The sequence below is a fragment of the Rattus norvegicus genome, chromosome 2 (assembly GCF_021556685.1).
Source record: "Rattus norvegicus strain SHRSP/BbbUtx chromosome 2, alternate assembly SHRSP_T2T, whole genome shotgun sequence".
Taxonomy (NCBI): domain Eukaryota; kingdom Metazoa; phylum Chordata; class Mammalia; order Rodentia; family Muridae; genus Rattus; species Rattus norvegicus.
In genome coordinates this window covers 191,934,641-192,006,729 of record NC_141535.1, presented here as the reverse complement: position 1 = coordinate 192,006,729, position 72,089 = coordinate 191,934,641, and the positions used below count along the sequence as shown (strand labels likewise).

General features: G+C 44.4%; 1 protein-coding gene and 1 long non-coding RNA gene across 4 annotated transcripts in view; one reads left to right on the top strand and one right to left on the bottom strand.

Moving 5' to 3' along the window:
* Nucleotides 1–18,688, bottom strand: part of Ngf (nerve growth factor) — a 54,372-nt gene extending 35,684 nt beyond the window's left edge. For 2 of the 3 annotated variants that reach the window (NM_001277055.1, XM_087624496.1), the window contains exon 1: nucleotides 18,656–18,688. The gene's annotated coding sequence lies outside the window, so the exon portion shown is untranslated. Of the gene's footprint in view, nucleotides 1–18,193 lie in introns of all 3 variants that reach the window. The other variant, XM_087624502.1, reaches the window with a different exon arrangement.
* Nucleotides 18,689–24,881: 6,193 nt separating this feature from the next.
* On the top strand, nucleotides 24,882–57,420 carry LOC102549693 (uncharacterized). Its single transcript, XR_015678259.1, has 5 exons — nucleotides 24,882–25,055; nucleotides 55,678–55,783; nucleotides 56,002–56,162; nucleotides 56,467–56,583; nucleotides 57,182–57,420. It is a non-coding gene; the product is annotated as an uncharacterized LOC102549693 (long non-coding RNA).
* Nucleotides 57,421–72,089: the final 14,669 nt, after the last annotated feature.

Genomic DNA, 72,089 nt, shown 5'->3' with positions numbered 1-72,089 from the left:
TCTCCATTGGACTTAAAGTTAAAATAAGAAGTGCCAATCAGAATGGCAAACCCTTTAGCCCTCTTCAGGCAGGGGCAAATCTTAAATGTCCTTCTGATGTTTAAAGAGCAGAACAGTGTGTGCACTGTTAGGACACAGAGATTCCTGATGGATAATTGGGCTTAAGACAGACAATTCACTTGCAGTAGAAATTATTTATAATTACTAATTTTGGTAGGACCCAAAAGTGCCTCCATTTTAGTGTTTGCTTAGGAACACAGACAAAGAAAAACACTCTCACACTTCTGTTTTGGAAGTTTTCATCCAAAATGGGAACCTCTATGTCTTATTTCAGTGTCTAAGGAAGATAGACCACTACAATAGCTTCTCTATCCTGGTCCAGCACTCTCGTGCAGGTTCAGGAGTGAAAGATATGACCTGGCTCCTTGCCGTGAACTGGCTGCTGAATTAAACTTCCTTCAGCAGACCTGGCCTCCATGCTCTTCATGCTCACGTAGGAATGAGAAATGATAGCTAGGAGATCAACTTACAAGATGTGGAAAGAAAAGAAAGGGCTGCAGGGCAAGGCATTGTCAGTCTGTGTGACGACTCCACCTGGAGGCAAGGGGTCCCTACAACTCCATGAGGATTTCAGTTGCTTAAAAAGCCTTAGGAAAGTGCTTGCCTAGGAAGCGCAAGGCCCTGGGTTCGGTCCCCAGCTCCAAAAAAAAGAACCAAGAAAAAAAAAAGCCTTAGGAAAGAGCCCCTTGCTATAGCAGCTGTGTATTCTCTACCTACATGCTGGGTCTGGGCAAAGAGGTGGCTGAGGGCCTGGGTGTAATAACAACAGCAAGAACAACAGACACTGTTAGGCTAGGGTGCAGTGTTAATCATTTTATAAGCATTGTTGTCCTCGATCATCACAGTGGTATCATGATCCCCATCTTCCAGATGGCGTAACTGTGGCTTACCCCACAAAGGAACATCGAGTCCCGTGTTGAGATGTGGACATGAACCTTCTACAGTCCTTATTTGGGGATTTCTTCCTCTCCCATTCACTTCCTGTACCTTAAAAAAATACCTCCATCCCCACAATGTTTTAAGGACTCATTCAGTTTCCAAGACTTTGCCAATGTGATGAGGATAGTGTCTACTTCTTGAACAGCTTTATGGGCTAAGTACTGAGCTGAGCGCTACATGACCTCTCCCCTCTAATCATTTTATAAGGGAAGTATTGTGATTAATCTGCTTCCACAGCTCAGGAAATGAGATTCAAGGAGTTTATATAATTCATTTAATGTTACACAGGAAAAAAAAAAGGAGACTGATTTTGGCTTGCTGGATGCCCTGTAGGGGAATAGCTTGTTGCCTTTTCTAATGGTGAGAACCTGATGACTTCTCACAGCATTTGCCCCCGAGGCAGGCTCTGAGCTGTTGTCAGCCACATTAGTTCCTAGTATGAATGAAGGCTCAGAGGTTGTGTGATGATAGAAAAGTTTAAGAGCATCAAACCTGTGTGCACCGAGGAGAAGGCTCAACATGACAAGCTGGCAGATGGGTTCTTGGGACTGAGAAGTCAGTGATGGATAGTTGTCCTGTGGGGGTGGGGCTCGTAACTTCTGAGCCTGGGTGACAGACAACCTCATTGCCCCAGTTCTACAAGGCACAAGTACCCAGGCAACTATGAGGGTATGTCTGCAGGAAAAATCCATGTTTCAGTGGACTGAGTCAGGACTAAATTAGACATGAGTCTCCCAACACATCTGAATTCCATCACCATTATATCACTCGTTAGACCTTGTAAATTTTCATAATAATATTTTGGGTAGGTTGGAGTAAGCTGTCTCCATCTGAGGTGTGTTACTTTAAATCTACATTAACAGACCAATAAAATGAGGTGTTGGCCAGCTAATCCCATACAGTCATCTCCTCAGAAGTATCCAGGCAGCAAAACCAGCCAGTCACGAGTACATGTCCTAAGGTGGCCCTGCAAGCACAGACCCTGACCACACAATTTCTTGAATAAAGTTTTGGAATGGCTGGTGCTATGTGACTGTGGCAAGCATCCTTCCGCAATGGGGGCCTTACTATCTGCCAATCCCAGAATGTGTATCCCCTAGAGTTTGGAGTCTAGGATATGTGAGCTTCAGTTATTCTTTTATGGCTTCATCTTTATCAAGTGTTATCATTGCGAGAGAGTACAAGGAGCTGATATGGGGGGTCTCCCTACCTGTCAGTGGCAAGGACCACCTCTCTAACATGGTGTTACTCTCAGGACTGAAGCACAGGTGTTGGACAATGGGTTTAAGCATTTGGAACTGTTTCTCAAATACTTATTATACCCAGCGCTACCAACTCTGAGGAGGCCAGCATGACTGTACAGAGAAGTTCTGTGTCTGGACATCCTCTTCTCATTTGCCTTCCTAGTGTCCCAGGACCAACACCCATCCCCTTTGACTCCTTGAAGACAGTTACCAGAAGCACCTCCATCCCTTCTGTAATCCTGGGACGGTGGACCAGAGACTGTCTGGCTCTCCCTTCTGTCTACCCCAACCACTCAGAATGTCCCTGTTGGTTCTGATTTGCCCCCATCCACTCTTTCCAGAGTCCACTCTCCAATGGTGTCTTGAACCCTCAGCCTTCAGCTTAGCCCTTCATCCTTTTAAAGATTCAAGTTAACAGCTGTCTCTAACTTAAAAGACAGCCACCTGCAGACATATAGGTCTCTGCGGGGTATGTGTGTCAAATCCTGTTCCATTTTAGGACATTGCACCTAGAGGAGAAGGTGGTGGCCGAAGAGCTTGGACTGCAGACCATGGCCACCTCAATGTACTGAAGCTCACTGACTGCCTCCTCTTCTGACCTTCTACAGAAAGCTAGCACGCTACCACATGTATTGGCTATTTGTTAAATCACTCATCTGGCAAACACTTTTTGAGATCCTACTGTGTGGAGAACTCTCTGATGAGTATAACAAATCCCTCATTCTCTGCTCTTTTGGAAGAGGCAGTAAAAGGAAGGAAGGATTGTACAGACCACTATGGAATAAGCAAAGCAGACAGCAGAAGGGAATGACCGGATTTGGTGGAGTGAAGACAGAGTCCAGATTAGAATGGTTAGCATCCTGGCAAACCTAAATGGCGAGCAAAGCTAACCATAGACAGATGAGTAGGCAGTGACCTCATGAACAGAAACAGCACCTGACTGGTCCTGAGTCGGCTACACACGGTTATTAAGTCAATGTCCGCTCACTGGGTTAAAGGAGGGAATGAAGGGAGAAGCTGGGAACAGCCAGTCTGGCTTCGTTAAGACACCATTTCTCCCCAGCAGCATTTGGAACCAGACCCTTCTTTATTTGGGCCACTGTCTTAGCAGCATCTCTGGTCTTTCCCCCTGGATGCCAGTAGTAATCCTACTTTGTGGAAACCCAGACTGTTCCAAGTATTTTTCAAATGTCCCCATGGAAGGAAAATGAGCTTTGGTGAAGAAACCCTGCAAGGTCATGGCAAAGAGATGACTTTGAGACAAGGTCATATGGACCCAGGTGGCTCCCTTGAATTCCCAATCCTCCTGCCTCCACCTCGCAAGTTCCGGAATTACAGGTGTGCACCAAGAACATGGATTTTATTCTATTTACATGGGGAGCAATTAGAGGCTGAGAAAGGCCACAGCATGATTTCCACCTGCAGGGGTTGTGTTGGCTGCTTCTGGATGAAATGCTGTTCTCAGGGGAACAAAATCAATCGAGGGGACTGCCAGGATCGAGCAGCAATTGTGACTCAGACTCAACTTGCAGCAACACTGGCAAGAAGTGGCTAGACTATGAGGGTGATGCCAGCAAGACTTACTGGTTAATTGGATAGGAGCAGTGAGGAGGAAAGCAAAATTTGAGGTCAACCTCTACATTATTCTGTGGGAATAAAGTAAGACTAGGAGAGTGGCTTCGGGGGGTCAAAAATTCTAAATCTGAACTGTCCCTAGCTCTCCAAGTGACCCTGCTGTAGAACAGAAGAGCCTGAGACCCAGGGGAGCGGTCCAGAACGGAAACAGACATCCAGGATCTTAGGTCGTGCTTAATGATAGGCAGGATGACATCATCCTGGAAGTGAATGATCTGGAAAATAAAGAGGATCCCAAACCAAGCTCTAGGGACTCTCATTTAGAGGTCAGGAGGAGACAGAGTTGTCAGAAAAGGAGACACAGTAGGAGCCAGTGAAGGATAAGGACTAGAGGAGTGTTTCCTGTCTTGCTGACACCATGCTGTCATCTGCCTTGAGATGTCCTCAGCCAGGCCACTGGGTATGCCAGGAATTGCTCACACTCATCTTTACTCTGCACCATGCCATAGCACATGTCACTGCACAGTGCCCATGCTGCAGGCCAGCAGATGATGTAATCCTTATGTGAAGAAGTGTGTGCTGGTGGCCTTAATAAGTGGGGGCATAGACTGTCCCCGCCAGCGGGGACCCAGTTATTCAGGGTCCCGAAGAGGCTTTCTACCTGTGGGCCAAAATGGGGGTGAAGAGAAGAAGGAGACCAAGCAAGATTCTGTTGTCAAGGTCTCGTTTATTGGGGTGAATGTTACAGCTTTTAAGGCTTTCAGGTAGGGGGAGTGACCTTTGTGAAACACAGAGGAGGGGGAGGTGAGGATACAGGCAGTGATAGCTGGAGGCCAAGAGGTCAGGCAGTAGACGATGAGGTCAGGCGGTGGAGACACCGGGTGTTGATTCAGGAGGTAACAGGTATCTGCTAAGGGAGCTGAGGCATCCCTTGAATGTTATCTTCCTGTGCCGTAAATTCATGGGAGAGGCTTTCATTCAACAATCTTAAGATTTATGGCAGTCATCTTAGGGGTGAATATCTGTGGCCAAACAGCCCAAAGTCACCTAGCCACTTTGAGCCATGCAGTCAAAAAGCGGCTAGGCCCAAATCCAATACGGCTCCGTGCAATAGACAAGCAGGCAGCGACAGCAATGTATACCACGGTCCGGTCATCTCAAGCCCCACCACTGGGATTAGAACCTGGAGACCCTGCTTCCTTCTTCTGGGCCTTTCCCTCAGAGTCCCTGAACTCTGCCTCCTAAGTGTCTGCTTAATGACTACCACACAGTCCATCCAGTCATGGCCGGAACATCTCACTACTCCCAGGCTTCTGAGGGTGCTTCCACATTTGCTCCTGCTCTCAAGATGGACAGATACTCATCTGGGACCAGTGACTGCCGATGCCTCTCACCCCACCATGTGTCTTTAGGGCAGTTCTTTTGTACATTCGAGCTACAGACCCAGAGGACAGAAGTGAAGGCCTGGATGGGGCAAGGGTAAGACTCCAGTACACATTGACTTTGTTCGTGGTGGGCGAGAGGCATTGCCAGTCACTGGTCCCAGATGGAGCCCTGGGAGTGCTGGGAAATACTGTTATCCTTATTCTGTGGGCTAGGAAACAAGCGTAGATAAGTTCTGTGGTTTGCCCAACTTAGATGCTGTCTGATAAGAACGGGAGGCTTTTCTGAATGCATGGTAATCTCCATCTCTTAAATGTGTTACTAAGCTCAGATTACATCTGAGTTTTTCTTTCTTATGTAAAATATTTCCCAACTCACAAAAGAAAATGCTACAGGCAGATTTGTGGAAGCTTCCCCATCACAAACATTGCAGGTCAAAAACTCTACTGAAATATATAATCCTACAGTAGAAAACTATCAACAGAATAGAAATGACCAGAAAGTGAGCATTCTGCACGCTGTGGTAATTTAAAATTACTTTCCTCCCTTTGATAAAGATATTGTGTAAAGAACCTTTTGGAGACGTATTTGCTGCTTTATAGGCTCCAAGCATCCTGACACAAGTTCTCTTTTTGGAAAAACTCAAAATCAAGGACACTTTAAAAAATAACCCACCCCTAATATATTTTCTTTCATTTCCAAGATCCAGGGATGCTGACACATGGGCATGCCATCCAGAGCTGGAGCTCTGGCTTCTGAACTCTTCAAAGGAGAAAGGCAAAGCCTTGTCAAGTGTTCGCACGTTCCCCGAGGATGCTCGGAAACAACACCCTTGAATACAGATCAAAAAGAAAGGTAATTTGTTTCCTTCTCTGTGGTGTGTCACTTTGGGGACAAGTGATCCCATTTGTCATTGCGAGTTTTAGAAAAGGCAGAAATACACTCCTCCAACCCCCATGGGCACAGAAAAAGTTATTCCGTGTTTGCTTTTTCCTAAAACCCAGGTGCAGCAGCCTGTTGTTCCGTCCACTCCAGCTCCCAGGTGCTTGGCTCCGTCTCATCCACCTGCCGGGGGTGGATCTCTGTCTGAGGGGACAAGTGACTCTTCTGCTGTGAGTGTCACTTTAAATGCGTCCTTCCCAGGCTGGTGCCATTAGTTTTGTGGAGACTGATGTGAGTGTTGAGTACCCCTAAGACCGGTCCGTTTCCTTTCTGCTGGCTGAAATCTCATCCTGCAACCTCAAACGGTTTGGAAGGAGTCAGTGTCTGGTCTGGGCGGGAATTCAACCTTTGAGATGTCACAAATAATCCTCTTTGAGGCTCTGTGGTGAAAGCTGTGCCTAGAGGAGGGACATTTTACTAGAGGAGCTGGAATGAGCCCCGGGGGAGCAAGGCTTCTACAAACAAAGAGCAAAGCAGTCTGTTACGGCTGATCAGCCCTCAGGGCCACATCTGCCAGGCTCTCAAGGAAATTGAGACAGTCGCCTTCCTGGCTCAAGAGTCCAATCACAGTGGGGGTCACTTTCTCCTGTGCCCTACACGGAGAACCTGAGCAACCAAGGTCAAGGACCAACTGCTGCTCCGGCTGAGGGCTGGCCTTAGTCTTACCTGAAAGTGTTACCTCCAGTGTCCACACTGACCTTCCAGCTGTTTCTATTGGGAGAGAAATGTAAACCCTCCAAGTGGTCATGAGTAAATCTTCAGCCCTCTGCTCTGGGCAGAGAATACTTCTGCCAACATTGCAATGGTGTTTCAGGCCTGCTGTTTTTTAATATCTTTATCTATAATTGTATGTATATATGTATGTATGTTTGTATGTATGTATATATATATGTAGAGAGAGAGACAGACAGACAGACAGACAGACAGAGACAAAGACAGAGAGAAGTGTAAAAGATGATTTTTTTAAGAATAGCAGTTCTATCCAAAGTCACTGCACCCACCAGGACCAAAGCGTCTATCCCAGTGACAGGACTGAGAGAAGCCACAGAATCTTTCTGACCTCCAGTGACAGAGACAGGTGCCTTGTGTGTCTTATATGATCACTGTCATGGTCACATTTAGGGGCACAAAGTCCAAGTAAGATGACTCTGCACATGTGAAATGGGGTAGAGAGGGAGGAAGCAAGGCCAGAGACTATGTATGATCATTAGTGCCTCTCTGCCAGAAAATGTAAACCTCAGGGATAAAAACATCACAGCTTTGATGAAGGTAAGTCATCACGAAGCAGAAGACAAAGAGAGGGATGTAGGAAGGTGTGGCAGGAGATAGAGGAAAGGATGATGGGGAGATGGGGAGAGGATGGATGGGAAGAGGAGGAGTCAGGGGAGGATGGATGGAAAGAGGAGGAGTCAGGGAGGATGGATGGAGAGAGGAGGAGTCAGGGAGGATGGATGGGAAGAGGAGGAGTCAGGGAGGATGGATGGAGAGAGGAGGAGTCAGGGAGGATGGATGGAGAGAGGAGGAGTCAGGGAGGATGGATGGAGAGAGGAGGAGTCAGGGAGGATGGATGGGAAGAGGAGGAGTCAGGGGAGGATGGATGGAGAGAGGAGGAGTCAGGGAGGATGGATGGGAAGAGGAGGAGTCAGGGAGGATGGATGGAGAGAGGAGGAGACAGGGAGGATGGATGGGAAGAGGAGGAGTCAGGGAGGATGGATGGAGAGAGTAGGAGTCAGGGAGGATGGATGGAGAGAGGAGGAGTCAGGGAGGATGGATGGAGAGAGGAGGAGTCAGGGAGGATGGATGGAGAGAGGAGGAGTCAGGGAGGATGGATGGGAAGAGGAGGAGTCAGGGAGGATGGATGGAGAGAGGAGGAGACAGGGAGGATGGATGGGAAGAGGAGGAGTCAGGGAGGATGGATGGGAAGAGGAGGAGTCAGGGAGGATGGATGGAGAGAGGAGGAGTCAGGGAGGATGGATGGAGAGAGGAGGAGTCAGGGAGGATGGATGGAGAGAGGAGGAGTCAGGGAGGATGGATGGAGAGAGGAGGAGTCAGGGAGGATGGATGGAGAGAGGAGGAGTCAGGGAGGATGGATGGGAAGAGGAGGAGTCAGGGGAGGATGGATGGGAAGAGGAGGAGTCAGGGAGGATGGATGGGAAGAGGAGGAGTCAGGGAGGATGGATGGAGAGAGGAGGAGTCAGGGAGGATGGATGGAGAGAGGAGGAGTCAGGGAGGATGGATGGAGAGAGGAGGAGTCAGGGAGGATGGATGGAGAGAGGAGGAGTCAGGGAGGATGGATGGAGAGAGGAGGAGTCAGGGAGGATGGATGGAGAGAGGAGGAGTCAGGGAGGATGGATGGAGAGAGGAGGAGTCAGGGAGGATGGATGGAGAGAGTAGGAGTCAGGGAGGATGGATGGGAAGAGGAGGAGTCAGGGAGGATGGATGGAGAGAGGAGGAGTCAGGGAGGATGGATGGAGAGAGGAGGAGTCAGGGAGGATGGATGGAGAGAGGAGGAGTCAGGGAGGATGGATGGGAAGAGGAGGAGTCAGGGAGGATGGATGGGAAGAGGAGGAGTCGGGGAGGATGGATGGGAAGAGGAGGAGTCGGGGAGGATGGATGGAGAGAGGAGGAGTCAGGGAGGATGGATGGGAAGAGGAGGAGTCAGGGAGGATGGATGGGAAGAGGAGGAGTCAGGGAGGATGGATGGAGAGAGGAGGAGTCAGGGAGGATGGATGGGAAGAGGAGGAGTCAGGGAGGATGGATGGGAAGAGGAAGAGTCAGGGGAGGATGGATGGGAAGAGGAGGAGTCAGGGAGGATGGATGGGAAGAGGAGGAGTCAGGGAGGATGGATGGAGAGAGGAGGAGTCAGGGAGGATGGATGGGAAGAGGAGGAGTCAGGGAGGATGGATGGAGAGAGGAGGAGTCAGGGAGGATGGATGGAGAGAGGAGGAGTCAGGGAGGATGGATGGGAAGAGGAGGAGTCAGGGAGGATGGATGGAGAGAAGAGGAGTCAGGGAGGATGGATGGAGAGAGGAGGAGTCAGGGAGGATGGATGGGAAGAGGAGGAGTCAGGGAGGATGGATGGAGAGAGGAGGAGTCAGGGAGGATGGATGGAGAGAGGAGGAGTCAGGGAGGATGGATGGAAAGAGGAGATGGACGCTGAGCTACAGAAGCCCTGACTTATGAGGGGCAGGCTCAGCACCAAGGACTTACTTCATTTACAGCTGGCATCTAATCTATGTAACATCTCTGTGATGGGGCAACTAGTCTACCTCATCGAAGACACCAACACTTATGCAACGAGGTACCTAAGACCATACAATAGGAACCACAGAGCTGAGACTGGAACCCAAAGCTATCTGGTTTTAGAGTTCTACCCTTTTCTATTACCCTTTAGCACCCCGTCTTCCATACCAGCGGCTTTCAAATAATAGATTCTTAAATAAACTATACCTCATAGTTTAAATAGAAAACATTTTCCACTGCTAGCCAGTCTGAACACTTCCATACGTACAGGTATATAACCAATAACAAGATTTCACTGTTACTCCCAATGTGTATTGGGTTTTAAATCCTTTACTCAAATCTATCTATTCTTCCTCCCTGACTGCCTTCCTCTCTCTTCCCCTTTCTTCCCCCACCAGCTCCTTTTTTCTCCCTCCCATCACATTAATGAGAATGGCAGTACTAAATTTATCTCCCAGCCTGCTAATGGGTCTCACCCTGTATTTTGAAAGACATTCTTCTTCCTCTAGGCAGGTGATCTGAACTGTTTCTCGGCCTTCTGCTGCTCTGGGAGGGTGTGGGCAGTGTCTTGCACTGAGGCACACTACTAATTGTGTACTCCGAGCATCCCTCTGCCAAAGGGACATCATTAATAAAATATCTCAGAAATTAGAAATATCTAACAAAGAGCCACTGCTTGGAAACGAGTCAGCCCAGGAATCCATCCAGAGGACATAACTGCTGATCGCGGGCTCCAGCGGGTGATATTTTAGGCAGTTGGTGCATGCTTTTCTGCAAAAGAGACTATTTCCTCTTCTTTCAGAAACTAAAGCACTCATCTGCTCTTTCAGGCCACGCATGGTCACCATTTAACAATAAATGCTAAGGACAAGCAAATGCCAGGGCTGGTGGGACTCTGCCCCTCACAGCAAGAATAAAATTGTCCCTCTTAATTCTTGGGTCTGAAATTGGGCTGTTATTAGGGGGTGTGCTTCCCATTCTGCTTAGGATTTGGGGATGAGTCTGTCTGATACTGAGGGGCAGTGCCTTGGCTTGGCTGAATCAGATTTGGTAATGGAAAACACAGTCCAGGTCAGGTGTGGCCGAGCACGATCCAATCCTGATGATCTGAGGACTGGTGACTTCACTTCAGAAATGTGCTCAGTAATTGAGAAAGCATGTTCCTGTGATGTCCTCATGCAAAAATCCAGATTTGTGAATTTTTTTTATTCCTAAGAATTCCTTGAATATTTTCTGTGCATGTCTGTACAGACTCCGAGCAACTTCTAACTTAGTACACTATTTTTTCCCTGTGATGGCCTAGCTTAAAGGGTAGGATTCTGATGGGGGACCTTGGGCAAGCACCCACAAGCCCTGGAGAGGAGCAGGAAAGGGGAAGAGAGCCTGTACCTCTTATGCTTTGGGGGTGGGTAGACAAGGCAAGGCAGCATGGGTCCCTGTAAAGCATCTAGCTGTGTCCTGAGAGGGGGCATTCAGAGCCAAGCCAGCCCTATTTTCGCCCAGCCCTCAGCTTCCAATCCACACAGACAGCAGCAAAGCACTGACTTCCTAGGCTTCTTCAGAAGGTGTTCCCCAGCCATTTCTCCTCACCGGCTTGACTGCTCGCTGTGGCTAGTACTCTGATGCCTTAACTGGATTTAAGTAATGTGGTTGCAGAGCTGGAACACTACAAAGCCCATTCTGGTGTATTTTATGCCTGAGCTTCTATAAAACCCTACAGATCCCACAGAGCTTTCCTGGGACCTCCTGACCCTTCACTCCTCGTCCCTTTAGAGCTTATGAGGACACAATTTGTACTTCTTTAGGTGATGGCAACTACCCCAAAGGTGAGAGTTTAGATCAAAAGACAAAAGAGCCTTCTCACAGATTTAGTTTGAGTCATTGGGATTTATTTTACCCCCTAACACTGGTGTGGTAGATTGAATAGGAAGGGTCCCCATAGACTCCTGTGTTAGAATCCTTAGTCTTTTAAGCAAGTTCGAGAGTGTTAAAGACTATGGGGACTTTGAAGTTAGACTGAATGCACTTTTACATTATGTTATGGCTGTAAGCCTAAGGGAGTTAGGAAGTATAATGTGGTCATTTGAACAGGAACGACTTTCATAGACTCATGTGTTTGAATGCTTGGCCCATAGGGAGTGGCACTATTTGGAGGTGTGGCCTTCTTGGAGGAAGTGTATCTCTGTGGGCATGGGCTTTGAGGTCTCCTCAAACTACACCCAGTGTGGTACACAGTCTCCTTCTGCTGCCTGTGGATCAAGATGTAGAACTCTTAGCTCCTTCTCTAGCACCATGTTTGCCTGCATGCTGCCATGTTTCCTGCCATGACAATAATGGACTAAGCTTCTAAAATTGCAAGTTAGCCCCAAATAAATGTTTCCCTTTATAAGAGTTGTCGTGGTCATGGTGTCTATTCATAGCAATAAAGCTGTAACTTATACAGCTGGAGACTGAACTAGAGCCTTATTCCAGCCCGTCTCTCACCTCTAACCTTCCCATTACACTTCATTTTGAGTCACTGTCTTACTAAGTTGCCCAAGCCTTGAATGGGAATGTACTCCAATAGGCTCAGCTGTTTGTTTACTTGGTCTCCAGTTGGTGGTGCTGTTTGGATCACTGTAGGCCTTGTTGGAAGAAATATGTCACTGGGGATAGTTTTGAGGTTTAAGAGTCACATGGCCATCCCAGTTCACTCTGCTTCCTGTTCGCTCTTGGAGATACGATCTCTCAGCTGTTCCCGGATGCCATACCTCCAGATTGTGAGGGACATTTATCCCTCTGAAACCGTGAGCTAAACCAACCCTTCTTTCTAGATGTTACCTTGGTCATGGTGTTTATCACAGCAACAAAAAGTAACTAATATAGCTGGCTTCAGGGAGACATTTGAAAAAGAGGAAATAAGACATTCACACTCAAAGTTTTGATTACTCTTGAACAGTTGTATATGTTGGCTCCATTGGACCTACAGTCTTGTCAAATAGTAGATGGCCTGTCCCCTCGCAGTAGGCCGTTTTTCTTTTTAACTTTCTGTGTTTCCTAGTCCTTTGTGTCCTGACTCCTGTATATGACCTTGTGAACACATGCTCTCTTGATTTTCAAGCAAGCCCCTTGTTACAGAATTATGATTGTATTTGCTCTGTGTCCCCCACAGTGCCCGGCTGCCAGGAAGGAGCATGTCAGCAAAGAGGCCATTGAGAGAACGAAATCAGTGGCTAACTGTGGAGGTGGTAGCTGCCTACCCTGGCCTAGATCTGGGAGCACTGAGCTGCCACATCCTCTTCCCCTCGGAAATGTGACAAGATACTGGATCTCAGGTGTGCAGAGGAATTGTTATTCAGTAAAGGGAACCAAAATGCTCCCAAGACTGCCAGCAAGCATGGTGATTCTCGAGGAAGGCCTTATTTCGAGAGAACTACCTAACATTTTCTGACAGCAAAATCTGAGAACTGAGGCTCCAAAAGAAAACACCAGACAAATACCAAGATATGATGAGGAAGACAGATGAGTACATTCCTAGAGAAGACTTCAGGGTCATCAGAAGATTTCTTGCCCCCAACGAAGCAGAAGTGTTATATATACAGAGACACAAGAAGTACAAAACCATTGCTATTCTATTAAAAATGAAGGCACCACCACAGGTGGTCAGTTCCCCAAAGCCCAGCCTCCTTTCCATACCCGCATGGAGAAAGAGCTTCAGGGAAGGAAGCTCCCATTGGCTTCATGCCTGTTTTATGCCAGGCTCTTTGGTGCGTTCTCCACTCCATCCCACTGGGGCACAAGAGCCACAGCACAGTGATGTGTACTTTGTACACAGAGGAGAAAACTGGTTCTTTGGGTCTCTGCTCTCCACAGCGTGCTGCCTCCTTCTTCCCCAATTTATTAGCTGTGCATCCTTTAGGCAATGAGAAACCAATATGACCTGACTTCTCTCTTCTTTGTGTGTGTGTGTGTGTGTGTGTGTGTGTGTGTGTGTGTGAGTGTGTGCGCGCGCACGCTCATGTGTGTGTATACACTGTATTATATATTATATATTATGTATGTTACATGCATTGTATATACATACTTTAAAAGTTTTTAAACTCACAATCAGGATGCAGATGGAACCTGTCTCTCCTGGCAACTCCCACTTGCCACAGAGGATTTAACGCATGGTTATTCATAACGATGAGGCAGTTCTTCTGTCTGCTGACCTCTCACTCAGGTCGACTCAGATCCAAAAATGGGGTACCATTTCACCAGACTGAACAGGGAAGAGCTGCAAGTCACCATCATGAGTAATGATGGCTGTAAACCACAGAACTGGCTGTAAACCACAGGACTGATGCGACACTTTCCCCTTCTCTCTCATGGGCAATGACTGAGTTCTTGCCTCCACCAGGAGGGACTGTTGTCCTTAGGAATAGCATGTAGAAAGCCAACCTTTACTATGGAAGGAACAGCCAAAGGAAACAGGAAAAACCATCCGTGGCCATGCATTAATATCCTCTCCCATTTCAATGACTTAGAGGTGAGCAGCGACTATGTGCTCCTATAATATCGTCCAAGAGAACAAATACCTTGTGGTTACTTGGAAACGATTCCAGTATCAGTGGGTTGTAACTGCACAGTATGGGCTAGCTTCTGTGCCAAACTTGGGCTGTGCATTCCAGTCAACTTCATAGCCAGACTCAGCCACTCATCAGGATTCCACCTGCAAAAGCCACCCAGGCTGTGCCAGAGCTTCTCAAGCTGCTAGATTACTGATGAGCTTTCACGGAAGCCCTGACTGTCTACCTCTGACTCACACCCCTACCAATAAAAAGACTTGCTGCACGTGCAAAAGGTTTGCCAAGGTCTTGGGCAATGCAGAAAGCATTGTAGCCAACCCTACCTGACAGATTTTATCAACAGATCCGTCTCATTTGTAATCCCTTTAAATCTCCCTTATCCTTCTCCCCACTGTGTGTGTGTGTGTGTGTGTGTGTGTGTGTGTGTGTGTGTACATGTGTGGGCACACACACAGGTGCTTGTACATGTGTAATGTTGGGCATTTTCCTCTTCCCTCTTTACCTTTTTTTTTTTTTTGAAACAGGGTGTCTCACTGAACTTGGAGGTCACTATTTTTGGCTAGACCAAACCAGCCAGCAAGTTCCAAGGAGCCTCTTGTTTCTGCCTCCCTGGTGCTAGAACTCCAGGCTCATGTTATCACCCCTGGCTTTTTAGATGCCAGGTGCTTTATAGGTGCTTGAGATTTGAACTTTGGTCTTCATACTTGCACAGCAAGCATTTTATCACCTGAACCACCCATCTCCTTCCTGGTTCTTCTCCTTTTTCCTTTGATTTCATTAAGAATCAACTCTGAAATCTAAGCACCCTCCATTATTTTTTCTTCTATTTCTACTAAACTGAGGATAAATAGAAAATGTGTGTTCCAATACAATCTACAAGAATATTATTTTTAGTCCACTTTTTTTTTTTTGTGCCATGATGAAGCCTTGGTGAGGATAATATGAGCTCTTCCATTTAGGAATGGTCACTGGTGCCTCAGGCAGCATGGCTGGTTTATTCTTTCAAATGCCTAGTTGTATTAATTTGATATCAACATGTGCTCATGCTGAATCAAGTGTTGTCGGTGCCAGGGGTGAAGGGATGAGGCTTCCTGCTTTAGGGAGGGCACCTCCTATTGCCAAAGATAATCCCTTCAACAAGTAAGAGGAGGATTTTCCTGGGAACTCCCCAGCAGTCAGTCAGTCTGCCTGTGCTTTCAACAGCATATGGCTGAGGAAGAAGTTGCCACGTTCTGCTCCCCTCTCTCCCTCCTCCACTCTTTCTGCTCTTCTTTTCCTGCGAGTCATTTGCAATGAAATTCCAGTCATGGAAGACAGAGGGTGACACCTGGCAGGATCACAGCACTGAGGTTCCCTTGATGGAAACACTGAGTCTGCTATGCTGATGCTCTTAGGACAAAGACTAGAGCTCCTAAGGTCCCAGCTCTATGGCTGTATCACAGATGACGCAACAGAACGAAGAATGACCTTTATTGATGGTTGCCGAGCGAATTCTTAACTGGAAGAACCATTTACGCACGGAGCCAACCTCAGTTGCCACCTTGACCTCCGACATTTAGTAGGTAAGGCTGGGACACTGGACTTCCTGTGTGACTAGAGTGGTCCCACGTAACCAAGAATTGCCCTGATGTGTCGATGGCTCCATTCACAAATGCTACCATGCAATACACTACTCGGATTCCAGGAGGTTAATGACTAGTTCCCAGCCACAGACTGATGCTGTTCCTTTCTTAGAACTGAGAAACCACCATCGGAAGATTACTCAAAATACAGGAGAAAGTAACTAAGAGGTAGTCTCCACTTTTCTATTTGATTCTCCCTCTGTCACACTCCAAGGCCAGTGGGTCTACAGAGATTCCTCAAACATGTTATAGAGTTCATAGAGGAGCAAAGAAAACATGACCTCAAGCAGTGCCTTCTGTGATGGGATCTCACTTTTCTAGTCCTGTCTAAACTTTGTGACTGAAGGTCAAATAGGAGCATCTCCATGTTATGCACACCTGCAGGAGAGCCAGTGATCCCAAAGCCTCAGTTTCCCTATTTTGTAAATGGTCTCAGGGTCACCTTAGTCTCACTATTTAGAATCAGGAATCACAGCCATAGCCCCACTGTCAAGATGCAAACATCCCAGGAAAGGGTTAGGAAGGGTCCTTCTTTCCTCTTTATTTATCTGACTGACGTCACTCTGACACAACACTAATTCCCTCAGAGTTAATCTTAGAACTGGCTAAGCTTGAGAGCAACAGTACACAAGGTCAGACATGCCAGTCAAATGGAGAAAAGAGACGCTTTCTGAAAACATGGGTCCTTTGCCCCTCAGACAACCAGAGCCTTTGTATACATCCTCAGCAAACCTACTTCCTGACACTGGGAGGCCTGCTCAGCTACTGAGGTGTCTGGAAGTTCTTGTTAGGAGAAGGCAAATGGCCAGCTCTCTGCTCAGTCTGTTCCTGCTGTGTGGGGTCTAGGCACAGCTTGGTGGCATGCCTAGGCTGTGTTTTCTGCAGTTCTGAGGCCCTGTGCTCCACAAGTGAGCAGCTGTCATGCACAGCACTCATTTAGAAGTGTGTGATTTTCTCATCAGCTGAATCTCAGTAACGATGAGAAACTTCCCTGGGGCTCCAGCCCTGCCCTGCCCTGCCCTAGTCTCCAGGCTGATGTTGGCAGCTGGGGCCCCCTTTCTGGTCCCAGCACAGAATTCTCCCTGGAGGAGAATGAAGTGTGGTGCCTCATCCGTTCCTCCCACTGCCCTCAGGGGGCGGGGGCTGTAAGGTAGCTGAGAGGGGAAAGTGAGAGCCCATTCCTTGCTAAAGTTTAAAAGGAAAGAATTCAGAGCCACCAGCATCGGGATGGCTGTCCTAAAGAAACTCAGTTCTCCAAACTTTCTCATAGGCCTGGGCTGCTTCAGGTGGCTATCCAGGCATGACAGTGATTTTGGCTGACTGTAAAACCTTCTGAGTCACTGCTACAGTCTGTCAAAGCATGTGCCTCATGCCACAGACCCTGACCTCCTATACATGGCACCCTTAACGTTTTCTCTTGATGAGGGAGAGTACAGAGATGGGACAATAACCCCATCCTCCTTCAACAACCCAGCACAAGGACAGTCAAGTCTTCTGCATGTCAGTACCAGACCATGCTGGCCTCATCCCCCAGACCATGCTTTCCTCCAGCTGCTTGTCCCCTGTCAACCTCTGGGAATACCATCTATGATGACTTAGTATTCAGGTTGCCAGGCTGACACATGGCTTACTCAACAGATGAAAACAATCCGACCGAATGTGGCCCGCGACTCTGCAGAGAGGGAAAGTTTCATTGGGTAGGGAACTGTAACACTGGTCAAGAAGGGTGGTAGGGGCTGACCGTACTGCCCTCTGTACTGCTGGGAGAAGGAGAGACAGCCATTCTCATCAGTTATAACTGACAGTTTCAGGAGTTCGAGACCCTGAAGAGAAGTTATTGATGGGACCTCTATGGCTGGTTCTGAGCTTTCAAAGTTCAGCTGATCCTGCCTATGGGGAGAGTGGACTGGTACTGCCAGAGAGAGTACTCAGGGAGAATGGACGGCAATACATCAAGTGCCTTTTCTCCAGGGTTTCCACTGGCCTCCTGTGATAGCTGGGGCAGAGGCACCCAGGAGAGCAGTATTTTTGGTCTGCAGCTGGGAACGTGCACTGAGTTTTCCTTAATACCCACAGCACCCAAAAGACTTTGCTGTAATACACTTTAACGCATGAAACACCCATAAATTATCCTTCAAACTGCTACAACTTCCAGCCTGGAACAACTTGGAAAAACCAGCCTAACAAGCAGGCTCTTCTTAAATCTCTGAAGTAAACCTGATGAGAAAGGTCAAGCCAAAAACCACCTTCCTTATGAATCTCAGAAAGTTTTAGAAAAGCAAGAGCATTGTAATCAAACGGGGCTAACTAAGCCCTATGTTTATGTTGGCTTCAAGTTGCAACACCCTGACCCCAGAGTCCTCTCTCCCTTCCCTTCAGCTTCTCTGCCTGAACCCAAGAGCGCCCGCTGCCCTTCCCAGTCCCGGGTGCCAGCCTCTGCCACACCTGGCAGCAGACAGCTGAATGTACTGGCTGACCCAAGCAGTAAGGCTATACGTTGAGATGCCCAGCAGGCCCCACCGAGGGCCTCTGTGCTCGTCACTTGGAACCCAACCTTCCAGAATCAACCCTTGGCACCCACTCTGGGCTCTGCTACAAACACTGAGCCCAGTGTGACCGCGGCGACTGGTCCTCTTACCTAGGGGCAGCGTGGCACTCTCGGGACTCTGAGCACTCCCCAGCCGACGTGCTGTGCACTCGCCCTCCACCGCGCGGGCTACTGCTCCGCCACCCTAGCGCGCTCGCAGCGCGCGCGCATCCCTCACTCCAGGCTCTCTTGAGCGCTGTCCCCTTCTAGCCCGAGAGCTCAGGCTGGGCAGTGCAGCTTCTGCAGGCGCCAGTGTTGACTTTGGGACTCCTGGTCATCCTGGGACAGGGAATTTCACGACCAGAGAGACCCTCACTCCCTTTTCCTCCCTTGCGTGCCCGCGATCTCGTGTTCCTTCATCTACTCGGGACACTTCTTTCAAGGGTGCGTTTCGACCTACAAAAATCTCGCCAGACAGAGAACCAAGCACACCGTCCCTGGGAGCCCAGCAACCCCAGTCCGCCGCACCGCGCTGCACCCTTATGGGGCTCGGCTCAGAGCAGCCTGACTCACCGATGCGCTCCCCTTCGGCTCCAGGCGCTCTCTGCCGCGCTGGAGCACAGAGCTTCTTTAACAGGCTTCCTGGATGTATTTAGCCCCTCCTCCAGGCTCGAGTCACACCCTCTTCAAATCCTGCCCCCCACCCACCCGACCCCTCCCTCTCTGGTCAATCCTCATCCCAGCCGGGCACCTGCTGTGACTGGACCCAGGGGGTCCGGGTTGTAGGGGTCCTGGGACACGGGATGGATAGCTCCAGGAGAGCCTGTGGAACCTAGCCAGGAAAAGCTAATCAGAGAAGAACTCAAAACCCCAGGTTTAGATGGAAATACATGTGGTGGGGGGTGGGGGGTCCCAGATCTAGAGAGGACTTCTAGGGCAGCAGGCAAGGTAGCTGGCTCCAGATACCAATGGACAGACTGGCCAAGCAGGAGTTGATTGGCTGTGTCCCTTTACCTCCTGCCCTGTCTTACTGCCTTGCTAGCTTCCTAGGGGTGACTTATTCTCCTTTGGTGGCCAGGACATCAGGTGTTACTATCCCTGTAAATCTGAGAGCTGAAGGAACACACCCAGGAAGCTCCTGGATTGGCCAGTGCCAGGGGTTGCTCTGAAACCAGGCAAAGGCAAAATTAACTAAAATGTCCAGACAGTGGATCTGCCTGGGATCTAAGGAACAGGGTCTTTGGTGTCCAGAGTACCCCCAACTCCCACTCCTGCCGCCAGTCTTAAGGCTTGGGACTGCAGGAGCCTCCCAGGAGATCCGGCCCCTTGGATGTTGAAGATGGAGCTGTGTCTGTGTGCCCTTCCTACATTTGTCAGGATCTGGAGTCCCAGGGTTTCTGTCAGTTTTTAAGTCACACCCAGTAGAAGGCCAAGCCTTCTGTCCCACCATAGGCTGCTCCTCAATTCCCTTTCATCCCTTTTGTCTACTTACTTACTTGCTGTGGGGTCCCCAGCTGGACCTCCAGAATTTCTTGGACCTGATAGATTCAGGAGCGGATGGGGCCATTGCCTGTTTCCCTAGGGTGTTTCCACCTCAGCCTCAAACCAACAAGGCAGAAATAAAACTCAAGGCAGATTTTTCACCAAATGTACAGGAACAATTGTAATCAAGTTCTATGGACTTTTGACACACACACACACACACACACGCACACACACACCCCTGTGTAAAATGATTTTCTTCCTTTGGAATGACATGTTATATGCCCCACCCCTACCCCGGTGAATGCCACAGGAAGGAATGGATACAGGAGAGTGAGTGACAGAGGGAGGGTGAGGTACTAAGTCTCCCTACTGCCGGTGACACCAGTAGTACAGGCAAGATCATGTTCCCTGAAGTTGGGATGGAGTGAGGCCCAGGTGTCCTTTTTCCCTATTGAAGGTCACTGGGGAAGGAGAGGATCTATTGATGTATTTGCAGCCCTCTGGATTTCATCTTCTCTCTGACTTTGACTTTGTCCCCATGCCTACCATCATTCCATTTCCAGGCACTCTGAGGAGGATGAAGGAAGAAAAAAGTGAGGTTTTTTTTTTTTTTTTTTTTTGTTGTTGTTGTTTTGTTTTGTTTTGTTTTGTTTTGTTTTGTTTGCTACATGCTCTGTGTGTCCAGACCTGGGCTGGTAGATAAGCACATTTCAGGAGGGAAGGTGAGAGGCCGGGGCACCAGAATGGCGGAAAGCAGACCATCATCCCCATGATGGTCTATCAGAAAACTCATCATTGTTAATTAAACAATGAACAGTTGCCAGACAACATGATAAATTTCTCCATTAACCATTTCACCCATAAGACTGTATTTTGTGTTTAAGCACAAGTCCAAATAGTAGCTGCCTATGCACTGGGGGTAGACTACAAACTACAGAAGCAGAGCGTTCGGATGTGTCCTCGTGGCATCACCTCGAAGGACAGAAGATTCCTGTCGCTTGTGGTTCTTTTCAAAAGAATTTTTAAAAAAGTGAGTAAAATCTAAGCCCAGCTGTCCTGCCCCCAAATTGTTGATTATATTCTCACGGCTTAGTAGGAGTTCTTTGCTAGCTCTAACTAGATCTGTTTCTGTCCCTGAATTTAAAGGGTCGTGAGCAAGGAAGAATAGGTAAACAGCACTCACTGTTTACTGAGTGTACTCTGTGCCATGTCCTGGGAGATGGCTGTCACCTGCTGCCACCGTTTTTCCCAGGATGGCTTGATTCTTAGTCTCTCCAGGACCCGGCACAGGGACCTGTCATGGTGGTAGCCACTTCTGCGTGTCAAATAATCCATCCATCCTGGGTTGGTTTCCGTAAGGGTCAGCCTGGCTTCCGGTGACTGCAGTCAGGTGCCTGCCTACTCTTTTTGCTTTTCCCCTTTCAAGGACTCCAATGGAGATGTCCTCCTGGGTCACTGAGCAAAGGACGGTAAGGCCTGGCTCAGTTACATTTATAGGAATGAAAACCAGCTGAGAGGGCAGTGGCCAGGAGGCTCGGTGCCGACAAGCAGAGAATAAGAATGTTTTGATGTACTAGATTTTCTCGAAAGAGCTTTTTATCCAGGGCATCAAAATAACCAGCAGCTGATGCATGTGCTGACTTGGAGCCGCAGGACAGCTTGTGGTGTGTATAGTAATTGTTGTTATTTCTGAGGACGCAGAAGCCTGCAGCCATTGAGAGCCTCATCAACAGCAGCACAGCAGCACCGACCTCCTGGCCTGCCTCTGCTGCACTCCTTCCTCCAGGTGTTCTGGCCTAATTTCTAGACACCAGTCATGTCTTCATCGCTGACTGCTCAGACACACTCTCTCGGTCAGCAGCGTCTATCAAATGCACAGTGCTCCATAGTTTCTTGTTTTAGTCACTTTCAGGGACACCAGCAAGGACTACTTCATCTCAGCTCTGGCCCTCAACCCCACCCCCACTCACACTTCTTCTTGCTTTTCCCTTCTCTCTCTCTCTCTCTCTCTCTCTCTCTCTCTCTCTCTCTCTTTCTCTCTTTACTTCTCTCTTTACTTCTCTCTTTCTCTCTTTATTTCTCTCTTTATTTCTCTCTCTTTCTCTCTTTCTTACTTTCTCTCTCTCTTTCTTCCTCCCTCCCTCCCTCCCTTTCTCCTCCTCCTCCTCCTCCTCCTCCTCCTCCTCCTCCTCCTCCTCCTCCTTCTATTGTTTAATTTGATTCTTTAAAAAAAAAAAGATACGGTCTCCTGTCACCCAGGCTGTGGCCCCTCCCCATTCACCATATAGCTGAGGATGACTTTAAATTTCTGCTCCTCCTGCCTCCACCTCCCTGTGCGCTTGCAGGTCTGTGCACCACACCCAGTTTATTCAATTCTGGAGATCAAATGCTCCAGGGCCTCATGACTCTTCTGGTCCTTCATTCCCTGCAGTCTCATGAGAGTCTCCTGAGCTGGGAACATAGCAGTTCCACTCTTGTCCTGTGGAGGCAGTGTGGCTCAGAAAAGCAATCACCTTGAGAACCCGGAAGCTTTGGCCCATTGATGTGACCTTGGGAGAAAGAACTAACCCGTTAGGGCCATAATAGTTATAATCACTATAAAACTATAATTATATTGATTAAATATATTAAATAAATAATTTCGAGCACCTGTTCTGCCCAGTCCCATTGAGGACACTGAGGATTTGGCTGGAAATAAAGTTGCCTCTGGACGCACAGGATTTAAGTTCTAAAAATTCCCATCACTAATTTAATATATGATAAATGTAAATTATTGAATATACATTATAAGTTATCACAAGGGACAGCAGGCAAGATGTTAGAGGTAATACTCCTTAGGCACAAGGAGAGTGGAGTGTGTCCTGGGTATCAAATTTTGTCCCTGACCACTGTGAGGCTCTACCTTCTCAGTCATGCCAGACTCTGACCCCTCAAAGATCCCTGGTGCTCTTGGTTACCATGTGGACCACCTAGATCAGGTGCCAATGTCCCAGTCTTCAGAGGTCTCGCCTTGGCAGCAGCTCCCTAGGGTCTCTTAGAAGCCTGTGATTCAAACAAGTATGCCTCTATCCAGGTCCTGAGTGGGGAAATTCCTGTGGGGCCACCACAGAGGTGCATCTGGGACAGGACCTAATGCCACCACCTTAGAAATCCAGCTCAATATATTTCATAAAATTCGGTTCTAGGACAGGAGTTATAGAAAAGAAAACAGAGATCAAGAATGAACGTTCTTACCATGTAAGCACCCAATGCCCACTACAAACACAGGCCTGCAAATGAATGGGAAACTTGTAGGGAAAGATGTGGCCATTCAAGGGATACAGAGTCTGATCCACTTCAAGTTTCAAGGAGCCTCCATTATTGTCCTAGCTGTCCTTAGCCTAAATTCCACATTCTTTAATGTGTGTCACCTGTGCCTCCATTCTCCTTGCTACTTGTTTGCTTTGCTCTGCCTCTAGCCTTGGGGTTTCCCTGTCAGCTCATTTCTTAAGCAATAGCAACAACTCTGGCCCCAAAGACCATAGCTCTGATCCCTTCTTCTTGTCCATCTCTACTATTCTGAGACATATTTCTTAGACCCTTCAGCCACACTTATGATTAGGAGATTTCTCTGAACTCCCGAGTCAAGCCTGGCACCCTTTCTAGATGTCTCTATGAACAAGCTACATGCCTTAGTGCACACACCTAATACACTTTAGTGAGTGAGGTATTGTCTTTGCCTCAGTGCATGAGTAAGAACTACAAGAAGCCTGCTGGGAAGAGGCATGGTCTGAGACAGAAAGAATGGCTTGGAACAAGAGTGGGTCAGAGCTAGTCTGGAATGCTGGCGTTTGAGGTGGCTGCGGGTGAAGTGTAAGTGTGAGGTTCAGCGGGGGCTGGGATACAGTGAGTAAGAACAAATATGGGCAAACTACCTGGGTCTTGTTGTGCCAGTTTAAATCAACAGTGATGACTCCCTGAGCCAGGCACCGAGACATGATCATGCAGTGACTCATTCAGTATAAATGTAGTGTGCAAATTAATTTAAGCAGTAGAGAATGGCAGGGTAAGGGGCAGTGAGGGAGAGGGACAGGGCTCATGGATGCCTCTGTATTCCTAGTTTGTCTGACCAGGTAGATGAGAGAGTACCAGCTATGGAGAAGAGCTGTCAACGGGAGCTCGTGTGGTGGTGATCCGGGAGGCAAAGGTCTTTAGTTTAGGGTTTTGTGGGGGCATGTGTGACATTAAAGTGTAAGAGATTTATGAGCAGTGCCAAGGCTAGCAGACCTGGCACAGGGCACATAGGCTGAAGTAAACGTTGTCTCCAAGTCTGTGCTGAAGGTTCGCCTCCCCAACAAAGTTACACCATCCTCTGCTAGTGCCAAGTCAACTGTGGGCATCTCCCAGAGGTCAGAGGTCAGAGGTCAGAGCTCAGGGAAACTTGCTCAAGTATTCTCTGCATCTCTCCTACCTGTTTATTCCTATAACACTCAGACCCCATGAAGGGGTGCATGCCAAAGATAGAAAATGATTACCCTGGGAGGTAAGTACCTGACCCATCCATCCCTTCTTTCCTAGTCTCCTCTCTGCAGCGCACTGGAAGTTCTTTCTACTGTTCTTTGCCACCAGAACTTCCTAAGGTATGTCTTGAGCTCTCTCTACCCCAGGTTTATAGTAAGACTCTATGATCAAATCCTCCAGGCTTTATGGGAGCTAATGGAATTCAGAAAACTTGTTTTGTTTTTTTTACTTGTGAACGCTTGGCTTTCAAAAGCATTGTCTTGCTGTGGACTCAGAAATTCTATTCTTGATGTGGAAAGATGAATATTGGCTCTTTCTCTGTGTTCCAACTGCAGCAAACCTAGAAGTGGTCTGTGAAAACCACGTGCTTCTGGAAGGATGCTGGCAGACCTCACACTGGGAAAAGTAGGAGAGAATGTACATGCATCTGCTAATGTCCACACAGTAGGAGCAGGTTGACTCTGTCTGTCTGTCTCTCTCTCTCTCTCTGTCTCCTTTCCTCATTTCCTCTTGTCCTTCTCCTCCCTCCCCATCTTCCTTTCTTTCCCCCTCTCTCTTTTTTTTTTTACATTCATACTGTAACCGGGGTGGCTTTGAACTCATATCAGTCCTGTTTCTGAAATCTCCCAAGTCCCAAGATCACAAGAGCAGCCACATGCCCAGCAATGGAGTACTTTCCCCATGAAACTAAAACCCTTAAGAATGCTAAACTGGAGGTAGGCAGCATAACACCTGGAGTTGGGAGGTTAGCTGCTGTAAACACCTACTGGCAGTTATCCCTGCTGGTAACAAGAGGCTTTGTTCAATAGAATTTCACCTTCTGCCAGATTCTGAGTCTTGAAGAAGCTCCCCAGGGCAGAAAACCTCAGCATGCTACACCATAGGATCTGTTAGTTACTTCTACTCTCAGAAAACAGTGTTGGACTGCCTGCTGGTTTCTCAGGGAACTGGTGACAGAGCTGACTAAGAAAGGTTTGAGAACTAACATGTAAGTTGAGCGGAGCTATTTGGGCATCACAAGGTTAAGGAGTAGAGCACTAAATCTGTATAAGGTTGAAATTTTCTCATGGGGAAAAACTGCATTGATTCATATTCTCTCTCTCTCTCTCTCTCTCTCTCTCTCTCTCTCTCTCTCTCTCTCTCTCTCTCCTGTGCTTCAGTACGCATGCTCCCTCTCCTTGTGGGACACTAACTCTTTTCTGGGTGTTCTTTAGCCATGCCTCAGCCTTAGGCAGACACAACCTCGAGAGGCAGCCCGACTGCCTTGGTCTGTTAGAGGTCCTCTTCCTTTGTAGACCAACATTCCTTAGATGGGACCTCCACAGTGTTCCAGCCATGTGCTTTTCTCTGCTCCTTCCCAAACCCCAGCAAGCTCCCCTGTGCAGTGGCAGAGGCCATGCTATCCAACACCATGCCTATACAGAGGAGCGCACAGTAGGTACATTCCTGTGCTCGGTAGGTGCTGCGCTCTTAATGGCTGCAGAACTCTCTGCTGACATGTATACTCTTTGGTCATATCTTGAATTGTTGGTGGCTGTATGAAAAAATTCACAGCCAGACTTTTCTGCATACCGTGCAACTTTCTCTGAGAGAGGTGGGTGCATACCCTCTCCTCTTGGACTCCGAGGCATACATGGCCCCTGTAGGCTAGGCCTAGTGGGCTATAGCAGGACATGGGCAGATGAAGATGGACTTGAGTGAGCATCCCAAGTTAGACCAGATGCGACCGAGGTGCTTGTGGAGAGCAGGAGTGCGTTCCAGCTGGAAGTCCTCTTCATAGCTCACAGCTCCCGGGCTGTCTATGTCCTCAGGCTTCTTTCTGCCCTCATTTTGCAAGCCTGAAAGGGGCGGGGGGGTATTTTTTGGTTCAGGATGGAGATTCGTTTATCGTCGTTCTAATTTTAAAAGTTCCCCATGTGCAGAGATGACTCTGATCTGCATCAGGAGTTTATTTCTCCCTATTAGCATCCCATTATACAATCCCTGACAGATTAATCACAGCTATTGTTTTGCTGTTTATTTGACACACTGTATAATTTTACTTTCAAAATGTTATTTTAATTAAGAAGGAAGTGCATTGGGGGAAGGCATTTTCCTGACAGACAGGCTTCTCTGGGCCTACCAAGCAGGTGTGTGCTCGCTGCTTGCAATAGCATCATCTCCAGCAAGGATCATGAGGCCCAGCACCAGGGAGGAAGTGAGTCCTGGGGTTCTGAGATGCCTTCTGAATGCGAATAGCTATGAATCACTCGTTGCAATTGACTCGTGCACTTTCCCAACAACATTTCTCCTTTGTCTTTAAAACAAATAGCATGCTTTTGTGGTTTAAAAAAAAATGGCTGGAGTTTTGCGGGGATTAGTAGGGGACACAGATTGAGCTATGATCTTCTGCTTTAACTAAGTCCTGAATCCACCCAGCCCCAGCCGCTCGCTTGCTTTGTGACTTTAGACAAACTATTGCACGTCTTTGAGCATCGCCATCTTCCGGCCGTTATAAGTACACATAGGATGTTGAAAGGTTTAACCAAGACCATGTGTGTAAGTCACTTAGGGATGGTTCTTGACACATAGTGAGTGTTCGGTGGAGGAGTCCTTATTCAGTTCCAACTCAATGTGTTCCCTTCTGCTCAGACAAGCCAGAGGTGGCCAGAGAGCAGCCCACGACAGGAACAGGCCCAGCTAAGCCACATTTTGCAGAGGGCCCACCTTGGTCTGGAAAGAGTAACCGCTTTGAAACCACAGAATCCAGAAACACATTAGGACTTCACCATTTACCCTCAAGCTCTGGACCCAGAGCCAGATACCAAGTGGTTGGAGCAACAAGTTCATTTTTTAAAAAGAAAAAAAAATGTTGTGGTGAGGGAAACTATGCTTGCACAAGAGGCCCAAAGAAGGAAAGCTCCCATGTGCAGTGTGCTTTCACTGGACAGAGATGAAGTGGTTATTCTGTGACCCAAATGAGGCAGAGACCCAGATTAAAACCTGCTTGTCAAATACACCTCTGTGCAGATCAATCCTAGTTCACTCGCGTGAAGTCAGTGCCAGTGTCATATGGTGAGACCTGCCTGGCAGCTTGAAGTGACCAGAAAACTCCTTCTGCTCTTGAAACTTAGCCTACTGCAATACAAAAGGGTGACAGGAAGTAGTGGACCTCTATCTTGCTGCTAGAAGTTTAGGAGCCATTGGCCCCGATGAAGAGCTGCAAAAGTAAGAGAAAAAAATGTTCTTAAATTCCTACAGTAAAACCGCCATTCCCACTGGCCACCCTACATTAGGTCCCATGTGAACAAAGTTCAAGGGATAACCACAGTTCTTTGTTGTGTTGGAATTTTTGTCATTTCAAATACCAAGCCCTCTGAGATTGAGGACTCCGCTCTTTTCATGTCTGCATCAGCAGAACCGAATACAGGAGTTGGAAGAATTGTCTTCAAAAATAGTCATTAAACTTGAACTGAGTAAAATTATTCGAAGAAAAGGGCCATTGTTTAGATCATTCATTGCAGAGAAGTCTTTGTTGTAATGGGGGCTTAAACTGTGTTCTTTAATAGCAGCTGGGATCAGTTAGGCTAGAATAAAGGTACAAATGGGGGGGATCTGAAGACGGCACATATGGCTTTGCCATTAATGGAGTTGAGCATGCAGTTAATATATGAAACAGGCTGTGTGTCCAGGAACAGCCCACGGTCGCGTGGTTCCAAGCATGGCTTTAGTGATCTTTCCACACTCCTTGCACGTGTGCAGGGAAATTGGTTTGCACTGGAAGAGAGGGAAGCTTACCCAGCACATCGAGTTCAGTATTTGCAGAGGAATGGAGCACAGAGCATGCCTTTTTATGGGGACATCTCTTTTCCAATGAAAGCCAATTCACTGGCAACACCCTGCCATGGTTAACATTTTTATAGACTTCTCTGCACTTTCGGCACTTTTATGTAATGCAGATATTTGCTTAAACTTCAGAAGGGAAAGTTAGCACACTTTTAGTTTATCCTATAGTTTTTTTTTCAAATGCCGAGGGCCAGTGCAGTGTGCAAGCTGTCCCTCCAGCTGCTGATGGCTCTGGCGATGGCTACTTGGCCTCCAGCGCTGTGAATCTCTGCAGCAGTGTTTTTCTCTTCAAGTGACTTCTTTTGCCGGGCGTCTCAGAAGAGGAGATTCTGATCTGAGCCTCCTGTTTACCACTCTGCCATTCTGGGATATTGCCAATCTACCTAAAATGGTAGTTTGGCTCCCCAGGACTCCAGAACAGGTCTAGGACCAAAAAAAAAAAAAAAAAAAAAAAAAAAAAGTGACTGAACACAGACATTGGCCAAGGTTGGGAAACCATCAGAGAAGGTTTCCAACGTAATGATTTCAAATTGATGTTTTAAAAGGTACAACGAATAATAAAAATCCAATAAAAATCACAGTTGGGCACTTTTCAGGTTTGAAGTATGACACAGGGATGCATAATCCAAATGATTCTAGCCGGCGTGCTAGGAGACAGTATGCTAGGAGGCGGAGAGGCAGACTGCCACTGTCTGTTTTTAGCTGTGCCCGACCCATGGGGAACAGTGCAAAGAATGCTTTGCATGAAGAATAGCACAAAGCTGGCAGGCAGGAAACACCGCCAGGACAGAATGAAGAAGGGACTTGAATGTGTCCCATGCTTTCTGATGTCACAAACACCAAAAAGGCAGGGTTTTTCCCCCCAGTTCCTTTTATAGTAATTTTTCTTCTCTAGTTTGGTCATTGAATCAGAACCAGTGAAATCAAAGGTAGGGTAACTGAAGGTGCTCCCCAAGTTCTGCTTTAGACTAATCTACATATAGTAAAGGCAGCACCCCCCATCCCCCGCACTCCTGAGGAGGCCCAAACCCAGCCCAGAGCATCTTCATCCAGGCTGAGCGTGGTCTAGGAAGGAAAGCAGTGTGGAGTCAGGGGCCTCCTCTCTGGATCTCAGTTTGGCTTTGTCTCCACCTTGGCCTTGCACAGGATCCCTGGCTTCTCTGGACCTACCTTGGCTTCTCCAAACTAAAGGTGATGCGAATGAACCAGGATTCCTTGGAGTTGTAAGGGGCTAGTATTGGTCACTATGATGGCTGTCCTCCTAGCCTCAAAATAAGCCTCAGAAGGGCAATGCTGAGCCAAGATGAATGGCTCTTTAGTGGTGGAATTTGGGTCGTTTTGCTGGCCACATCAAAGACTGTCTTTTTTATTTTAATGGAGGGCAGACATGACGGGGGCATGGTTTGGAAAGCTGAGGGCTTTTCATCTTCAGGGAAAGCTCTCGGAGTCATCTTTGTCTCCCTTCTTCTCCCCCGACTCTGTAAATTGTTATCAAACCCTTGTCATTCCATCTCACATATAAAATGTGCTCCATGCTGGCTGCCTCCATGCTGTCGTGGCACAGACCTTTGCCTCTTCCTAGATTATGTCGGTGCTTGTCCAAGCTTGACCTTCTTGGCTAATTCTTAACATTCTCTGCTTCCAGGACAATGCTTCTAAAGCTCCCCATTTCCCCAGCCTTTGCCTTTTCTTAGACTCCATGTCAGTCAGCTAGGGTTAGGTCATGCGGAGTAAGCGAGCAACACCAGTCACAGCAGCGCAGCCCAGCAAGACCTACTTTTCATTCAAACCGCATTGTCCAGTGGGGCTCACTGAAGGGGCTCTATTCCTGGTGGTCGCTGGGTGGGGTGGGGAGGGTCACCCCTCAGTCACCTAAGCAAGGATGAAGACAGGCCAACTCACGTACAATGGTTCTAAAACTCTGGTCAGAAGGAAGACAACTGCCTGTGCGTCTGTCCTGTTGGGAGAACAAGTCACATGTTTTTCCATGGAGATCAAGAAGGACAATCCAATCATGTGACATGGGGATTGGAAATACCTCACAAGAAGCAGGAGGTTGAGCTCCAATTTTTTGTCTCCCTTAGAAGGTAGTCCATGGGCTGAGGATGCTCTAGGATCTGGTGCAATAAGGCCTTTCAGTCCCAGTACCTCTTAGAACTCACTGTATCCTACTAAACACTCCTCAGGACATGTGTCCTTGCTTTCCAGCCATGAGGATGCTCTTCCTCTAAGTGTCTGCATAGCTCTGTCCTTTTGTACTGGAATCCTTGTTCAGGGTCTCTTTGTGAGGACTTTCCTTACCACCACAATCAGAATGGAAGCTACCCTCTCCCCTATAGACACGGAGCCCTGCCTCCTACTTCTTCCCTTTGTTTTCCACTGTACCTCCAACATCTGGGGTTACGTCATCTCTGTTTGACCTAAGTGGGCAGAGTGTAGTTCAGAAGCCTAGGTTTTGCCTTGCTTAGGTTCAAGTCTGCAGCTCTGCTTCCTAGCCAGCAACCTTGGGAAAGCCATTGACTTTCTCTATACCTCAGCTTCCTTGTCTGTAAGGTGGGGTTAATAATGGTGCCCACCTTCCGGCATGGTGGGGGAGATGAACTATGTAGCAGCCTGTAGGACAGGAAGCTCCTCATGACAGTCATGTTTGCTATTCTGCTTTGTGGTCTGAATCACTGCACTGGGACATGAGGTCCATTTCAATACTAATCCCCAGAGTGGCGTCTCGTGCACGGCAGACTGCACAGGTCCTTATTGCATGAGCGAGTGAGTGGCTGATGGAGTAACAGGCGTGTGGACAAAGTGGCCAGTACTTACTCTCCTCTGGTTCCTCCTGTTCCCGAGGTCTTAGCATGGTGAGGACTGCAAATTAGTCAGCTCATCTATCAGGCCAGACTCTACAGAGTCCATGAAACCTTTGCTAGGGGACATCCCCTGATGTCACAGGATGGCACGGCTTTACCTAATCGGACAGCATCCTGCTGCACTTTGAATCTGAGCATATACTGGACTCCAGATGAAACCAGAGTGCTCTGGAGTGACCAGCGCCTCCTTGGCTGGTCAGCCTCCATTTCAGCCTTGGGTCTGGGATCTGCTCCTGGGGTATAGGTATGTCTGTTCCCACTGCAAATTGGGATGCTTACTAATGTTGGGATTTGTCTGGGACCTGTCCCTGTGGGGAACGTGAGAGCCCAGCAGCCTTCCCTGGCTCAGGCACATAGCAGCTTCTGTCAAATGCCTGAACTGATGGGTTTTAGAAACCCATCAAATAGAAGTCAAATAGCACAGCTCCTTGCTAGTGCATAGAAAAGAATTTTGACCTCCTGCAGTGTGGGAAACGGCAAAGAGAGCTACCAGAGACCGTTTCCCTCCCCCTTGCACTTGGACAAATTCATTGAACAGCACAGCCATGGAATGTGTTCATAAGGGCATCCACAATCCCGGGGCCTTGTGGTACTCTGCAGTAGATGAGACCTTCACAGGTAGGTCAGATGCCAGACGGATCTCAATGACTTCAGCAACTTCTTGATTGGTCTCATCTAAGCCGACTGGAGCTTCCAACGGTGGAATGGGCTTAAGAGTACAAAGCGAGCACAGATATTACAGGAAATTCCTGGCAGTAAGGCTGTGTGGTGTTTCACGTTCTTCAATATACTGCACCCAGCAATCCCTCAGGTGAGCAACAGTGAGAGGAGAGCCAGCGAGAGTATCGGGTACCAGAACTCTCAGCTCTGGATTTGATTTTGTCTGCTCATTCAGAGCCATGAGTGACAGAAGGTAAGAAGGGAGGATCCTACAGTTGCTTCCCTTTTCTCCTTGGAACCTGGCGTGGGAAAATCCTCCTTGTCCTGCTTACTCACAGGAGTGTAGAGCTGGTAGCTCACTAGTTGGGAACCCTCCACCTCACCCCGCCCCTGGCCAATTTGGGTCCCCTCTTTCTCCTTAAAAAAATACTCGCACACAGATGGTTATGTTTGCAACTTGTTCTGGAGCTCACAGAACAATTGTGAAGTGGGTAAGGCCTACCTAGTCACATGCTTTTCTGTCCCTTTCCCCACCTCTGCATCTTCTAACCCCATTTGACCCAGGCAATATCTGTTTGCCAGTTCCCTCGTCTTTGAAGTACTACTACATGGATGGTACTATGTGAAGCTCAGATTTTCAAAAGAAACTAGAGGAAGATGGGGGAAGGTTCTTTGAGAGATTATTACGAGCAGTGACTCTGTGGACAGAATGCCAAATGCATAGGAAAGCAAAACTTGAAAAACAGGATTACGGCAAACATCTCCTACAGCCCAGGAGCCAGTGAACAGAGTGAAGACATGGCCCCAGAAGGAGAGCAAAGCGTTGCCAGCCTCTCACTGGACAGAGGGTGACTCTCCAGAATATCTCAAAAAGCTTAATAAAGATGGACAGTCCAACCAAAAGCAGGCAAATAATCCAGCTAGCCCTTTCTCCGAATGAGGGCGGTACCTGACAGCATGAACCCATCAGGAAATGAAAATCTAAATCCCAGTGAGATAGCGTCTCACTCCAATTACCAGTGGCCATAATTAATGAAACAAAACAAGAAATCAAGTGCTTGTTTAAAAGAATACGTGTGTGTGTGTCTGTGTGTGTGTCTGTGTGTGTGTGTGTCTGTGTGTGTGTGTGTGTGTGTGTGTGTGTGTGTGTGTATGAAGGGAAAGGAACCAGGGTGCACTCCCAGTGGGAAAATGATTGAGTCCAGGCCTTGAAAACAGTTTCACCAATGTCACAGAGTATGAGATTGTGTCTGGCTTATTTTCCTTAACACGAGGTCTAGGTTCTATGCATCTTGCTGCAAGTGGAAGGATTTCACACATCCCTATGTCTGCAAATATGAATATAGACATATAGGTCATACCTTCTACATCCATTCACCTGTCGAATGTGGGAAGAGAGGGGTTGAGTGGTAACCTGAGAAGAGCAGTGGTTGCTAGGTGCTAGGATGGGTACAAGGCCTGTTAGTGGGTGTGATGAGTATGTGCTAATAACACAGACTTCATTTATTCCCATGAAGCTCTTGGACCATGAGATGAGAGAGTTCTGTAATGAGTGCCCCAGTGCCCTAATATTGTCTTTCAGGAAAGTGTTTGGCATCCATGCTGACTTTTCTTAGGGTCAATGACGTGATTCTGTGGGAAGAACTTTGTCATCGGGTAGGCAGTTGGGGCAATATGTTGGAATTGAGACTTAAGTGCCCTTGAAGTACATCAAGTTGTATGTCCTGTTCCTTGCAGGATACTCCATCCATTTCACAAAGGAATGACTAGGGAAGTAAAATAAAGATTAGCATATCCTTTACCACATGCCTTCTCCCATTCCACATAGACTGAAAATCCAATCTTATCCTACTTTGAGAAGTCAATGTCAGGTTCACAGTCAAAAGTCACAGGAGTTCAGGTAGAAGAATGGTGCGGTTGCTTGCATCTACCTGGCTGACAGACACTCTGAGCTCCCAGCCTCTTGCTCTATTCCTAATAAGCACAACTTCAAGTCTACCCTGATTGTACATCAGGGTTTCAAAAAGGGATTCATTAGACAGGCTTACAGGATGCAGCCCAGGTAGTCCAACATGGCTGCCTCAACACTAGAGAGGCTAAGAATTCAGTAGGTGCTCAGACCACAAGGTTATCTGTCTTGGCGGTCTCACGAAGGCATGCTGGTCTTCAGTCTACGTTGGAACCCTTAAGATGGTAATAATATTGAAAAAGAGAACATAGTAACAGGTTACACCAACTTGCCAGCAAGAGTGAAGACAAACAGACAAAATTCAAGTTTCCTTCTTAATCTGGGTTGCTGACATATTTGAGGTGGGTCTACCTGCTTCAAATAATCTGTTCAAGGAAATGCCTCACAGAAATGCTCTGATAGCTTATGTTTCAGTTGGCTCTAGACACTGTCCAGGCGATAACCCATGTGCTTCCCTTTGGGTGTGACCCACAGCGGCTATTTCCAAAGCAACAATTACTTGAATGGTGGTAAAGAAGGGAAGTAAGTGGCTCCTGCCTACACACTGGGTTATGGCTTCCAGGTCATGAAGCAAGAGTAAGACTGCATGGCTCTCCCGTACACTTGGAAGACCCAGCTATAACTAGACAGAGAGGAAAAGGTAGGGACTGAAGACTGGACACTTTCTCTCTGCTCTTAGGAGCTGAATATCAGCTCTAATCAACAGATTCAAAACTACTCCCAATTAATACTTCAGAACAGCCACAGGAAGTGATTCACTTGTCCAAAATACTTTAGCCTCCAAGCTGAAATCTGCCTCACTTAGCAGGACTTGTTGCCACTGTTATGGTCAGGAAGCCAAACTTTGATTCGATGAAAACAGACATTATTGGAAAAGAATTCTGTTTGTTTTTTTAGAGACCATTGGCCTCTGGCATCTCTTTCTGCTGTTGGGTTGCTGGAAGGGGCCACTTGTTTATGGAATTTGTTTTCAGAAAGAACAGTCTGGAGAAGTGAACTTAAGGAGGTTTCCTCCCACGAGGGTGGGTTGAGGCAGGGGGAAAACCATCACTGAAGATATAAGCTTCTTTGGCTTCACAGGTACTCTCATGCAGCTTGTGTGTTGTTTTGATGGTGGTGGTGGCAGATGTGTGTGTGTGTGTGTGTGTGTGTGTGTGTGTGTGTGTGTGTGTGTGTGTTTGTGTGTGTGTAGCCATAACCCAAACTGAAGGAAAAATATAAGGCTCGTTTTCATATCACACATGGATTTTAGAATGCCTTTCTATGCTACAAATTTGAAAAATATGAAAACAAAAACAAAATGAAAAACCTCCAAAGTTCAGTTCCCACCCAGTATTTCAGGACTGAATGCACTGTAAAGAGGCCGGCCCACCTGCAGGATATTTAATTAGGAAAAAGGTCTATGGGATAACGCAATCCTCTGCAGATCCCCAGGCACGGAACTCAGAACTAAGAGACAGAAGGAAGGATTTTCTTCTTAAACTCTTCCTTTTAACTTATGATTTAGTGTCAAATATTTGCAGCCTTGGTCACAAACCCAGGGCACCAGCTATTGAGACACATCAGTCTGCTACTTGCCAGCAGTCCTCTGTTTATCCTGTATTACTCTTTTTTTAGCTCTGGGGACTATAACTGAGATGTAGCCTGACCCTGGTACAAGCTCTGGTGACTTTATGCCTGCGCTTCATCCACATGAGGTGAAGTCTTGGGTCTGGGCATAGGACAATCATCCTATGGACAATCAATACATCACGTTCTATGGTCACTGGTTAGCTTATGAGTGGCAATGACCCCACAAGGCCATTCGGATGTCTCTAGGAATTCTGCAAGGAAGCACCTCTGCCTAGGTTCTTCTGGCCCGAACTTGAGACAATTTGCCCCAGAGCTATTTGGTTTGCTAGGGCACAGTGGAGCCCTGGGAGAGTAAGGTGAGCTTTGAACCAGTTGTGCCTAAAATAAAGTTTTATCTGCTCTGGCTTCTATAACAAAATATCACATGAACTTGTATCTTCATCCACAGAAAGCTCTTTCTCACGGTTCTGAAGTCTCTAAGTCTAAGATCAGTGTGCCATTGAGATGGGTTCCAGAGAGGACCACCTTCTTGTGTGATGAATAGCTGGCTTCTCACCACATCCTCAGATGGAAAAGTGGCTAAAGGAAAAAAACAAGACACGGTGGGGGTAAGGGGGTACAGGAAATGGAGGTGGACAGGAATTTCTGGCTGCTTCCTATAAGGGGCAAAGCACACTAATGCCACTAGGGGACTCTTGTCCCCTTGCGCTCCTCCTAGTATCTCCCCAGCACCATCGTTACATGGCTGGGGGTAGATTTTCAATGGTAATTTGAAGAAGACACAAATAATCAAGTAATAACAACTCCTCTTTAGGCTTATGAGTTTCAGGGTTCATGAATTAATATTTTGCTTCATAGTAATTTAGGCTGGGTCCTTTGTTTGCTTGTAACTGAGTCTTAACTAACATGATATCTATCTTGGAGATGAGCATGTTTGAGCCCCACCCATGAAGAGTTTCCATTTGTTCCAGCATTAAAGCCATTTCTTTCTCCTCCACCCCCTCTTCATCCCTCCCTCTCGAGTGCAGGTGTGCCCCACACTGGAACATTCTGAATCAGAGTCTTAAATTGCTTTGTACACTTGCTTCTTTGCTAGACGGTAACTCCACCAATTCCTCTACAGGAAAGCTGGGAGAAGACTCACCATGTTTTCATTTCCCACATCTTCCTATAGTGTCTTTCATAACAGATCTCCATATACTTCAAGTTTATTCTGGGTCTTAAGTGGGGTTTGTTTTGCTAAGGTTGCTATTAGTTGCTGGTTTTCAGACTGTCTAAATTAGGAAGGAAGGAAGGAAGGAAGGAAGGAAGGAAGGAAGGAAGGAAGGAAGGAAGGAAGAGAAAGAAGAAAAACTTGGGCAACTCAAGAGCAGTTTGAATGTCTAGAATGTGGTTCTGGGAAGCCATGCTTTTTGTCCAGATAGTCCAACTTTGCAGAGCGGTTTGTGTGTATCAGTCAAGAGATCAAATTGTGCCAACCACTTCAGTGCAGGGCCAGACCCTTTGGCAGGCACTGCCAGTCTTGTTTCAGGGCAGATGGAGAACATGGGAAGCTTCTGACCTTGGACTTGACATGAGCCAAATGATGATGTAACAGGTGGTGAAGTCAAACCTGAGTTCGGGTTCCAACTCACCTGAGGAAGCTTAGGGCAAGTGACTTTGCTTCTCAGAGTTTTCTTTTCTGTGTCTGTCATGTGAGAATAATGACACTTCTGTAGCAAATGCCCTATGTCTTCATCCTTTCTAAGCAGCGTCCAGCAGAAACGCTTGGAAATACTTCACTTTTTCCTTCTCCCACCACACATTAGGATAATCAACAGCCCAGAAATCAGCAGTGCCAATTCAAAGCATGGCTCCTTCCCTGACATCTATGATGTTGAACAAATCTGGGTTTTTGTTTGTTTGGTTGGTTTTTTTCCAACATGGAAATAGAGGCAACATTGTTATCCTTGTTTTGTAGCTGACAAGAATAAAGTTCAGAAACTTGGACAAAACCACTCATTAGCAGTAGAATTGGGAAATTATCTGTTTTCTAAGGTGTATACTTTTACTATTCTCTCTCTTGATTTCTTTCTGTGTATGTATGCATATGTGTGTGTATGTGTGGTATATTCATATGTATACGTGCATGTAGAAGTCAGAGGTAAACATTAGATATCCCATTCTAACATTTTCTCCCTTATTATTTTATTTTATTTTGAGATTATAATGTATTTGCAAAGTTTCTCCCTTCCTTTTCCTCCCTGCAAACCCTCCCATGTATCCTTCCCTACTCCTTCAAATTCATGGCTCTTTTCTCATTCATTATTATTGCATGTATATATGTATGTATGTATATATGTGTGTATGTATGTATATATGTATGTATGTATGTATATGCATATATTCATAAATATAGCGTGCTGAGTTCATACTATATTACTTGTAGACATTTGTGCCTTCAAGGCTGATCATTTGGCACTGGACAACCAGTCGGTATACTCTTCCCTGAGAGGACTGCTTCCCCTACTCATAGATTTACTTAGATGTCTGTTGGGCAAGGTTAAGGCCTCGGTTAACATGTTTGTCAGCGTCATCATTATTCAGCTTACATTTGGGCAATGATCCTGGTAAGGGTTGACAGGTGTAGCTTCTGATGTCTCAAGGCGACACAGTCTCACAGAACTCTCTGACCCTTCTCTCCCGTGTTATTGAGACAGGGACTCTCTGCCAACCTGGAGCTCACAGTTTCAGCTAGTGGTGGCCATCATACATGTCTCCCGTCATGCTGCTGGTGTTACAAAGACACTACTGTACCCAGCTTTTATGAGGATGCTTGGGACCCAAACTCAACTCTTTATGCTTTCAACAGCTACCTTACCCATTGAACTAGTTCCCCAGTCTTTGAATCCATTTTAAAAATTGGGACAAATTCTAGTCATCCATCCACCCACATGCCCGTCCCTCCTCCCACTAACTCATTCATCCCTTTCATCAACAGATATTTGCATAAGTATCTTGTCAGTGTGTGGCAAGCTACTGTGTCCCCACCATCATGGAGCTTAATGACCTGTAAAATCCTGTCATCTCCTTTCTCCCTCACAGGTCAATCCAAGATTGAAATGAAGAAGTAAGAATATGAAAGTGATCTGTTGAATGTAAAATGCAATAAATTATTATCCTCTATTCAAACATACTGATGGCTTTACTCACACAATGATTTAAAACTGAGCAAACACCAAATATTAGAATATTAAAAGTGTCAGTTTTAATCTTCAAGTTCTAAAGGAAGTCACCAGATTCAGACCCCAGTTGTGGCCACAGGTAGACACAGAGTCTCTGGGCTGAGATGATTAGACTAGGCTTGTCTCCCAATCTGTCCTGGATCTGAAAACAGCCCTGTTGTCCTGGGTCTGATCTTCATGGGTTTGCTTTCTTAAGAATGTTTGCTAGTTCTGTCCTTTGACATTTTCCTGGATCTTGTCTCTCAGGTCACTTCAGTTGTCCTCCTAGCCTTGACTCAAGAATCCAGTCCTGCTTTGGTGGTTTCTTTTATCATCTGGGCTGGTTTGAATGAGAATGGCCCACATAAGTTCATACATTTGAATTCTTAGTCATCAGGGAGTAGCACTAATTGAGGTGGCCTTATTGGAGAAGGCGTGGCCCCATTGGAGGAAGTATGTCACTGGAGATAGGCTTTGAGGTTTCAAAAGCTCAAGCCAGACCCAGTGCCTCTCTCTTCCCGGTGCCTTTAGATTCCAGATGTAACACCATATGCTACCACCATCCCTGCCATGATGATAATGGATTAACCCTCTGTAACTGTAAGCCAGCCCCAATTAAATGCTTTCTTTTATAAGAGTAGCCACGGCCATGGTATCTCTCCACAGATATAGAGTAATGACTAAGACATCTTCCAAGGCTGTTCACACATTAGGAAGGAAATCCAACTGTGAAAGACTTATGGGAATTTGTTTCTTTTTTAAAAAAAGGCTCTTTCTACCTGACTACTCTTCATTTTACTGGTATCCAAAGATCAATCACTATGTTGTCTGTCAGAGGAGGGTGTCTTGGACTTTAGGGCAGATGCCCTTGTGTGGTATTTAGCATGGATGTGGCTAGTGAATAAATATCAAGAAATGACAGGAATTCTGTGATAGTCTTTCAAGCATTTGTCCAAAGAGGTGTGTGGCTTTCAAGTGGCTTATGCTAGACTCTAGGTCAGCTTGATTTTTGTAAACATGCTCATATCTTGTAGAATCTGAGATGAGCCATGAACTTCCAGTTTTTCTAGTGGGTAAATGCCCTCAAGACTCTCTGTGCTGCCCTCACAGATGACCCTGATCTGTTCACCTCTAAGCTGACATTCTGGCAGGGGACAAGGAAGGCTGTACACCTCTTCTGAGTAAGTAGTTCTATGAGACATTGCTCTACATGGAAAGTGCCAGTTGGAATATACCTTCTCTCCTTGGCGTTAAGCTTCTAGAACATGATGCCCAGGGGAGTGTGAGCAGGCCACTGTGCTGGTGGCAAGGCCTGAATGAAACTTCACTACATGGCCAGCTACTGCTGTGCTCCCCTGCTGCCACACACGCCTGGGATGGCCTTCAGGCCAAGTTGGTTAAAATCACATCACCCCCACTGTGTATGCTGTAACTCTTGGTGTTCCACAGAAGCCCTGGACTGGAACCTGCACCGGCCTTTTAATACATGGCTGGGAAAAAGAGAAATGAATGTTCCCAGTGCTTTTCCCATTCCCTCTCTTACCAAGAAGACCTCAGATGAAGGGGGTGGGGAGTTTCATACCAGAGGCAAGTCTGCAGTGAGAATCTCTGAGTCTATTTTCGGCTAGGACCATCTGGACACAAATCAAGAATCTAATTTCCCCCACTACTTTCTTTCCCCCTTGTACTTTAGCTAACTCTGAGAGCATGGAGCCTGAAACCAAGTCTGGACCACAGAATTCCATTAAAATATAAAGAATAAACAGAAATAAAATATCACCGAGTTCCATGGATTATTCCCCTCATCAAGTGAAGGCCAGTACTATAACAGCCAGGGTGCTGCAGCCCCCCTTCTAGCATCTTCTGGAACCTTCCAGACAAAGTATGAGAAAGGCAAGTTAAGACTCTCAGCCCTTTTGGGGGCTGTTTTGTCCCACCACCAGTGGGTGATATGTTCTGTTAGCTGCAGAACCAAGGAACTGAAGTAACAGTCATGCACTAGTCATTAACCAACTCCACTGAGGGCAAAAAGTCCACCAAGAGAATACACTGCACCTGTCAGCCCTGGAAACTCCTTCAGCACAGTAGCATCAGCCACATCACAAAAACCCTTGAAGATGCCTGAGATCTTACCCAGTGGTGGCTTGAACTTCTTCCACATGGTGATCAGTCTGAACCACATAAAGGGTGTGAGAAGAGGGGAAAGGGTTCATTCTAGACACTGGTGGTGTTCCTTTTAAAGTTTGTAATGATAGAGTGCTTCAGCTCCACAGTGACGTACAGGATGTTCTAGGCTCTGTCTACCATGCGGAAAAAAATGAATGTATTTACTCTGGAATCTGGACATCGGCAACTTAGATTTATGTTGTATCAGTTCAGCTTGCAGAACCAGACCGAGATGAAAGTGAATGCTCTGTGGTTTGTGGTTGCTCTGAACAGCTAAGGCTTGGGTAATCGGGCCTCTCCAATCTTGTTCTCATTGCTGGATGCCTGGGTCTTCCTTGCGCACCTGAGATATTGCATTGGGCATACTATATGCCAACTTCCCTGTAGCTGTCGTGGGCACAATGCCTTTGTCAGTCTGAGTGAAAGGCTTTAGGGAACTCTTTGTCTGACTGAGACTCTTAGAAGGCAAGGAGCCAGCTGGAACCCTGGTGGCCTCCAGCTGCCAGCAGGACAGATGTGTCAAGTCAGGTTTATGAGAGAAGTTTTCCCAGACTGTTATGTCCAAATTTCTGTCCATCCTGCTGTAACCTCTCCAGATAGATGGATGAAAACCAGATCAGTCCAGCCTTGGACCAGAGTTGCATAGATAAGAACTCGAAGAAGAAACAAATAGTTTATCATTAGATATTTTTTCCACTCCAACAGAATTATCAGGAGTTGAAGAGAGCTGGAAGAGTGTAGTCACTGAAGGACAGTTGAGGTGATAACTAGCAAGTGACTATGGGGGCAATTGCTCAGGGAAGCTTTACCAGGATACTTCATGACTGACTGGACCTGGGACCTTCTCAATATAGAAATGACCATAAAAAGAAAGCAGATAGATTCCCAGGGAGAAAAGTGACCTCTCCTCTGAATTCCATGCTTGGAAAAATACTTATTTAAAGGAAGGGGGAAAGTCTACATAGCAAAATCTGGCTTCTTCAGAAGGAGTTGGCCTATCTACATGACAGAAACAGAGCCCAAGAATATGCCTGCAGAGTAGCCTCTGCCAGGTGGGAGTCCATTGCCACTTCTGAGCTTCCTGGACCTGAGTGTGACATCTACACCATGTGTGTGAAGAAATCCATTTCATATGCATGGTGCGAGAAGAATTATATTAACAAGATTTCAGCCAATACTTTAAAGGTATTTTGAGTCATGCCCACTCATCCACCTAGGCTAGAAGATGGAATTGTCCACGGAGACTAGCTCTGTCGGCTACAAGCCAACTTGGTTTCCTCTCTTCCCCTCAAAAGAAATCACATTTAATATTTTACTTTTGAGACCAGATCTTCCTATGTAACCCAAACTTCAGCTTCAGACTCACTGTAGAGCCCAAGTTGACTGTGAAATCATAATCCTTCTGCCTCAGCCTTTCAATGGCTGGGATTGTAGATTTGCCCCACCACACCCAGCTGGCTTTCTCTCTGAAGGGCAGGCCAGGGCAGGAGATGAGTTGCTCACAGTTCAGTTAGGAGGAAGGGGTGTTGCTGAAAACAAAACCAAAAACAAAACAAACAAGAAACACACACACACACACACACACACACACACACACACAAAATCAACCAACCAACACCCCCCCCAACAAAACAAAACAAACGAAAAACAAAAACAAGTACCAGACGGGAAATTTGGACAGTGGCCTGGAGAGGCTCCTGTACAGAAGAGCATTAATGGTAATTTCAAACTCAAGGGCTTCGTCTTCCAGCTCTGTGGATGGTCCTGAACGTAAAGGTAGTAAGAAATTGTGTATGGCCTTTATTTTTTTCCCCCTCTGCTTTAAATTCTGCTGGCTGATTTTCTAACTTTCTAATTTAGGTTTAAAAGATATTTTAAAGTAATTGGCATAAAGGAAACCTTACTTTACAGAAAATTCTTTTTTTTGATATTTTTGTTTTCAATTGTTTTAGACAGAAAAGTTTTGAAAAATGGTATCTCAGAAACAGTATTGGAAGTCCTGTCTTCCCTTCTGCTGTTCCCTGTCCCCCTCTCCCCCCAGTGTTACTGTCAGGCATAACTATATCAGCTCTTTTCCTCAAAGTCTGACAAAAAGTGGCTTCAGGGAGGAAGGGTTTATTTGAGCTCACAATTTAAAAAGGCATTTAATCTAGCACATTAGGGAATGAGTGGCAGAGATAATGTGGAGTAGATGGTCACATGGCATCCCTACTTAGAAAGCAAAGAGCAGGCAGGAAGTGGAACAGGCCTATAAAAGCCAAGGCCAACACCCAGTGATTCACAACCTTCCAAAAGCACTACCAGCTGGGGACCAGGTGTTCACACATGGGCCTTGAGGCCCATTTCTACTAAAAACCGCAGCAATAGTTATACATTTAATCAAAACCAAGAAATGTACATTTGGTGCACTATTGTGAAGCAAATTACAGACTCCATCCTACTAAGTCAAGGATCCCAAGTTACACTGAGTTATTACAGCACCTCAGTCTCTCTTCATTGTTCCTAATTGACTTTTGCAACCTCAACATGCATTTTTACTTTAGTGTGTACACATGGTGTACATGTGTTCCTGTGAAATGCATGCACGTGTGTTATTGTGTAGTGCTTTCTCTTGAGATGAAAACATCCCATCATGGACGAGGTGTTCTTACAACAGATGTTTACAGGGAGGTAGAACAACAAAATGTGCTAAGTTGGAGGCAGAGAGTAAAGTACTGCAGGGAAGCTCATTAAGATGGAAAATAAACAACTCAAACTAGGTTCAGGAAGTTCCTGAAACTAATCAGATTCATTAAGTCCCTTACTTCCCAAGAGTATATAAATAGCAAAGCCCACTAAGAAAAGACTCTCAGACAAGCCCAGTCATCTAGAAGAAGCAAAGACCAGCTGAGCTCCTTGGAAGAGGTTCAGAACAATAGAGCCACATATCTGGGAAAGACCCTATCCAACCTGTTGAGCTGCCCACAGGCTGTGCAGTGTGCTCTAGGTTCCCAGCTTTGTGAGCTGTCACCCATGCTTTGGTGGGCTTTGGTGATACAGCTGTCTTTGAGACATTTCCATTTCCTCCCAGTAACCACCTCCAACTGTATTCCTGTAACTAACCCCAATAAAACTCTGGTTCATCAAATTAGACTTTGATGGTATCTGTTCTTGTTGTGTCCTCAGTTCCCTCTATGGAGTGAGCAGACATTTGTTCAAGTCTCCCTAGAAATATCACATAACATGTATACATGCACATAAAGGGTGGATGTTGATATCATGGTCTTCCTCAGTAGTTGTCCATGTCATTTGTTTGTTTGTTTGTTTGTCTATTTATTCATTCATTTATTTCTAGACAGAATCTCTAACTAAACCTGGCATCCATCAGTTGACTAAGCATATTGGCCAGTGAACAATGTCAAGAGTCTTCTTGTCTCTGCTCCCCAGTCCTGAGTTACAGATGTGTGTTGTGCAACTGGGTTTTTCACAGGGATAGTAGAGCTCTGAGCTCAGGTAGGTCCTCATGCACATACCACAGGTACCTTATCAACTGAGCCACCTCCTCGGCCCCCTCATTATATTTTTAAAACTTTGTACTTTGAGATAACTATAGGTTTATACACAGTTGTAAAGTAATACAGAACGACCCCATGCTCTTCCTCTAATAGCCCCTAGTGGTAGCACCATCCAAAACTACAGCTTGCCATAACCAAAAAATTGGTGAGACAGCAACACAAGGACCTTGCTCAGATTTTGCCAGTTCCCATGGGCCCCTGTGTATCTGTGTGTGTTGTAGGCATGCCTGGAGGCTGGTTCCCTCACAGGTGTACCTTGAGGTACATGCTTGTCTCCCAGATGCTTTCAGATCCTGTCTGGTTGACAGTCAACACTAGACATCACAGTTGGTGTTTGCTAGGACTTTCCCCCCTTTCTGTTATGGAGATATTATTTCCCCATTTGCATCAAACCCATGGGAGGGGAAGCTGCTTTCAATGAATGTTTATAGTTATGGAATGTTTTCTTCACTAGTTAAATCTCCAGGCCACTTCAGTAAAGCATAGCAGGAGCCTGTCCTGAAGGGACAGCGAGAAGTCATTGCTTAAGAGGAAACTATGATTCTCACACATTCTACAATGTCAACCCTTACCTGTTTTCTGCAATCACCCAGCTAGGAATGTTAAATCACCCAGCTTCTGTATGTAAGGGTGAATTAATTCTTCAATGGTTTCCTCTGACAGAGCCTAGAAGGCAGAAAACTGTCTCTTTGGACATCTAGGTGGTTAACAATGGGCAGGGACTGGCCTGGCTCTGGCTTCTGAAAGAGACTGGATCCCACTTTCTTCTTCTTGTATCCTTTTCATGAGGATAGCTCTCTTACCCAAGCTCTGCTTCCTAGCTCCTTCCTGAGAGAATGTTAAACATTCATATCTACCATCATTTTCTCTTATAACAATGAATCTCTTGGAACCATAAAATGTTAAATAGATTTGATTCTCTTCAATCTTGAAGGTTTTAATGAACAGGAAGACGGGAGAGAGGGGGAAAAGGGAGGAAGACAGAGAGGGAATAAGGGAGAGAGGAGAGGTAGGGAGAAAGGACATAGGGAGGTGGGCAGCTGAGAACTTTCCATGGCCCCCAACTTCAAGAATATTTCCATATCTTTACAGCTGACTAGTTCAGTAAGTGTGTGACCCAGCTTTGACCAAAAAGAAAGCAGGTTTTCTGAGAAAATTTCTTTTTAAGAAATGGGTTGGTCTCTTTCTCTAAGTAGACAAGAGTCAAGAAACATGAGAACCTGACTTCCACAGCAGCCATCTTGCCACCATGATATTGCCATGTTTAGGAAGAAGTAGTCACTGTGAATGGTAAAATGGACAAAACAGGTAGATCTTCTGAGATGTTGATGCCTCTTAGGAGAAAGCAGAATACAATGGGGTTTCATATAGACTGGTTTAAAGATCTTTGTGAGTACCAATCACCGCTTTAATTCCTTATGTCAACTCATTAAATATTTATGTGCACCTCATTAGATGGGTGCTCTTGTTGTCCACAGTTTAGAGATAAGAGAACACAAATGTAGGGAGGTTAAGTTTATAATAGCATTCTGAACCGAAATTCTAAGTATATTTTGTCTAAGTCCACATTCACGGTCCTCCTCAAGAGGAAGTATACCTTGAATTTGAGTTTTTACTATTTAGCACCAGGCCAACATTTTGCATTTGGCAAGTGTTAGATGCATGATCATGAACTCTATTTACTTCCTCCCTGCACAGAAGTAGATGTTTTTCTTTTGTAAGAAAGTCAGGGAAGTACTGAGATCTGTGGGAAGCACAAGAACTTTGAAGACAAATCTTGACTTTTAACTGGGAATACCTGATGTCATTAAGCTTCTGCTTAGCAGCCTATGTCATGTCCCTGGAAACTAAGGCTGTCATCAAGATAGAATCATAACCAGACTTCTGTATACACAGGTCTTTATTATATCTGTCTGAGGGTGATAAAAGAAAAATACTTTTCCAAGCAACAGTACCAAAATAACAAAACAACATGCACATATTGTAAAGAAAGCCCCATCTAATATGATTATTTTTCCAAAGGAAAAGGTACAGTACAATTTTTTTGGGTGTGCTAAGCTTTAGCACTTGGGAATTGATTTTGAAATATCAGTAAATAAAAGAAATTTTTATACTGCTCTGTACAACTGGACCATGTAAATGGTTTGTTAATTACAAATATTTTAAAGAATTAAGATGGTTTGAAGTAGCCATGGTGAAGGTGACCTTAGGAGGAGGAGCCCAATTCTCAGGACCAGAGCCTAGAGACATCCCTAGAAGATGCTGGAGCCCATGGTTACAGGGCCCATGGTTGACACTCTACAACTCTGTTTAGATGATGCTCCAAGGCCAGAGCCTTTCCCTACAGTTCTCTCTGGACAAGAACCTTAGCTGAGTCCTACATGCATATAAACTCCGGTCTAGTGGGACCCATTAACACCTCATTTGTCATCTATCACATCTATCCCTAAGGGGAGAGTGCATGGGATGGAGGAAGTAGGCCATTGTAGCCATTTCTGTCTTTGTTGACCTAAGACAGGCTTTTCCTTCTTACTCATGATTTGGTTTTAAGAAATCCCTAAGCTGATGAAATTGTGGTGATGGGTTAGCAATGGTTTAGAAGACGCTGTCTCTGACTTCTCTAGGTAATTTGGGAGTCATAGTCAATATCAATAGATCCTGTTTCTCAAAGGGAGAAATCAGTAGAAATAACATTAAGTTTCAATTACAGTTTTTAAAAAAAATAGTCACCCCAAAAGGGTTATGGAGATGCCTTGGTCAATAAAGTACTTGCTATGCAAACATTAGTATCTGAGATTAGATATATGTTGTTTAGTTTTTTTGCCAATGTGACACAAGCTTAGGCCATCTAGGAAAAAGGAACTTGCACTGAGAATATGTACCTATCAGATTGGTCTGTAGGCAAATCTGTGGGGCATTTTCTTGGTTAATGGTTGATGTGGGAGGGCCTGGCTCATTGTGGGTAGTACGATCCATAATCAGGTAGTTCTGGGTACATAAGAAAGCATGATGAGCAAGCCATGGGGGTACACCAGTAGGCGGTGTTCCTCCACAGCGGCTGTTTCAGCTGCTGCTTCCATGTTCCTGCCTTGAGTTGTTGCCCCAACTTCCCTTTGGAATGAACCATAAGCTATAAAATGAAATAAATTCTCCCCACGCTACTGCTGGTCATTGTCTTTATCACAGTGATAGGGATCAAAGTAGAACAGACAGACAGACACACACACACACACACACACACACACACACACACACACACACACACACAGGGGAGGGACAGGTGGCCCAGACTTTCCAACAGTAATGGGTTACTCCTGTGCCTCTTCCTGAAGTTTGGGATTTTATGCAGATTGCAGATTTGTCCATTGTAATCTGTAGACCATGCTTTCTGTGTTCTGTTTGTCACCCTCCTTACCTGCTCAGCATGTTTGGGTGTCCATAGCCAGTGTGCTTAAAGCCTTTCATTCAGTCACTTGACTTATATATTTTATCACCTTCATGTCTTGATAGTCCAAGGATTTGCCTCCCACAAGTTACTTGAAGTATTCATTACTAAACATCTTTTCTATGAGAAGATGTTTGAACTCATTCTATTTAATGCTTTCTTTTTTCAAGCCTTTCTACCTGTCCTTCTCTTACCTCCTGTGTTTATTGGGATTTCTTTTTAAATTCTCATATGAACAGCATACATATTCACGTACAAAATGATCCTCTTTTGATTGTCTTTCCACTAACATGCAGATTTGGAAAAATGCCATACAACCTCAAAGATAATGTGATGGGGGCCATATTCAAGACGGATTAAGAAAGCCAGTGACACGATAGCAGATGTTGTGGTGACCTTTCTTATGTAAGCTATTGATCATGCACTGTGGGCCATGCACCTCTAGATCCAGACCCTGTTTGTGACACTCATGGGCATGCGCCTTTTGGGGATCTTTTAAAGTATATTGCTTCAGTCTATATAGGACAGGCTATACTGCAGCAACAGGTAATCCCAACCCTTCAGTGACTTCAACCCATTCAAGTGTTGTCTAATACTGATATGGAGACTTGCCGGTTCAGCAGTTCTGCTCATGGGGTTGGGGGAGTGGGGTAGCAGAATTGGTCCAGTCTTTGCTTTCTAGGGTTATTATGGCATAGGGAAGAGGGTTAAGTAGAGAGTTAAGGAACAGGACCGATAGTGCCAAGCCTGAGTAGCCTGTGTTTCTTCTGCTCATGTTTCTATGACCTCAATTTGTATAGTTGGCTAAATATCAATCTGTCAGAGTATAAATATGGAGAGAGAGAGGGGGGGGCTACTAGTACACAGTGGCAATGACACTTCTCTGATCCTCATTTTTCTCAAGAATAAAATGGAAAGAACATCTACCACAAGGACAAGTCAGTGAAACACTATCTACAGAATGCCTAGAATAACAAAACATCTGACAAACATGGTTTTTATTACCTGTGACATTATATATTATTAGCATGTAGCAATCCAACTCTACAGCATGTTGCATGAAAGGAAAGGAAAGCAAAGCAAAGGAAAGGAAAACAAAGGAAAGGGTATAACATAAGGAGCTCCACACATTAGTTCCAATAAAAGGCCCATCATTTACAAAAGCCACTAGAGCACCTTGACTTCAGGATGTGATTTTTTGCAAGATGTGGAGAGAAGGAAAATATTCATCCAAATGTTGGCAGTCATTACCTCTAGCTGTGTAGTCTTAAGTGCATTTAATTCTCCCCTCATAAACACTAATATTTTTTCTGAATTTTTTTTACCATCATCATGCATGATTAAGAATAACAACCCTCGGGGTTGGGGATTTAGCTCAGTGGTAGAGCGCTTGCCTAGGAAGTGCAAGGCCCTGGGTTCGATCCCCAGCTCCGAAAAAAAGAACCAAAAAAAAAAAAAAAAGAATAACAACCCTCTACATGCCATCTTATATTTCTCTCAGCACATTATGATGTCATCACATCCACTTTATAGCTAAGGGAAACAAGACACTGAAAATCTAATTAACTTCTAACCACTGAATAGCAGAATCAGAATATGTACATAAATCAGAAAATAATCAATACAGATTTTAATGACACCCCTTTGTGTTCATGACCACAAAATAAAATGTAGCTTGTGCCCAGCACTACACTATGGAGGAGAAAGTATTAAAAATCCCACTACCCCATCTCACTGTACAGTCTCTGTTTCTCACAGACGCTTTTCTTGACCTTTCTTACATAAGATGTTGACCATACACTGTAAGTAATACACTTCTGAATCCAAATTCTGTTTATGACACTGATGTCATAAACACATGATACACATGTCACCGAGAGCATCCTCTCAAGTACACATAGAAGGTTCAGTAAATTGGAGGCAGGGATTTCAGAGGCAGGGTTGTGGATTTTTCTGACTCAGGACCTAGAAGGGCACATCAATTTGATGCTTACTTGCTGAATGAGCAAATAAATAAACAGAAGCTGAGAGGATCTCATTTTACCAGAAATGACAAGAAAGTCTGGGGCAGTTATTTGGTAACGGTTAGAATTGCAAAACTATTGAGTATGTGGACAGAGAAGCCCAAAAGACTCCTGCTTTTTTCCCTCATGCACCACACTAGCTTCTGCTGAGAAGATTTAACTCTGAGAAGAAGCTGAGTCTCTCTGTGCTATGTCTGAGTGGTAGTGTCACTTTCTCTTAGTCACCATTCTATTGCTTGAAGAGACACCATGACCCAGGAACATCCTATAAAAAATTGAGGGCTGGCTTACAGTTTCCAAGGATTAATTCATCATGGTGGAGAATGGTGGGGACATGGTAGGAACATGGTGACACTCATAGTGTTGAATCAGTAGCTGAGAGTCACATCCTGGTCTGTAGCAGAGAGGCCCGGCATTTAGACTGCGCCTAGCATGGGCCTTTGAAACTTAAAGCCTACCCCCAATGTGGTGGTTTGAATAAGCTTGGCCCATAGGATATGGTACTATTAAGAGGAATGGCCTTGTTAAAGGACGCATGTCACTGTGGAGGTGGGCTTTGAGATTCTATGCCCAGTGTGGAAGAGATTCTCCTGCAGAAAGTAGTCCAGTCCACTGCCTGTGGATCAAGATTTAGAACTCTTGGCTCCTCCAGCACTATGTCTGCCTACACTGTGCTGTGCTTGACTGAACCTCTGAAACTGTAAACCAGCCCCAATTAAATGTTTACTCTTATAAGAGTTGCCTTGGTCATGGTATCCCATCACAGCAATAAAATCCCAAGACACCAAGTAACACACTTCCTCCAAACAAGGTCATGCCTCCCAACCCTTCTAATCCTATGAAAGAGTATCACTCCCTGATGACTCAGCATTTAAATATGTGAGGCGGGGTTGGGGATTTAGCTCAGTGGTAGAGCGCTTGCCTAGGAAGCGCAAGGCCCTAGGTTCGGTCCTCAGCTCCGAAAAAAAGAACCAAAAAAAAAAAAAAAATATGTGAGGCTATGGGGACCATTATTATTTAAACCACCATAAATCCTGAGTCATTCTGCATCACTGGGGTCTCAAAAGTCTCTTCTTAAGATTTCCTATGTTACTTCACCTATGGATCTTTTTCACTAACCTAGAACTTGGCCTTTGAGCGCCATCTCTACACCATCTGCTTCCTCCTTTTGGACATACTTCTCCAGTCTTCTGAGGCAGTACCATGACCTGAATGCTTCTTTCCCATGATCACTCTGTCTACTTCCTATCCTGATTTCTTCTTTTCTGCTGACTAGCGAATGCTAGATTTCTTCTCAATCAATACTCTCTAAGTAATTCCAACTGGTTCTACCATTCAACTGCCATCATTTATGCAAATGATATGCAAATGTGCATTTTCTCCTCAGTCTCCATATATCCAAATGCTTACTTGACATTTTTACTTGAATGCCTAATATACATCTCAAATTAATTTCTAAAACCCAATTCTATTTTCCTTCCACTCCTCAGCATCTCAGTAAATGACATCATAAACCTTCCTGATAGTCTAGATAAAACCTTAGGATCATTCTTTAGTGTCTCCTTCCTGAACCAGCATATCCCATCCACCAGGAAGTCCTTTTTTCTGCTTCCAAAATAAGTTCCCAAATGTATCCACCCCTTTTCATTTTCACTGCTGTCATTGTAATTCTTACTTGGACAACTTTCATAACTCTACGCTGCCTGCCTGTTTCTATTCTTGCTCTATTCCAGCTCATTCTCCCCACAACAATGAGAATCATCTCGCAATGTGAACCAGATCTCGCCCTGTTTCTTATAAAATAAGATCCAAGTCTTCCCTTGTCATCCTCCCTGGCCCTCCCAATTCTCTGTTTCATAGCCTTCTTCCTGTTTTCAGTCACCAAGTTTCCTGCTGTAGTGCCTGTTCATCTGTTCTCCTCAAGTCTGGAATATTCTCAGTGTGTATTGCAAACAATCCCTATAGAGTTAACACATGCCTTTCCCCCAGCTCCAGGACTGAATTGAAATGTTCATTACAGTTTTTTGACTATTCTATATGCAAATGACACCCCATTCCCCTACCCAACCTTTTGTCCTGTGTACAACCCTAAGTTGCCATTTTTCTTAATACTGCTGTGCTACAAGGACTTGTAGTTGTTCAGTTCACTAGAAAGGGAAGGAGGGTGTCTGACACTGTTTGATGCTCAGGAGAGCAGGCTGAGTTTTGCACAATTGACTCTGTCCCATTCCCACAGTCGCCCTTCCACTGGGTCAGTCCCTTCAGGTTTGTTGTCAATGTTCCTTCAAGTTCCTTGCTCAAGCTCAGAGTCTTCTTTTTCATAAGTTGTCAGCAGATCAATACCACAGGAAGAATTTATCAATCTGCTGTCCTTACTACTGAAACCTGATCACACTACAAACTCAGTCTTACAAAAGGTTAACTCAACACTCCTCAGCCTGTACAAAAATTAGCACATGGGTTAGTATCATAGCACACAGGTTAGTGGTTAGTTAGTTAGTTAGTTAGTTAGTTAGTTTGTTTGTTTGTTTGTTTGTTTGTTTTCAACAAGAAAATGGACAGACCACTGACAGGAGAGCTCTTTACTTTGTTTCCTCTGAGCCCCCTTCTGCCTCTTGTCTGTTCTTGGATTTTGTTCTTACCTAATCATCCTCTTTGCTTTCTGTGATATTGAAATAGTTTCTTCCCAAATGGGTTCCATCTTCTCTGTCCAGAATGTGTGCACATGGAGCCTTGCCTAAAAAATAAGCCAAGCAATTCCTTGCCATCTAGGCTTTGCCCTGTCCTCTCCATAGTCAGCCATGGAGAAAGCCCATCCATGCACACTGTCTCCACATTTGCCCTTCCATCCATTTTGATAGCCTTTTTACTTTTTCTTTTTTTTTAACTAGACTATACTAATTGCAAAAAAAATATGCTGTTTGAGATTTTTATACAAATGTATCATGGGATTTGACCATAGTCACCTCTGCCATTACTCTCCCTTGAGGCCCATCTGTCCCATGCAATCCCATTTTTCAGTTCTTGCCACTATCTTCTAAGCTATTGAGATCCTCTTCAGGAAGTAATTGTCTATTTCTGTATCTCTACTTTTAAAAGTTTCAGGTCATACACTGAGGCCTATGATCCATGTTGAATTGTTTTTCTAGGGTGAGGGAAAGTTTGTTATTTTTTGTTGTTGCTTTTTTTTTGTTTTTGTCTTTGTTTCTGGATTTTTTTAAACTATGGATAAACCCCAGTGCAATTTGTTGAAAAGACTGTCCACTATAAAATGTTTTAGGCATCTTTATCAAAAAGTTTCTCTCTGGATCCTCTATTCATTGGTGTTTGTGTCTGGTTTGGAACCAGGACAATGCTGTTTTTATATTTATTTGTCTTGTATTATAATTCGAAGCAACGTGATGCCCAACATCCCTCTTAGCTCAACTTTGCTGTGCATGTTCCGTGTGCTTTGTACTTCCATCAGGTCTCATGATGTCCTTTTCTATCGAGTAGAATGTGTAGATCACCTTCAGAAATGTAGCAATTTCCACAACATGCTACCAATCAGCAGAGGAGATCCACTTTGTCATGTCTTCCTTGACTTCTTTCCTGGCTTCTGGAATTTTCTTTTTAGATGTCCTTCACTTGTCAGTTAAATTTGTTCCTAGGCATTTTCAAGGTTAATTTTAGTGGGGCTGTTTTCTTGAAATTTTAGCACAAACATACTGGTGCATATGGATAATACACAATTTTTATTGATTTACATTCTGAGGATTTGCCTATGGGGTTTCTCAGACCTAAGAGTTTGCTGGTGGAGTCTTTAAGTAGTATTTCAAGTATAAGGAAGCATTACTTCAAAAGGGATAGCTTAGTTGAACTCCTTCTTTCCTGTTTTTTGTCCTTTTTATTCCCTTGCCTTATTACTTTGGCTAAGACTTCAAGTACTATACTGAATAAAAGAGGTGAGTGTGAATAACTTTGTCTTATTCCTAATTTCAGAAGAATTGCTTTCAGTTTTTTTCTCATTTAGCATATATAGTCTACTTATGTTGCAGAGGGTCTGTTGCAGAGGGTTTCCTAGGATGACTTTGCTCCACATTTTTGTTTTATTGGTTCTTCGAGAACTCTATTCAATGTTTGTTGGTCACATTTATCTTCATCAACTCCTCCCAGACACATCACAAGTCTAATTTGTGTTAGCTCTCTGTTCTGAGATGTGTGGGCTTCTACTAGAGGATGGTCAGCTTACTAGGGAAAGAATTCTTAAAAGAAATGGACTGTCCCTTTCCACCATCTATCAAGTGCAATAGACCAGCTAGGGCAGGGACTTCAGCTCTACCTGCCTACTCCATGCTGAGATTTGGTTTGACTTGAGCTCTCACCGGGCTTGTGCATGTTGCCACAGTCGCTTGAGTTGATATAAATGCATCTGCCCTGTGGTGTCTGAAGGACACTGTTTCATCGTGGTCACCTATCACTTTTCACTCTTTCTGCCTCTTCTTCCACAATGATCTTTGAGTGTTGGGAGGAGGGAAAGTGGCATAGATGTCCCATTTAAGACTGAGCAGTTCTCAGTCTCTTATTCTCTGAACCTTGACCAGTCTTGAGTCTCTATGTTAATCACCATCTACTGAAATGAAGTTTCCTTCATAAGGGTTGAAAGATGAATTGATCGATGACGATGGTCATATTGTTAGGAGTTGGTTTAATACTATGCTCATTCCACAGAGTCATAGTAGTAGGTCCTCCCTGGGACCCATGTAACAATATTTTTATTATAAATGTATATAGTAATTTAATACAGTAGCTGTTTTTCTTTATCCTAGCTAGTTCCCCAATAAAGACACAGAGAGACCAAGATTTATTTAATCAGGCTTTACCAAAATACCTGGGCAGCCATTGATCTATTTTAATTCTCTAAACTAATCTTGCTTCTTCCCAGCCAAATCCCCGAGGTACTTGTGTTTTAGTATTGGTCTGACTCTCTGGACTTCATATGTATTTTTGCATTATATATCTCTGGAACCTTTTCCTTGCGGCAAAATTCTCTCTACTCTTCTCTCCTGCCCTCCTCCACCCCTGGCTGGCAGAAATTCTGGCCACGTTCTCTCTTCTATCTAGCCATTGACTGATAAGCTTTTATGGACAAGATGGAGAATAAACGGTAAATGTTGTTTACACAAACTTAAGGCAGGAGATTCTTGACATAAGCGTTACAATGCTGTGTCCAGATTGAAACAAGATGTGAGGGCAGAGAAATAAAAAAACAACAGAAGGGTAATCATTACACAGTGCACAAAAATGTTATGCCTACTAGCCCATGGCCTGTTTAGAGCACAGGTGCTTGGCCTGACAGTGATGCCAGGTATGGCTTTCATCTTGTGGAGTGGGACTTACAATCCAATCAGAAGGTGGTTGGTTGCCATCTTGACAGAAGTGACTTTCTGTATAAAGCCCATGTAGTTCTTATTTGCCTAAGAAAGTGACAGAGTTACTATGTTCAGTCAGTTTGACTGCAGCATTCTGTGTTTTTATTTCATATGCCATATTGCTTCCTTTTTCTTGTTCAACACAGTTTCCCAAAAAAAATCATTACTTGCTATAAATTTCCTTCATTGCTCTGACTATTCTAAAGTCCATGTTGTCATGTAAACTCTTTTCTCTTAAATTTCAGCCCCATAAGTATCATCTCCCAGTGTCTTGGAGACGGGGAGTCTGATACTGATCTTTGTCCATCAGTGGTTTGCGGGTGTTGACACAATTTTCTAAGGGAGAGGAAAGGAAGAAAATAGAGTAGGAAGCTCTGTTGGTAGGTGAAGAGCAGAGGGTGACTGTACAGTCTCGGGCATAGTTGGTAATGACCTCTCGCTTGAAAAGGAGAGTTGCAGGCAAAGCCAGGAAGGTTAACCCCACTCATGTCTCACCTTGCCCCCTTCTCTGGCTCTGTATTCTACCCAAACTCTTGTTCTGCTATCTTCTATTAATGCACTCTGATTTTATTAATTAAATTCATATCTATCGAGTACCTATTAAATGTTAGATCTTATCACATGCATTAAAGCATACAGTAGTGAGTAAGCATGTTAGTTCCCATCCTCCACAGCCTAATTGGGTCAAAGATGTAAATCATTATACTGCAACATGCTAATTGCTATAATAATGGGTGTACTTTGTTATTGGAACGCTCAGGTGGGACATCTAATTCACTTTTGATTGAGTTATTAAATTTCAGGACCTGAAAGTTCTGCTTTGACATAGCATGATTTGAGTAAGGCATGTGATAAATTTTCACATTGTATCTTTTGGAATAAAGCATATGTTGTTCTATTTCTTGTCTCTGCAACAGAATATCTGAGGACTGGTGGAATGATAAGCAATAGAAGTCTATTCATCTTATGGGTCTGGAGAGTGGGAAGGCCAGCAGCATGGTACTGACCCTGAAGTAGAATAAGGTAGAAAAGACTTGACTATTGGATACTGATTTATTAGTGATCTACTCAAAGCACTGTTTGTTCTGCCATTTTCCAAGCATGACTTCACTTGCTACCTGGAACAGAATGACCCAGAGGAATAGCTGAAACAATGGGTTGTTGCCCCTAACAACCTGCTAACTGTCACATAAACTTCTGTAAAATCTCTCTTGCTTACCCGCCCTACCTTGTGGTTTTAGAGTATAAAATGGGAACCCAAGCTGGACCAGGCATCTAAGCCTTTCGGGAGCTGTCCTGGCATCAGTTACAGAAACATCTCCTCTCTTCTCCTCTGCCGGGTGTCAGAGTGCTTATTCCAGAAAGGTTCCCATAACAGCATCAGGTGGGATCACAGCAAAGGGTAAGAGAGCAGAGCATGAAACCTCCAGTCTTTTCTATACATGTAAAGGTGTTAATCTCATGGGGCCCTCCCCCACCTTCCTGGCCACATTCAACAATAATCCCCCACCTCCAAATACTATCAATGAATGAATTTAGAAGTTGTTCTTAACTTCTTAATATAGAGGCTGGGGTGCACATTTAATGTAGAAACTGGGTGTAGACCATTAAACAAGTGACATAATTATGGGGAGGAGCTATCAAAGGTATGTCAAGACGTTCCCCATAGAGCCTCATTCTATGCAATGTTTTTATTTGTGACTTAGATGGCGACATGAAAACTTCAATTTTCAGCTTTGTACTTAAAATTCAAGCTTGAAGAGAGTGTTAAGACTCTTGTCTATCATCCGTAAAACACCAATTTTGGGCCAATGAAGAAAGAAGTAAGGCAGAATTTAAATGCAAAGTTCTACATTTTTAACTCAATATTTGAATGGGCTTGATGTGTGTGTGTGTGTGTGTGTGTGTGTGTGTAGCCTGTTTGCCGAAACTGACAAATCACCAGTTAGCCCATATTAGAGACAGAGAGAAGAAAAAGGATGGGAGGTCTCTTCCGTGTTACTGCGCTAGCTGGGCCACACAGACGGTGTCCCAGCTCAGTGATCACAGCTATGTGAAAGGTTGATGCAGCTTAGATACAAATATTAGGACAGTGAGGAAGAGCTGAAGGAAATTGGAAAAATTTCAGAAGATACCAGAATTGCCTTCCCAAGGCTAGCCTATGTCTCTCCTATGTGGGCCCAAAGTGCAGGGCAAATAGATGGAAGTTACATAATAGAAATCTTTGGTTCGATATAAGGGAATTTTCAGTAGAAATGAATGACAATGAAATGCCCTCTTAGCCCTTTGAAGAGGTCAATGTCTCATTACTGAAAGTTGTCACCTGAGGCTGCAGAACATTGGGAGCTTCCCAACTCTGGATATTCAAGTCAAATGATGTCTAAATGTCCCTCTGACTCTGTGTCTTTGGCTCCTGGACAGGGATCTGAGATGAAGAGAGACATCACCACCAGAGCAGTTTGCAAAATGAAAGAAACAGACTCACTCCACGTACCTTGGAAGGTACACACTGTCTACTGAAGCATCTGTGTACACTCTGCATACAATGAGCAACCTCTCTCATCGGGGCAAAGCCACGGTGTGGATGACGTGTACACAAATACATTTCTGCCCACGTAGTCAGCTGATGAAATAAATGGCCATCCACTGAAATGTCTAAATATATATTTGCATGTATAGATAAAGACATGAGTTCAGTTTTAGCTTCAGGTCTTTATGGTCACTGTGGCCATAAAGTGATTAAAAATAACAACACCAAGAACCCCAAAAACCTGTTGGGTCTTTGTGGAGAGAAGAAGGAAATTAAACATACAGTGCACTATTTAAACAATATCGAGGCCGTGACTGAAGAAAACAAAAGGCAGGAAGGAGGTGGGACATTGAGGCGTGATGTGCTAGCTTTCATTCCAGCTGCTGGGGTCATTCACAGACAGCTGAAAAGAACTGGGGACACTCTGGGGGCACAGTTCTAAAACCTATTTACTTAAGAGAAAACACTGCAAAGATCTTTTAGCCTAGTTATGGGAAAGGGGACTAAACACCAGCTCAGGAGGGTATCTTAAAAATCATTTTACAAACCCAGAAAATATTTGCTAACTCCTTCTTGACTTGCCATATGTAAATCAGCTATGTTAGTCAGAGGCACATTTTCTGATAATTGATTATTGAATTAAGAAGACTGGTTAGATTTCTTCCTGATTCCTAGAGGATCATGTTGAAATTAAATATTTGCTTCAAGTCTTCTTAAAAGTCACTATTTCAAGGGAGCAGAAAGTTGCAAGGGGAAACCAGGACTCAAAGGAGCAGAAAGTCCTGGGGTGGTACCATGGCTTCTTCTCAGTATAAATCAGGAAGAAAGGATGTGACCCAAGGCCTGGGGTCAGGAGAAGAGGCTGTGTCTGAGGTCTGGGCAATCTGTGTCTATTCCATAGGTGAAGGCTCTTCTACTGGAGGGCTCACAGCAGCTTGTCATCTGGTCACCAGTTTGCTGTTGCTGATGTGACCTAAAACCATCCTCTGCAACAAAGGGCTAGAAGCTTCAGGTAGAAGTGATGACTAAGAATGGAGGGATGGATTTGAAGCCTGTCAAAGGTCCAGCATGGAGACCAGTCATAGATCCAACATGGACACCAGTCATAGGGCCAACATGGACACCAGTCATAGGGCCAACATGGACACCAGTCATAGGGCCAAAATGGACGCCAGTCATAGGGCCAGCATAGATGCCCTCAAAGGTCCAGCATTGATGCCAGTCATAGGTCCAGCATGGATGGTGTTGGGGATGGGATGTCAAAAAACCATCAGCAACTGATGACTACTGGGGAAGGAAGTCTGTTTTCTTCAAGGATGCGGCCCCTGGAAGTTTACCATGCTCCAACGGTGTACATTCTGGCCACATTAGCTGGACTCTGGGTTAAAAAAGAACATGAAATTGGAAAGCAGTCGAGGTAAGAGGATCTGTAAGGAATTAGGGAAGGAGTAGCAGCGAGTATGATCAAAATACATTGATAATATATATAATTCTAAAACATAAATTAAAAATATATTAATCTATGGTCCTGCAGCAAGCATGAGGACAAGGCTTGAAGTTAAGATCAGAGAAATCTTTGTTTGAGGAAGGAAGGAAGGAAAGAAGGAAGGAAGGAAGGAAGGAAGGAAGGAAGGAGGGAGGGAGGAAAGAAAGAAGGAAAGAAGGAGGGAGGGAGGGAGGAAAAAGAAAATGACCCAGAAGTCTGCATGTATCACATTGTCCAGTACACAGTCTGATACAAGACTGCTGTGGCTGCGGCTGTGACTGGTGATGACAATGTTGTTGTTGTTGTTGTTGTTGTTGTTGTTGTTGTTGTTGACGATGATGACGATGAGGACAATGACTACGATGCTGCTGCTGCCACATTTCCATCACCATGTGCTTTTCACCTCTAATCTATAGAACCTCCATCACTTCAGTCTTTTTTAGGACTCTCTAGTTGTGCACAGTCAGATTTAAAGAGCAGTGCTATCTCCGTGAAGGTTCCCTCACTCCATGTCACAGTCTTTCCTCACCCATAACCCTCCTCAGCCACTGACCTGACATAGGTGTCCAGTGTGAATCTGCAATTCACACGAGACTAAAATGTACTCAGTCCTTGCTAGGTTCCATAGGACAATGCCTTTGCGATTCATCTGTGCCATCGGGTGTGTCAATAGCTGTTTCTTAATATCGCTATGTCATGTGATTCCCTTCTACAAATCGCGTATTCATTTGCCAGTTAGGCAGCATTTAGATTGGTTAATTATTTAGTGGGTATGGATAAAGCTAGTATTAATAATTCCTTCTAAATATTTGTGTGAACATACTTCAATTTCTTTAAAAACAAAAACAAAAACAAAAACAAAAACAAAAACAAAGTAAGCCCAGATGTGGGAATGCTGGGTTGCGTGGCCAATTGTATTTAAATTTGCAAGAGACTTCCTGGTGTTATCCAAATGAGAGGCTCTACCTGCTCTACACTGTGCTAAAACTCAGTCTTTGGGTTTTTTTTTTTTTTTCTTTTTTTCCTGGAGCTGGGGACCGAACCCAGGGCCTTGTGCTTCCTAGGCAAGCGCTCTACCACTGAGCTAAATCCCCAACCCCTGGGGTTTTTTAAAGAAGGAAAACTACTTTCAGGCTTTGTAATGAGCAAGCTTTGGTTTTGATTTGAACTTCCCCCATGACTAAAGAAGTTGGAAACTTCCGTTAATGGGTTTTATTTGACATTTGTATATTTGTATACTATGCAATTTGACTTTAATTGCATTGTAAAAATTCTTTATGTACTTTAGATATGTTGTTTGTTAGATACACGTTTTTTACAAGAATTTTTACTTTTAGTTATCTGAACAATGCCTTTGAAGAGCAAAGCCCCCATTTTGATGATTCCCAACTTGGCATTTTTCTGTAGTCTCTAGAGTCCTAATTTTACCTAAGAAAACTCCTTAATCCTAAAGTCAAAAGTTTTTTTTTTCCTTGCAGCTTCTTCTAGACAAAAAGAATTAAAAATAAAGTAAAATTTTAGCTTTTGTGTTAAGTACTCTATTTAAGGCTGGATTTTTAGTATAGCGAGAGGTTTATTTCTCAAAGGTTAGCTGGCTGGTATGACACTGTTTATATGACGGTCAGAGTCTACCCTCTGCTTCCCGGGCCAGAGGCACATGCTCCCACTCTGCATAGCCACTCTGTCTCCCCTTTGCTGCCATGATCCCTCCTGAACCCACCAGTGAAGACAGCTCCCAGCCCCAAAGTTGCTCCTAGCACTTCCTTTGTTGTAGCAAGAAGAGTAGCCGGGAAACCTGCCAATACCTCAATCCTCAGACTTTTAACTTCCAGGACTGTGAGAAAATAACTTTCTATTATTTAATCCAAACAGACTATGGTATTTTGTTATAGTAGTCCAAGCAAAAGTACAAGAAGAATTAGATTTTTTAATATTATGAAATCCCCTTATATATAATTTACTATAAGTTATTTTGTGCCATTCATGTAAACATTTTCACCCTTTTTAATGATGCTTTGTGATGTTTGCTGTGTGAATTCTATTCTCCCAGCTTTCTCTCTAAGCATTTTGTGGGTTTCATGCTATCCTTGATCTGTACTTTCTAGTTGTAAATATCAATAGAAATGTTGAGCTGACTTTTATACTGATATTTTTATACATTTTATCCTATATTGTTCCTGAAGTTTTTTTTTTGGGGGGGGGTGGTCTGCTGTTTTTCCTGAAGCTTGTTTAAAACATTCTCCACAGATTTGCGTTACCTTCAAATACACAGTTTATGAGTCTCTGTTCTTACGTGTGTGAATTTCCCTTTCCTTATTGCAGAGGCGAGGGCCTCAGGTACACTGTCCAGCAGAAGTGCTGGGCGTGGGGGGTGAAAACAGACATCGTATCCTTTATCAGAGTCAGAAGAGAACATGCTAGGGCACTGTTTTCATTGCCGAATGTTGATTCCACATGTTCCCAGTGTGTCATTTATGAAGCAGAGGAAATGTTTTATCCTACTCTGGTAGAAATTCACCATAAATAAAAAATGATGACGAGCTTCATCAGATGGCCCTTGGGTAGGGATCTACTCATGGCTTCTCTGCTTTTCATGGTGTGCAGGATGTTAAGGAGTCCTGAACAGTAAATCAGACTGGCTCTCCCGGGACAAAAACTTCCTGGGCTACGGTTTCTCATCCATTGTGTAGATTGGATTTGCCAAAATAATAATGATGATGATAATAATAATAATAATAGTAATAATAATAAAGTGAAAGAAAAACTTCACCTATATTCAGAGTTTTAAAGTTTTATTCTTTTCTCATATCATTATTTCCGCTTGGTATCAAGACAGTGCTGACCTTATGAGGTAAATGAAGAAATATTTCCTCTTTTTCTCTTTTCCATAATCACATCTACAGAACTGAATATTGGTGGAGTTCTGACTACTCGGGGTGGGGAGATCTTTGAGTAAATTTGAGTGTCTCATGTAAGTTGTCACACTTGTGTAAAGTTGCACGTAATATTCTCTTCCTTTCATTAGTAGCTATTGTTTCTTCATTCTAGGTATCCGAGATCTTTGCCTTCTCTCCCTGTACTCTGTCAAGTTTGCTGCAGCATGCTTTCCTGGAATGGAGTAGAGCCTCAGAGATGGCTTAGCAGCTAAGAGCACTTACTGTCCTTCCAGAGAATTAGTTCAGTGCCCAGCATCCATGTCGGGCAGCTCACATGCACCTGCAACTCCTGCTCCAGGGGACCCAACACCCTCTTCTGGTCTCTGCAGGCACCTGCACTCCTCTGTCTCTGTCTCTGTCTCTCTGTCTCTGTCTCTTTCACACACACACACACACACACACACACACACACACACACACACACGCACGCACGCGCACGCGCGAGGTACATACACAGAAGTGTGTGCATGTGCTTTATGCACACAAACATAAAAAAAATAAAATTTTAAAGTGTGACTGACTTGTTCAGGAACTTGGTGCTGGGAGGGTGCTTTTATTTTTTTTAGTGTGTCTGTGTGTGTGTGTGTGTGTGTGTGTGTGTGTGTGAGAGAGAGAGAGAGAGAGAGAGAGAGAGAGAGAATTTTACATCATGCACCACAATTTCATTCATCTCTCCCTCCCCTCATTCCTGCACTCCTCCCTTGCAGCCTCCATCCCAATTTTTAAAAAAAAGCCTCATTGTGGAGGCCATAGTGTGTCCTACAGTATTTCTATTTGTCCACACTTCTTTACTTGCAAATGTTCATTGCAATGATTTGTTGGTCTGGTACAAAGCCTCTGGCTTCTGCTACTCTACTCAATATTGGAACCTCACTGGGACTCCTCTTGGATATCCTGTTGTTGCCATGTGTTATGGAGATCCTGTGGTTTTGGATCTGTAGGACTGGCCGCTTCATGAACTCCAGCAGTTCATGCGGTAAATGTTGGGATGGGCCAACTCAGAGCCCTGGATCTGGGCCTGAGAGGTATCTGAGCTAGCTGGCCCACCAGCTTTCCCACTCTCAGGCCCCTGGGGCCAGCTCATCACCAACTCCACAACCAGGGCCATCTCTACACTACTGCCCAGGTGAGATGCAGGGCCCCCTCTCCCCAGTGCTGCAACCAGTAAGGGACATGGCCAGTTCTCCCATTCTCATAACTCCAGAGCAAGCTCTCCTGCCTGCCATAGATAGTGAGGGAGAAGGAAGAGGAAGAGGGTGTCCTGTCTCTCTTTATCCATGCCACTGCCCAGCAGACAAGAAGCTAGGTTGGCTGTCTTGTGTCCATGCCCTTCGACAGGCTCACCACAGCCTTAGATTCAGAGCCAGCTCTATTGTGCTGCCCAGGAGAGGTGCAGGCCTGCTCTCCCATGGGCTGCAGCAGGTGAGGGGCAGGGCTCTGCTTTCTTGACCCCAAGGTCAGCTTTGCTGGGAGGGCTTGTGATGTGTGAAGCATTTAATGCTAACACTGGGGAAGTTCAAACAACCAGAATAAATGGGTTAACCCAAAAGGAGGCTTGTCAATTATATTGATGTATTTAAATAATTACCTTTTGGGTTCTTCTCTATTTCATGTCCACTTTAAATTTTACTGGTTTCCACACATATCTCTATAATTATGTTCCTAGCTTACTTTTGTATTTATTTTTCAAATTTTTAAAATACAAAAGTTTAGACAACTGATTTAAAATCCTTCTTCTCTTTGTATCATTGTGCAAGATTGTAGCTTTTTCTCTAAACTCCGTTCTTGGGCTTTAGACACGACTCAGTGACAGAGTGGGTGCTTGCCCCATCCGTGTGAGGCCCTAGGTTCAATCGCCAGAGCCACCAAAATAAATAAGCATTGTTTCTGCAGATTCCCACAAGTTTTGGTATGCTGTGTATCCATTTGCATTCAGTTCAAAATATTTTCTAACTTCCCTTGTGATTTCTCTTTTGACCCATGGTTGATTTCTACTTATATAGCTTAGTTTCCCAATAGTTGGGGATTTCCCAGCCATCCTTCTGTCTTTTTATTTCCTGTCTCATTGAGTTGCAGTGGAAGAATATGCTTTTGTCACTCCAGTCTCCTTGCATTTACTGAAGCCTGTTTTAGCTCTCAGGACCTGACCCGAGTGGATGGCTATGTGTACTTGAAAATGTTTATTCTGTACCAGTCGGGAGCCGTGTTCTGGAAACGCTGATTAAGGTGATTGACTGATAGCTTTGCTTGGGTCGTTTAAGATAGCCTCATTGGATCCTTGCTATTTCAGTTACTGAGGGAGGAATACTGAAACCTCCCGCTATGGCTGTGGGTGTCTGTTTCTACTTTCAGTTTGACCAGCTTTTGCTGTTTTAAGTTATCACTTTTTAAATTATTACTAATCATTTTATTCGTTAACATTTCAAATGATAATCCCCTTCCCAGTTTTCCCTCCACAAAACCCCCATCTTATTTCCCTTCCCCTTCACCTCTATGAGTGTGTTCCTCCACCCATTCACCCACTCCCACCTCACCGCCCTGGCTTTCCCCTACACGGGGGCATCAAACCTTCACAGGACCAAGGGCTTCTCCTCCCATTTATGCCAGACAAGGCCATCCTCTGCTACATATGCAGCTGCGACCATGGGTCCCTCCATGTGTACTCTTTAGTTGGTGGTTTAGTCCCTGGAAGCTCTGGGGGGTCTGGTTGGTAGATATTGTTGCTCTTCCTATGAGATTGAAAACCACTTTAGCTCCTTCAGTCCTTTCTCTAACTCCTCCATTGGGGTCCCCGTGCTCAGTCCAGTGGTTTGGCTGTGAGTATCCACATCTGTATTTGTCATGCTCTGGCAGAGCCTCTCAGGAGACAGCTTTATCAGGCTCCTGTCAGCAAGCACTTCTTGGCATTCACAAGAGTGTGTGGGTTTGGTGTCTGTATATGGGATAAATCCCCAGGTGGGGCAGTCTCTGCATGACCTTTCCTTCAGTCTCCGCTCCATACTTTGTCCCCATATTTCCTTTAGACAGGAGCAACTCTGAGTTAAAATTTAGCAGATGAGTGAGTGGTCCCATCCCCCAACTGGGGGCATTACCTAAACTCTGGATAAGGTCTCTACAGGTTCCCTCTCCCCTTTGTTGTGTCCTTCAGCTAATGTCATCCCTATTGGGTCCTGGGAGTCTTTTGCTTTCTTGGAATCTGGGACTTTCTGGTGGTTACCCCCAGTTCCCCATTCCCCATTGCTACACACCTCGGTTCAAATTCCTGACCCTATGTATATCACCCCCATCTCCCATACCTGATCCTGCTCCCCTTTCCCCTCCCCCTCGTCTCTTGCTCCCAAGTACCTCTCACTCTCTACCTCCTGTAAGAATTTTGTTCCTCCTTCTAAGAAGAGCTGAAGTAGCTACATTTTGGTCATCCTTCTTCTTGAGCTTCATGTGGTCTCTGAATTGTATCTTGGGTATTCTGAGCTTTTGGGCTAATATCAACTTATCAGTTAGTGCATATCTTGTGTGTTCTTTTGTGACTGGGTGACCTCACTCAGGATGATATTTTCTAGTTCCATCTATTTGCCTAAGAATTTCATGAAGTCATTGTTTTTGACAGCTGAGTAGTACTCCACTGTGTAGATGTACCACATTTTTTGTTTCCTCTATTAAAGGACATTTAGGTTCTTTCCAGCTTCTGGCTATTATAAATAAGGCTGCTATGAACATAGTAGAGCATGTGTCCTTGTTATATGTTGGAGCGTCTTTTGGGTGTATGCCCAGGAATAGTATATCTGGGTCCTCAGGTAGTACTATATCCAATTTTCTGAGGAACCACCAGGCTGATTTCCACAGTGGTTGTACCAGCATGCAATTCAACCAGCAATGGAGGAGTGTTCCTTTTTCTTGACATCCTTGCCAGCATCTGCTGTCACCTGAGTTTTTGATATTAGCCATTCTGACTGGTGTGAGGTAGAATTTCAGGGTTGTTTGGATTTGCATTTCGCTGATGACTAAGGATGTTGAACATTTCTTTAGGTGCTTCTCAGCCATTCAATATTCCTCAGTTCAGAATTCTTTGTTTACCTTTGTATTCCATTTTTAAAGGTTATTGTTTCTCTGGAGTCTAACTTCTTGAGTTCTTTGTATTTATTGGATATTACCCTTCTATCAGATGTAGGATTGGTAAAGATCTTTACTCAAAGGATAAACAGGATGAGAAAGAAATTAGAGAAATGACACCCTTCACAATTGTCACAAATAATATAAAAATATCTTGGTGTGACTCTAACCAAGCAAGTGAATGATCTGTATGACAAGAACTTTAAGTCTCTGATGAAATTGAAGAAGATCTCAGAAGATGAAAAGATCTCCCATGCTCATGGATTGGCAGAATTAATAGAGTAAAAATGGCCATCTTGCTTAATGCAATCCCCATCAAAATTCCAGTTCTTCATAGAGTTAGAAAGAGCAATTTGCAAGTTCATTTGGAATAATCCAAAACCCAGGATAGCAAAAACTATTTTCAACAATAAAAGAACTTCTGGGAGAATCACCACCCTTGACCTCAAGCAGTATTACAGAGCGATAGTGATAAAAACTGCATGGTACTGGTACAGAGACAGGCAGATAGATCAGTGGAATAGAATTGAAGACCCAGGAATGAACCCACACACCTATGGTCACTTGATTTTTGACAAAGGAGCTAAAACCATCCAATGGAAGAAAGATAGCATTTTCAACAAATGGTGCTGTTTCAACTGGAGGTCTGCACATAAAAGAATGCAAATCGATCCATTCTTATCTCCTTGGACAAAGCTCAAGTCCAAGTGGATCAAGGACCTCCATATAAAACCAGATACACTCAAACATAACAGAAGAGAAAGTGGGGAAGAGCCTCAAACACATCAGCACAGGGGAAAACTTCCTGAACACCAATGGCTTATGCTCTAAGATCAACAATCGACAAATGGGATCTCATAAAATTGAAAAACTTCTGTAAGACAAAGGATACTATTAATTGGACAAAATAGCAACCAACAGATTGGGAAAAGATCTAAACTTCCTTTTAAAGAGTTACTGTTTTGTCAGGGTATTCTATCGCAGTGGCAGAAAAGTAACTAATACAAATGTCTTTGTGTTTCAATATTATAGTGATTGCTTTAGAGCCCCTGAAGCACTTATATAACTCTTACAATCATATTATCCCTCTCCACATCTTTCTTTTATATTACTGTAGTACTTTCACTTTAATGCTGTCTAAGCAATAAATTATTAATTTTGCTTTAAATCCTCTATTATCTTTGAAATGATAAATCTTTATTTCTTTGGTCCATTGCAAAGGACATGTAATAGCTATTTCAATTTCTTTCCTGCGTAATCAATGCTATATTTTCCCCTGGTTATATTACTGTTGTCTGGCTCTTATCCCAGTTATGAATTACTGTTTGTTTACTTGTATGACAGCATTACAATGGGTGCTGACTTTTATGGTCAAATAGCTGTATTAAAATCTCAAATTTACTGACATTCTATAATAGCTTAGGGGTTACCTTTATTGTATATTTTAAGTCCTGATTTCAGTTTGTGACCTTTGTACAATATGCATTTTCTGTCCCATGCATTGTCCATAAAGCTCTCTTCATTTTGTACAGAGGGGACTTGGTAGGTTCCTGGCTTTGCAGGAGCTGCTGTCTCACAGCTCACAGTGGCCTTCTGTCTCTGACATCATTCTTGCTTTTTCCTGTCATTCTCCCTCCTTGCCACAGACCATTATTCAGTTTTTATGCAAATCTCCAGGGCCTTTTCTTGATGTCAAGTTTTGCTTTTTAGTTCTGGCCAACTTGGCTTTCCCTGAACTCTGCAACAGAGCAGAGTCGGTGTGTCCCTGTGCACGGTCTCCACCAGAGTGCTGCAAGCTTGGAATTTTCCCCAGACAGAAAAGGAGCGCATTTGTCATGGTATAGATATTCAATGTCGTGTTTTTACTGGATCTAGCTCACTTCAAGGTTTGTATCTGAATAGAAAAAGATGCTTTCTTCATGGTCTTTGCTGCACTGTTGTTATTGTTGCTGGTTTTATTTTGTTTCTGTCACAGATCCTGCATCTTAGGCAGTTTTTGTTTGTTTTGTTTTGTTTTTGTTAATATAAAGTTAGTGCATCTTATATCGAATGACAGGTTAAGTAGATACAGAAGGTACAGTACAATTGAAGAAAGGCTGACTTCCAATGCTTGCCTTTACTGCAGGATACCCAGATAGTAGGTTAAGCATTGTTTCTGGGTGTTCCTGTGCAGATTTTCTAGAAGAAACAAACATTTCAATTTTTCAGAATGAGGAAAGATCACAGGTCATTGAGGTGGAGAGGCCTTTGCTAATCTACTGAGGCTCTGGATAGAGCAAAGGGTGAGGAAGTCAAATGCACTCTCTTTTGTCAGCCTTTATTTTCCCATCCTCTAATATGGGAGAGCCCTGAAGTTCTTGGTCTACATCAATATTTTCCCTAATTAGCAAACATTGTGACTCAGACCAGATCATATTAGATATCCTAGTTATTCAGCTTATAAACACCATACTGTGGGGAACTGGGCCTCTATAGTTGCATAAGTGGGTTTTCATAGAATGTCCTGGAGGCCTGTTTATTCTCCTGATTGTCTGTTGTGAAAAACTTTGGTATCTTTAGATTTTATTACAATGTTTTCTTGTTCCATTATCAATGTGCGTCACTTAATGTTTGATCAGAAAAGTGATATCATCTTTGTTTTGTGTAAAACCTGATTTATTCAAGTGATTTGACCGTATATAAATTGATGTAACTAAAAGTGTTTATTTCCTTGATCTTTTTTTGTTTCCCAAGTTAGTGATAGCTACTGAATAGGAAACCCACAAATGGCTTCAGTGTTTGCTGGCCTATGGCTAGGCCAGCTGGCCGTCTCTCTGCTTTGGTTTGCTCTCTCTCCTTCTGGCTTATCTATCTGAAACCACAAGGTGCTCGTGAGGTTACTTGCTGCCAGAAGTTTATTTTTCACAGATTTGTGAGTAAGCCTGAATTTAGTCTCTCTTTGCTTTTGACCATGGATGTGCTGTGACTGAGTTCCTGCCTTTGCTTCCCTGAAGCAAATGACTGTAACTTGGAATTGCACACTAAATTGTTACCTCACACACAATAACACAAAAATAAAGAAATTAATAAAGTATAGAGTGGAAGCGTTTTTGTGCTATTTCATGTTGAATTGGAATGTATATTTCATGTTGAATTGTTATGTTTCATATTGAATTGTTAAGTTATCTTTCATGTTGAATTGGAAAAATTAATCAAGTAATTATACAAGAGAAGATAATTAGAAGCATATAGACTAGAAACACTTTTTCTTTTTTTTCAGGAGACATGATTATATATTTGGAAAGCTTAAAAATTCTGTTGATATTTCAATGTTAGTACATGGATAGATAGACAGTGATTGTCAGTTTTAGTTGTCAACTGGACAGTATAGATAATCTGGAAAGGGATTCTCGTGAGATATTATCTAGATTAGGTTGGCCTCTGGGTCTGACTGTGTGGGGATTATCTTGATTGTGTTAACATAGGAAGACTCAGCCACTGTGGGTGACACTATCCCCTAATCAGGGCATTCTGAACTGTGTAGAAGTTGAGCTGTTTCCAATTCCTACCACTCTGACGCCCTTCAATGGTGTATCGCAACCTGGAATTGTGCACCAAATAAACCCTGTCTCCCTTCAGTCGCTTTTATCAGGGAATTTTTACCACAGCAACAGGAAGCAAAACTAAAGCATAGATCAATAGAACCAGAGAAAAATCCCCCAAAAATATCTAATAAAAGGTGGGTGTTTGTTATGTAATAAATGCAGCATCTCAAATCAGTGAGGAAATAGCATTTTAAGATGTGGTGCTAAGATCATTGCACTGTCACATGAAAGCTATGAACTCGAGTGTGTGCCTGACAATGCACAGTAGAATAAATGCAACAACACACAAAGACCTAAAGAATCACAGACTAAAGCTCTCCAGGGTCGATCCAGACCATCGCTACAGGAGCGGGACTTCTGAGTCGTCCAGTCTCAGGGACCAAGCAGCTACAGTCCTCAGTCTCCCCAGCATTCGGATGGCCATTGTTTCACTACCCAGCCACTTTAATGACTCCTCTTTGTAACAAGTATTTATTCTACTGGGTCTGTTTCTCTAGAGAACCCTCACTAATGTGTATGATATTTTAAATTCTGCATAAAAATACATAATGTGAAGTAATTTACATTCTGTTGCCATGAAAAAACAACTAAGATGAACAACTTCAAAAGAAGAATGGATTGGTTTGGACTGCGGTTTCAGTTTATAGGCTGTTCTCATTGATTAGAGTTTGTTACAGTGCAGTACATAATGGTAGGAACATGTGTCAGGTGAAGCTGTTCACTCATGGTGTCTATGAAGTGAAGTGGGGAGTGGGGAGAGACTAGGGTTTCTGTATCCCCTTTAGGGTACAAACCCTAAGAAACCAACCACTTTCCACTAGGCCCCATCTCCTAAAGATCGTGTCACCACCATATTGCTGTCACAGGCTGAATTCCTACATACATGTGACTTTGGGGGACAATATGGGTCAAAATTACAGTAATAGGTAAAGTAACGAATAGGACAAACTAGAAAAATATTTGGTGCAAACTTTTAGCATAGTAAGGATGTGTAGTGACATAAAAGAAAAAATTAATAACTCTATAGAAAACTGATACAAACTCTTGACCTGAAAAAATGCAAATAACTCTTAAGTGTAAGAAAAGATGCTCTATCCTAGGAATGATAAGTGAAAAGAAATTTAAACCACAATATCAGATTGGCAACATTTCAGGTCTGACACAAGCAGTGTTGGCAAGCCCATGGAGAAATAAGTGCTTTTAGTTCATTTCTGGTGGAGCTGCAAAGGGTTGAACACAGTAGAGGGTAATTTGGCAAGATCTAGTAAAAATTATTTATGCACTTCCCCTTTGCCCTGGCAATTTACTTCTAGGAATCTTTCCCAAAGATAGTCCTAAAAGAACTATAAAAAGATATATGCACAGAACAATTCATTATGGCACCCTTAGTATTAGCAGAGAACTGAGAACAACCCAGATAGCTGTTTCTAGAAGACAAATGGGTAAGTGTCTCCATAAATGGAGCACTATGCAGGTATCTGCACGAAGAAGTGACCTCCAGATGGTACTGTTAAGTCATGGAAGGTGTGGAGAAGAAGCACACACATCAATTGTATCTTTTACCTAGGAATAACAAACACAAACATATTCAGATGTTACATTTTTATTATTTATTATTAAGGGGGATAGGAAACAGGTAGCAAAGTTAAACTTTCTAAAGTTTATTTTTAAAATAAGTTTGCATTTAAAACCTTGCCAATGTTTTACATATTATGAACCCAAAATAAACTTTCAGGACAAGTCATTCCTAAAAAACCACCAGAAAATTAAATGTGAAAAAAATTTAAGCCAAGTTCAGATATGTTGGTTCATGGCTATAATCCCAGCACTTGAGAGGTAGAGGCAGGGTGATCTCCACAGTGTGGAGACTCGCTTATAATAATGGGAATGCTGAGTCAGCCAGAGCAGTACGATGTGGAATGATGTCCTTATGCAGGTGAAGGCAGGTACAAGATAGAATGAGGCCTATCACTAGATGAGAAGGAAGGATGGGAGGGAGAAAGAAAAGTTTTAGAGAGGGGAGGGGACTGGAGAAGAGAAAGGAGGAAGCAGCAGAGAGAACATGAAGGCTGATGTTAAGATTCCTCTCTGCACATTTACAGGTTGTTATAAATATTCTTAAGGGATAGATGTGTACAGGGCTTTGTGTGTCTAGATGAGCAAATAATGTATTATCAATCGGATCATAGGTTATTGTGTTGTGTGTTCTTTCATGTGAAGATTTAAATTCAAGAGAGTATATGGCGGCTGAAGACACTAGGCCACCATGGAATTGGGACGTATATTTCTGGCATGGTGGCAACCTGCCTTGGGAACTGGATGGGTACAGATATTGTTGCCAGGCTCAGAGAGAAGACATCAGCAGTGTGATATGGGATAGAGCACAGCGGGTGAGAGGCTTTGCTGGCTGAGATGAAGATATCTACCAGATATCTTGGGGCACTATGGTGTCAGATCTAGTGAGGGGTAAAAGACACCAGTTTTTATAACTTTACAGCAACACCATAAGGATACCCTATTTCAATAATCCAAAGCATTTTAAAGAATCAGTCTCTAAAACAAAATTAAAATGAAACAAATCAGTGTGGTGGTGTATCTGCTTGGGGAAATCACCACTGTCATAGTTGGCTTTCATTGCTAACAAGATGTACTTGGGAAGAGGGAACTTCTGTTGAAGAGTGGG